Source organism: Eleginops maclovinus, chromosome 13 (genome assembly GCF_036324505.1).
Source record: "Eleginops maclovinus isolate JMC-PN-2008 ecotype Puerto Natales chromosome 13, JC_Emac_rtc_rv5, whole genome shotgun sequence".
Taxonomy (NCBI): domain Eukaryota; kingdom Metazoa; phylum Chordata; class Actinopteri; order Perciformes; family Eleginopidae; genus Eleginops; species Eleginops maclovinus.
The window spans coordinates 20,633,436-20,705,524 of NC_086361.1; the positions used below are offsets into that span (position 1 = coordinate 20,633,436).

The 72,089-nt window shown below is 41.1% G+C and overlaps 3 protein-coding genes across 5 annotated transcripts; all 3 read right to left on the reverse strand.

The window, feature by feature from the left end:
* Window positions 1-1,939: 1,939 nt before the first annotated feature.
* On the reverse strand, window positions 1,940-17,298 carry fndc5b (fibronectin type III domain containing 5b). Of its 2 annotated transcripts, none has more exons than XM_063899631.1 (6): window positions 17,089-17,298; window positions 12,626-12,744; window positions 10,872-11,070; window positions 6,370-6,459; window positions 4,239-4,431; window positions 1,940-3,622 (listed from the first exon to the last, which is right to left on the reverse strand). In XM_063899631.1, the coding sequence occupies exons 1-5, from the start codon at window positions 17,159-17,161 to the stop codon at window positions 4,292-4,294; spliced, it is 621 nt and encodes a 206-aa protein (XP_063755701.1). In that variant the 5' UTR covers window positions 17,162-17,298; the 3' UTR covers window positions 1,940-3,622; window positions 4,239-4,291. The 2 variants fall into 2 exon arrangements, with proteins under 2 accessions (XP_063755701.1, XP_063755702.1); XM_063899632.1 differs by having other exon boundaries at window positions 1,940-3,691.
* A 12,202-nt stretch (window positions 17,299-29,500) lies between these two features.
* Window positions 29,501-33,245, reverse strand: LOC134875266 (macrophage mannose receptor 1-like). 2 transcript variants are annotated; one of them, XM_063899767.1, is made up of 6 exons: window positions 33,191-33,245; window positions 32,301-32,338; window positions 31,739-32,110; window positions 30,671-31,098; window positions 30,178-30,283; window positions 29,501-29,911 (listed from the first exon to the last, which is right to left on the reverse strand). In XM_063899767.1, the coding sequence occupies exons 2-5, from the start codon at window positions 32,335-32,337 to the stop codon at window positions 30,182-30,184; spliced, it is 939 nt and encodes a 312-aa protein (XP_063755837.1). In that variant the 5' UTR covers window position 32,338; window positions 33,191-33,245; the 3' UTR covers window positions 29,501-29,911; window positions 30,178-30,181. The 2 variants fall into 2 exon arrangements, with proteins under 2 accessions (XP_063755837.1, XP_063755836.1); XM_063899766.1 differs by having other exon boundaries at window positions 29,501-30,283.
* Window positions 33,246-35,316: 2,071 nt separating this feature from the next.
* Window positions 35,317-38,724, reverse strand: LOC134875265 (macrophage mannose receptor 1-like). The gene is made up of 5 exons (XM_063899765.1): window positions 38,636-38,724; window positions 37,415-37,458; window positions 36,863-37,234; window positions 35,794-36,221; window positions 35,317-35,418 (listed from the first exon to the last, which is right to left on the reverse strand). The coding sequence occupies exons 2-5, from the start codon at window positions 37,449-37,451 to the stop codon at window positions 35,317-35,319; spliced, it is 939 nt and encodes a 312-aa protein (XP_063755835.1). The 5' UTR covers window positions 37,452-37,458; window positions 38,636-38,724.
* Window positions 38,725-72,089: the final 33,365 nt, after the last annotated feature.

Consider the following 72,089-nt stretch of genomic DNA (forward strand, 5'->3'; position numbering starts at 1 on the left):
ATTTGATCCCTCTTCAACCAGCTTTAGTTTATATACTACCTCCGAGATCATCCTCCTTTTCCTTGAGATGGGTTTTTATTCCAATTCTTATACCAATGATTGTTGTGTGAATTAATTGGTTTATTAATTTCACCACCACTCTACCTTTAATAGCAAGTTAACACCAGGCTGAATAGTAATTTGTGTTTGTGCTGTGCCACAAAATGTGCTTTGTTGAACACCTAAAGGATGTGTCATTGTGTTTTTAATCCCTTGCATATTGTATTAGCTTTGGTTAGCTACTTAAGCTAATCAACGAGTTGTTAAAAAATGCTGTCTCTGACTGACTTTTGAATGTTTCCAGCTGACTTCTTTGAAACAAAAACCCTGTTTAATGGTTGAAATATCATTATCTGATATATTTAAAGAAGACATCTGATTAAAACACCAATTTTCAAAAGCCAAATATCCAAAATATAGCCAAAGCTGAAAGAGTACAAACCCTACACACAGCTTTAACTATCTCTCAAATGGTCGATTATGTGTCCTCTTTAGATCTGACGGTTCCTTTTCCTTTCTAAAAGCATTTATAAAACTCAACCTTTATGCATGTGCTTATAAATAGTGTAGCTTAAGTGCCTCTTTTATCCTTCCCCATCCTTTCTCTACAGCTCCTGTCAGCTCTCCTCTTTCATTCTCCTCCATTCTGTCTGTTTCCCCTCACTCCATTCAAGCCAACCTAAGAGGAACAGGTGACAAATTAGCAGAGGAACGAGGGATGGAGTCGAGTCAGTGGACCGAAGCCGATCGAGATGGAGAAGAGGTGATGCGAGGGGGAAGAGGGAGGCTAACAGGAGTCTGAGAGACGATATAATGAGAAACAGGGGAGAGGGTAGCTTCAAGTGAGGAAACCAGGAAGGCTAGAGTGATGTATGAGAAATAGAGCATTGCGACAGAGGATGGGGAAAGTCATAAATGTGAGACTGAAGGCGGGTGAGGGTGACTGAGGATAGAGAAGGGAAGAGAGGCGGCTTTAGGAGGAACAGAATGAAAAATGGATGGCAGAGCAGAGGGTTCATGTGTTGGCAGAGCTGATGACTGAGATGGGAAAGTAATGGCTGTCTCTTTCAGCTCAGGCCAGCATTTAAATACGCTAGGCAGTATATAAAACCCAGTGTATATGTGTGTGTATAGGGCTGATTAGCAGTCATCACAAGCAGCGAGGCATTCAGACATTTGCTCATTATCTCTAATATGGCTGCAAGTATGCTGAGTTCAGCTTTGCAGCGTTTCTCTGTCTGACTTTTCAGGGAACTCTGCAGTGGTCGGGGTCCAACAAATGTTCAATTATGTGCATAACACATCATAATTGAACAGGAAGCCCACAAAAACATAATGAAGCTTTATCTTCAGCTGAATAACGCTGACAAATCCCTTCATTACTTCACATAAAATCCTCAACGAGGTGGTAACTATGATTGTGTAGGCAATGATTTCTACTTTAATAACAGGATGTCCGAGTGTGCTGCACATAATACTGATATATCCATTTGTTTTTGCTTTGAAATATGAGGTTTCCATTAACTTAGGTTTGTCTTTCTGTCAACAAATCCCATGAGAAGACCAATCTTTCAATATTAGGATTTTCCTTGTTTCTCTTTGGCACCCAGCCCTAAGACAATTTGGGACTACCGAGTAAGTGAATCATTAAAAATAGTTCCCAAACTTTTAAATAAAGACATTTAAGTTATTTAAAGCAAATGCAAGCTAAACATGAGTAAATAGTGACTATTTCCAGCTGCAGATTGTTACGGGCGGTGGTGGCAAAGTCCCTAGGGACTTGTCCATAGGGACTTGTCCATAGGGACTTGGCCTGGGAACTGGAAGTTGTCCCGTGGTGTCCCTGAGCAAGGTACCGCTCCCTACACTGCTCCCCGTGCGCTGTGCATAATGGCAGCCCACTGCTCCTAACACTAGGATGGGTCAAATGCAGAACGTAAAGTTTCCCCTCTGTGGGACGATTACGGGTTCCTTCTTCTTACACATTTAGGAAATTGGTTTGTTTCTACAACCTCAAGATGTTGTTGATTAACTAAAAATAAACTATGATTGACGCAGGAAATAGCAACAATATCATCATTGCTCATTTCTACTTTAATCAACGTCTTGAAAACAACGATGGAGCTGTATGGCAGAGGAATAAGATGTATTGGGCTTTGGGTACAAAGGTGTTCTGGTACTTGGTTTTGCAGTGGCATAAAATCATTGGTCTTTTCATAGGATCATACGGGATATCAACATTAGATGTGAATTGGTATAAATGAATTTATTGACATGGTGATTACACATTCATGACTGCCTTGAAATGTACCGCCAGTCTGCTACAGTGCTGGCTCTTTGGGGGGATCAAATCTGCAGTGCATTGTTTCTGGATTTCCAGCTGAATTGAATGTGTTTCTCTCTATCCCTTCACAGCATTGCATGTTAATTAAAGATTCAGAAGGGGTCTCAGAGGAAATGGTTTACATTGTAAAACAGACACACAACTCAGTGGATTATCTGTATTCTCCTACAGTCCCGTGCTGGTTTCAGGCCAAAACCACAATAAAAACTCAGCCAAACTTTGTGTACATTTCATTAGGAAAGATGCCCGGCATATCTCGAATCCTTCCTACATATGGTGCTGAATATAACTTCTGGATTTCAAAACCGTGAAGTTGTACAATTTAGATTTGAAGCGAGACAAGACTGAGATGAAAGATTGCCTGGTCAAGCCTTGAACTGTATCTGAATTATGCATGTGTTCAGACAGTGTCATCCTGCTCATATAAGGACAGTATGGTGAGCTTTAAAGTGACACGGGTGTTAAGGTTTCCTAACAGAACGGTGGGGGTGAACAGATGCATCATTTAACTGATGACACAGAGAGAGAAAAAAGGCAGGAGACAAGACTCAACGTGCAATATTTCTGACCCAATAACAGAATTATATCATAATCAAGACTGGGATTGTGGGGGCTCAAACAATCACATTAGCAGGAGCACCAAACATCAATGTGCTTATTAGAGAGACACAATCAAAGAAAGACAGGGAGATAAACGGGCTGCTACACAAAGGGCTGTTAAGACAGGAAGGAGGGAATGTAGATAGAAGGATAGAAAAAGTAGTTTAAGTTTAACACAAAGTTCTTAAGTTGTGTGCTGACTTTTACCTCAACCGTCTTATTCAGGTGTTCGTCTTCCCAGGCGACGCACTGTTCTGCCATGTCTGACCTTTGATACAAACCTGAATAGCCCAAGAAATAATAATCAGACTTCCATGTTTGATGATCCACTTCGATGCCACTTGAAAAGTATCCAGAACATATGAATCAAGCAGTTCTTGATAAGAGGAAATGAAATCCCCTCCATGCTTCGACAGCCATTGTATGCGTCTATATCGACCATCCAATCAAAGTAGGCTACAGTCCAGCTTTGGTCAGAACAAAAAGGTAAATGTAGGTCTTCTGTCCTCTTCTGTTTCATCTTGCACTGTTCATTGTTTTGGAAGAGTTCTTCATTGTGTAAAGGAAGAGTTTCTGTAATGGTTTCTCGGCGCTTCAGTACGATGGTGTCTAAGAATGGCTTTCTGTTGGTCTCAGGGTCTGGAGGGAAACACATTGACTGAACTTGAGGAGCGACAAAGGACAGTAAGAGTTCAGATATTGTGAAGACTGGAAAGAAAGGTACGTACAATTAGAAACATCTTAATATTTATTATTCCAAAATGACCTGTTAGCTAGGTCTACTGTTGCTCAAACCTACTTATATATAGAATTGTAATGGTGGCAGATTTACTCCTCGAAAATCTGATGCATACTTGATTTGAGACAGAGACAGGCTTTTCATTTCCAGGACTGGGAGGACTGCCAATTCCTCCGGCGGATATTACTGTCATTAGCAGATCGGTATCAGCTGAAGCTAGTTAGCTAATTAACTGGTCTATGAGTTGGCTGACAAGTATTTTTTCCAACTTACTTATTGTTTCCAGTGGATTCATTTTAAAACAAAAAGCGTCCGAGAGTTTGTAATATATGCTTCATGGCTATGTAAATGATAAAATGCTAAAAAACGCTTAAGTCGTCGCCCATTTTTAAGGCAGTCCATTATTCTGTAACACCAATAGCTAGAGAAAAGTCTCCATTGGCTTAATGGGTTTCTCTGACAGCCTATTAATCTAAAAAACTCACATTGCTGTGAGGATATATAGCTGTTCCTCACCTGTCCTGAGGTTGGAGGAGTTGGTTATTGCACGAGGCTCTGCAGGGCTGGTCTCAGACGTTGCTGCGCAGTAGCCCCCCCTGTGGGTGCTCTGGGGTACTGCACTCTGAGGAGTTCTTGGCTTTGTCCTTGTTGTTGTTGGGCTCGTTGTCTTTGATGATGTCGTACTGGCGACAAAACAGGACTATCACCCCTGGGAGACAAATGGACATCAAAATTACACAAAACACCAAGAGCAAACATTGACAATGGTTTGTCATGTTAAGTTATGGTTAGTTATGGATACGTAGAATAATTCTACTTCTAAAAGCCCCAGAACCATCAAGAATAGACATTGATTTGCCAAATTTAAAAGCAACTAAAGCTACTACGCTGCAGTACTTTTTTCCATTCCAAATGTGATCAATTCTGACCGATCACATTTGTAAAATCTAAAAAAGGTGCTCTGTTGAATTATGTTGTCCCCCTTTAGGTGAACACAAGGGAAAAACCTCCTTTCTAGCCCCCCCCCTCTCCTCTTCACCTTGATACACAGCAACACATGTCTTTCATTAAGAGGTGTAGGAGGTGATTGTGTGTTCGTGTAATTCTCCATTTATCCAACCGTCTTTGAAATGTCAATAAAGCAGAGCAAACTGAAGCGAGAGATAAGAATAGGGTGAAACACACACACACACGAAGATATGAACTCAATGACAAGATAGCCATGTGAGGCCTCTTTCAGTGAAAAAGATTAAAAGCGGAGATAGATGCGAAACGAGATAGATAACAAGCACCGAAAAAAAGAAGAAAGGGAATAATTCATGACGGTTGAGGAGGAATCTGGCCTGAGCGGGCTTCAGTCTGGGTTGTTCTGCCTATGTCAGCCTCCGTTCATCTGATCACTACGATACCCAAGGCTAGGATGGGATATCTCCCTGTGATATCCCCCCAGAAAGCCCCACAGGCCCAATTAAAAGCTGAAGAACCCAATTCACTTTCTTCATTTCCCCATCCTTTTTCCTCTTCTCGTGCGTCTCACGGGTAAATGGCAAAGGGGATCCAACCTGCTTGTTATTACTGCTTTGGCAACATACAGTATTTAGGCCATATTTGTATCTCATTGCACTTTGTTTAGTGTGTTAGAAAATATGTTATATAACCGTGTGCATCAGTGAAACAGTGCTGAGATGCACAAAAGCATAGCTGCAGCACTGGGAGGCTGTAATAAGAAGCACAGTCCTGTATCTTGTTGCAGGCTACTGATGCAACAAACTGTTTATTGACTACCATTATGATAGAAATATGACTTCACTGTTTTACCCATTTGCACTCGAATGAGAAGAAGGTCCAGATCAATAACATAATGAGCTACTTAGATATGTCCTTTGAAGCCCATTGACCATTGTTTGCTTTAACTGAGAGTTTAGTTATCCGTCCGACCAATGTCAACATGTCTTTCCTGCTAACATGTACATGTATTTCATGACTGGCACTCTTTGTGATTGCACTATTTTACTCCCTTATTTCTTTCTAAAGGTCTTCTGTATGTTGCTCTGTTGGCAGGGCCTGTAAATAAGGTTGTTGTGGATCATAACAGACCAACCAAACCAATCTTTTTGGCTAGAAAGGGCCTTTTGCATATGTATGTTGCCAAATGGCCACCATAGTTATAAACCACAATGCCAAAAATGATGTTGCTAGAAACTGCTAAAGTAGTTTTATGGCCACTGAACGGGTACACTTCTATACTAGACATACTACGATGCAACCAAATCCTATACTGTCCCTGACAAATACAATTTAAAGGCAGTTTTGTAGCCATTTAAAGATAAAAACAGCCATCTAAATGTTGCTGAGCTACTCGTTTCATGTTAAAATACCTCTTTAATATAGAAGAAGGGTCTATTACAACCTACATCTCAAACTGTGATTTCATTTCCCTACCCATAACCCCTCTCTGTCTATTTCAACCTTAAAAAAAAGAGGCTTTCATTATCCTGAAAGCACTGCATGGCACACACAGGCCATCAGACTTCAGCTGAGTTAGTCTGTTCATATAACCTCAGTCGGAGAGCTTCTTTGCCCCAGACTCAATGGAGTCCTAAGAGGGCTGCAGTGATGAATGTGTGTCCCTGAAGGGGAATATTACCTGCCCACATGATGAGCACCACAACGATGATGATGAGTTCGCCAGCTCTCAGCTGAGCATCCTGACCAACCTCCTCCATTGTCACCTCATCTGGGGAGAAAACACACACACACACACACACACACACACACACACACACACACACACACACACACACACACACACACACACACACACACACACACACACACACACACACACACACACACGCACACACACAGGATTTATTATCCCAGAGAGCAAAAGTGAAATTGCAACCCCTCTGAAACTCTGCAGGGAAAGATAAAAAACAATACAGCAGGGCGACAGGAGAGCAGAGAGGTGTACATTTTCCTTTTCTGGTCAGTGTAATTAAAGTTAAGTGAGAGCAGCGGCCTACAGAGACAGAAGGCTGCATCACAAACCCCATCACTCTTTGTGTTTCTCCATCTGACAGCACGCTGGCAGCTGCAGTGCTACACCAATCACAGGGCTAAAGGTCTGATCACAGTCTGAACCACAACCACCTTGGTGCTAGCCCAAAAAACCCTGGCCAAAATGATAATTTCCTGCAGTTGTGAATATGGCATTAAGATGTCACTGTCTTTACTTGCATTATTAAAGGGGTCTATAGAACCCACTAGTTTAAAGGGGCCTTTTTGTTCTGTATATTGCTTATGGCTGGAGCTACCAGAACCTCGATGCAATGAAATAACCATCTTACATTAATAGAAATATAAGATGGTATCACATTTCACTTGGTTACTCCATTTAGAAGGGAAGAACAGACACTTAATGCTGTACTTCATTCAACAGAAGAATCATATTTTCATGGATACATGGCTCATTAACTATAACTTGCTTACTCTATAAGGAACTTTTGATAAACGGTGCACAAAATTCCGGCATACAGTATATCACCAGGAGGATAGTTTCAACCAAGCGGCAAAATCCAAATTTCAGAGTGAAGCCAATGCGTTAAACATGCAGTATTTCAAATGGCCAGCAGGGGGCAACTCCTCTGCTTGCGAAAAGAAGTCCGATTGTATAGAAGTCTACGAGAAAATAACCCTACTTCTTACTTCATTTATTATCTAAGAAAGCATTTCCATAATGGGTTCTTGGTCTCAAACACTAGTTTTAAGTCTTGTCCAATACATTGTGATGTTCACTTTGTAAATAAAGGTCACATTTGGAACAAAACAGATGATAAAGCAATGTATGATTAAGGAAAAGGCTACCTTCCTATTGACAGGTAATTCACATATTTGTCCCTTTCACAGTATGTGATTTAAGTTCATAAAAGGATGGAAACAATTGTCTGGCCTAAGAATGTCTTGCAAAGAGTTTGGTTTGCTTATCTCTCCCCTCTTGAGTCACTACTCTTTTGGAAAAACAGACAGGATGGTGATGGCCCAAAGAGTAGTCCACAAACCAATAACTGGCTAAACTAAAAGCCAAGGGTACAGCTCAAGAACTACACCAACAAAGCATTGAATTCCAAAGAGGCTAAATGTTACTTAAGGTAAAGTAGGTAAGTATTAATATCATTTTCCAGAAGTAAGGTTAACTACCAAAAGCCATATTTGCCAAATTGTCTTAAGATATGGAACGTTAACCACAGGAACACACTTTTCAGAACAGAGATTGGATTGACTAGCACAGACATAACTCTAAGGACAGGCAGAAGTTTTCCCTGAGTGTGTTGGTCATCGTCCTGCTTCAGTGTCTGGATGAGTTAGAGGAAAATCATCTATCTATGCTCAGGCTTGCTCTCAGGTCTCTTGTTTCCATGGTGATCGCCTATCTAGCTGAATACACGTTTCTGACGTGAGAGCAGTTCTCTGAATTAGATATGTTTGCGTTGGGTCGTCTTGTATCTGTAAGTTGACGTAGGCTGAACACCGGTGAAATACTGTCAAATAAAGGCTGAACGGACCTCAGTCAATTACAGGATGTATAAAAGTATGCTTGGATGAGGGCGCCAATTAAAGGGTAGCCTGGGGGAGCATGGCTTCCCTTAATAAGACGGGAGCTTGACTGAAAACATGGTTTATGAAGTTTTGGTGTGTTTCTACCATATATTTTTGCCATGCAGTTCCAATTTCATGTATGTTCGGCATCATGGATCATGCTTAAAATGATATTAAATATATATATTATTCATGCCATAGGTGTGAAAGGTCCATCTCCATTTTGAGTGTCACCTACAGTCATGGAGAATGGGTCATGAATATGAGAACGACATCATGAATACAAGCTTTCGAAATGGGTTTTCTCCAGAGGGTGGCATCTCCCTTAGGGACATGGTGAGTAGTTCATTGATTCAGGAGGGACTAAACCTCTGCATATCAAAGGAGCCAGGAGCAAAAATCAAAGTATAAGAACTATAGAAATACATGTTGTCTACTACTCCTGTTCAAAAGCCAAAGCCTGTTTTCTTTATTTTATGTAGAAACATCAAATCCAAAGTCCATACAAGTAATCTTTAAATGCATTGTGTCCTGTCTCATTGACATAAACAGGCCCACATGCACCCACCATTCCTGACTTCAAGCCTTTGTTTGGAAGACAGCTACACTGTGGTTGTTTTGGTCTTTACTGAATACTGCAAGCCCACTGCTGCGCCACTGTCAGAGATAAATTAAGGGCTTAAACAGCTCTGATAGTAGGGTGGTTGTGCAATGTTTTACTGCTGTGAAAGATTGATTTACAAGAACAGCAGATTTTGCAGCTCCCTGTATAACGTAATAACCAACACTACACATCAACACGAGCCATCGAATATTCACTACCTGATAAAGACTTTAGTGCGTCTAGAGTTTTTGCAGTATTTTGTTATATTGGCATATGAGTTTCAGACTGAAAGCCAGGCCGATACAGAGTACGATCACCAGACAGATAGGAACACAGACTGTGTGTTGTGTTGCATTGTGCTCCCAGATACTAAATGGTGTCAGGCTGATTAATACCAGCTTAGAAGGGGAGGGTTGCAATAATGTCTAGGAGATTTAATCAGCACCGCTAATGAATGCTCCCATAAACACACATACACACACACCACTTGCAAATGGGGAACTTCCATCAAAGTCTGAGAAAACAAAACGAGTCAGTCCCTCAACATCAAGACAAATTGTCCCACAAAACACCAGTGTCGTAGAAGCTGTTTCATATTAGTATCGGGTCCTAAAATGGTAGTTGTTTGTTAAAGTGGCCCTATCATGCCTTTTGGGCTTCTCTGTAGTGTGTTATATAGGTTTTGGTGCATGTAAATGGTCTGCAAAGGCTAAAATCACAAAGTTCCTCAGTGATGATATAGTGCGAGTGTTACATAGTGATGTCATTTTGTCACAGTAGAACACAAAGGGGTCAAATTGAGGCCTTTCAGGCAAAGGGGGAACTTTGGGATTTTAGCGTATGCAGGCCATTTACATGCACACAAATCTGTATAACACTACAGGAACGGGGAACAAAACAACCTTATAATAGGGTCCCTTTAAGAACATTTTAAACAGTCCTTTATTTCTCAATGATAGCAAAATATTGTCATTAAATTATTGTCTTCTTGGTCTATGCCAAACAATAGCGTCTTCAACATTACGCAATCAAATATTTCTCTCCCATAGATTTTCCCAGAACAAAGCGTATTCCCTGTCAGTTCAATAGAGTATTTCATTTTCGACAAGCCTGCACACAGGGGTGTTTTTAGGAACGCACTTCTCCTTAATGTCCCCTGTTTCCTTATCACTTTGCTGCTGATGAGCATTTTCTGTGTCCCTCTGAAGCAGCTGCTCTCGCCACTGTAACTGGGTCGACATGATAAAATTGGAAGTACTGCAGGCCGTTCCAGATAACAGCAGTCTGCACTCGAGAATTAGAACAATAAAATGTATGGGAGTTGTGGTGGGGGTTCTCACACAGACAGCAGTTCCCGCGTTTAGCTTGTATTGCATTGTCAAATAACCTTTTTGTTGTTGTTGTGATGAAGCATGGTTACACAAATATAACAGTTGGATGACTATATGCCTGTATTTCCATGTGAAGATGTAGGTGTGATGTTGTGTCAGCGAGGGAAAACCTGAAAGGCAGTATTTCTGTTTGCTCCCCTGTGTTAACGCATGGTTGCTTCTGTTCCTGCGTGCCTTTCTACTTAGGGTTGTGTGCTTTTGCAGATATTACACTTGCATCATCTACCTTCCTGTGTGTATGTGTGTGAAGCAGCTGCAGAAGCTAAAACTCACGCTGTTGGTGTCAGGCTCGTTGTTGTTTTTGGCTTTTATCGAATTTCACTAAAATATGCATGAAGTTGCTTAAAGGCTTTTTGCACAGATTATGTCCGACCGAATTATTTAAGAAGGGACCGAATTATGGACAATTGAGCAAGCTTTTCAAGTGCCAGCCTCCCTTAAAATTCAATTAATGCTTAGATTTTGTGTAGATAATCATTTTTACTAATCAAAAAACACAGCTTAGTTCAGAGATAATCAGGTAAAAAGTGGATAAAACGTGTTACCGTCCCTCACCTGGGCTTTTGGACGCCAACTTCTCCGACTCTTTGGGCGTTCTGAAGAGGATGGGCTCACTGGGGGGGCTGCTGCCTCCCATGCTGATGCTCTGAACATGAACGATGTACTCTGTGTCCTCATCCAGATCCCACAGTGCACAGGAGCGTGTTGTGGTGTTGACTTCTTGGATGAACCTCAGCATGCGTACATCCTTCTTCTGCAGAAAGGCAGGGAACAGAAGGGCAGAGGAAGGGAAATCAGGGCCAGCGCACTCGATGTAATGTGATACTTTATTGGTCCCCGGAGAGAGAAATCCTCCTTTCTTTGGCAGCAACTCAGCGGGGAAGTCACAGGTCAGGGTTAAACTGGTGCATCGAGCCCACTTTCTGACTGTATCACCACATCATACTAAATTATACATCTTATAGAAGTTTCTTTCCAACGTGCCAGGAACATAATTCAGCGGGAACCGTTAACTCTTTGACATGGAGTGATTATACTGAGGTGCAATATCTGCAACCAAGCTCTGCATTACTTTAACTGAAGTCACAAGTTCAGCGCCATGCTCCTTCAAGGCATTATAAAATAGTCTATGCACTACCTTGCGTTTTGAATGTAGATTTCAGGGTCAGATTTGTCTGCTGAGGACAGGATGCGACAAGCTGCCCTCCGGTCAGGGGCTGATAAGGTGCAAATGCAAACACGTCTCTCTTGGTTAACAGCTAACAGTTAAAAGCTGAATGAAGCCCCGGGGGGGATTGTTCTGCAATGTAATTAAGCAGAGTGCGCTCTGGCCATGTCTGCTTGAAATGTATATTATTATCCAGCTTCTGCTTGCTCAGGTCAACTGGTTCCTGATTGACCAAAGTAAATCTCCTTGTGGGCTTTTTTAATTAACGGAGAACACTTCTAATTAAACTACACATGGGGCAATTGTACATTTGAAAGCGTATCCACAACTTGTTGGCTATATTATTGTGTCTGTGTCTATTTAATCCAAACCAGGGCTACTCAAAGGCATAAACGAACATACTTTTGTCATAAGATTATTCATTTCTCTCACACTTACTTAGCTTATTTTGGGGGATGATCATGCGTTATGTTTTGGAACTCAATATCCCAGAATACTTTGGGGGATGTAAGCAGAAATATGAAGTGGATTCAGTTTTTTGAAGGCTATAATTTAAGCCCTGTTTTCTTTAGCCAACATTTCTTAACATTATTGCTTAATTGGCGATGTTCAAAGTATGCTGAAGTGTCTATTAATGTCAAAGGTCATCTTTCACTGGATGACATTATGTTGTGAGTTAAAAGGAGCATCTTCTCTCTTTGATTTCTAAGCTAACTGATAAAAGATGCAACCACAGCACCACGTTTCACCCTCTGTCTGAAACTAGGGCCAAGTCTGCTCTGATTGGTTGGCTGGCCGGCTCTATATTGATTGGTCAACCACGTAGGGATGTCCCGACCCTAAGCCTATCACGTACAATATGTTGGAGTGATAATAGACGCATGAGTGTAACATAGTGATGTCACTAGGAGAGAAACTCTGGGATTTTAGCCCTTGAAGACCATTTACATGCACTAAAAACTATATAACACACTACAGGAAAGGGGGAATAGGACCCACTTAGCTAGTGGTTTTTGAAGTACCTTATTGGCCACTGCCCCTCCCTTTCATCTCATGCACTTTTTTTGCTTCACCCTCAAACTGTTTGAAACCCTTGACCGGTGTTGCCACGTTCTCTCACTCGACGGACACATGGAGGTACCTGTTGGGTGATGGCGAATCCAATGACTGGGTCTCCCTCTGAGATCTCCCACGTGACCATGGCGGAGTTTACCTCAATCTCTCTGATGGTCACATTGAGCGGAGCTGACAGCAGGGTGTCTGACAAACACACACACACACACACACACACACACACACACACACACACACACACACACACACACACACACACACACACACACACACACACACACACACACACACACACAGCATGGCCACAGGAAACACATTAATAGTGGGAGACAGGTCATTAATATTCTGTTGTTATACCTTGTAGTACATATGATACACACCTGAACACACACTTCCTCTCTCTTTATTCTCCTCCTCTTACTCTTTAGCCCCGCCTCCTCTTCACCTCCTACAGATTAATCTCTTTGCTTTCATTAATACCAGGCCTAATTAACCACACACAGGTCTCCCGATGTTTCCCTTGAAAGAGCTCTCTTTCCCATCTGATTTCTTCACTCAGACACACACGCACACACACACACACACACACACACACACAATTTCCTATCTTTACCACCATCTCTCCTCTCTTGCTTTTCTCCCACGCACATCTCATTAGAGTGTGCCTCTAGTGGGGCTGAAAAAAAAGAACCTCACATCCCAGAATTCAATTGCGATTTTTGTTGAACAGGGGATTAAGTATGATGGATTAAATCCCAGTGTCGCTTCTCAACTTTCTCCCTCATTAACTGTAAAGGGAGCACAGAGTGGAGAAGAAAAACCCATCGGTATTGTGTCTCTCAGTGTGTGTGTGTGTGTGTGTGTGTGTGTGTGTGTGTGTGTGTGTGTGTGTGTGTGTGTGTGTGTGTGTGTGTGTGTGTGTGTGTGTGTGTGTGTGTGTGTGTGTGTGTGTGTGTGTGAGTGAGACAAAGCATTGGTGTGGACACTATCTTGAGGCCTTCTATGAACAGAACTAGGGTTGAATTTTCCATTCTATCTATTCATTTTTTTAAAGCAGCATGGGAGTAAGATCGTATCATCATTATAGAACTCACACATGCCTGATATTTTGTTCACACACACATTCACACACTGAAAGGGGTTTTAATTCTTTTACATGAGCTCTAACTACTTCCTTTTGGCATCCACAGATACCACTTCATAAACTGACTGTACTTTTAACTGCCCCCATAACAATCATAAAACAGACAAAGTAGATATCAGATAAACATAGAAGAGCATGAAGCAGCTAAGAATATGACTTTGCCCTTTAGGGTTGGAGATGTCTTCCATCGGGGGCTAGAAACACAACTCCCAATGAATGCTGCATATCAGCAACTGTTTGCCATGTTCTCCATCATATTTATTAGGTGATCATACGTTAATGATGTTTTCACAACTCGTCTCTGTTGCCCCCAGGTGGCAAAGCAATCCCTAATTGCATGTTTGAAATATCTTTAGCAGAACCTCCAGTGGAAGGGTAACATTGGCAAAACTAGATTCGGGTCATTCCGTTGGAAAAATGACTTGCGAATTCACGGGAAATGGATTGAAGCGACTGATAGCACCAAGGTCTGACTCACAACCAATATCTACTAATGATAGTACACTGCTAACATGCCCATAGGGGTGCTTTTTACTTTTGCATGTGCTTTGAGATAATATTTTGTTTTATTTGTGTAGGATTTGTGCACTGTTTAAAAATCATTTTGTGAGATGACCCAATTCAGTAATATGAGGTACAAGGGCTGCCACTGTAGTGACGTTACATGTGTGGTCGTGGTAGTCATTGGAAAGCAGTTGCATTTCCTTTATCAACAACCTTTCTTCCTATTGATGCTGTAAAGCTTTTACACATTACATCATTATTATCTACAGACAAAGTGAACAAAAAGCACTTGTTGCACTCATTGACTGTGAATTTCAACATTATTTATTGATGTTTTCTGGTTTTAGTGGCACATTTGAAATCAAAAGGGACAGCACTTCCCATGCACAGAAGATAAGGATTGTCAATACATCAATATTAAATCGAATTTATGATGAAATACCTGGATTTTTGTATAATTTAATATGGCATAAATGTAGTCTTTTCCTCTTTTTAAACAATACTTAAATTAAAGTGATGTCATTTTCTAATCTGTATTCCCGTCTTTACTCACTATGTAATTATATCCACATTACTGATGATTAATTAGCATTATTGTCATTGTGTAAATATCCCATGAAAGCCCCAATAGCAACAATACTCAAACAACATTGATGTCCAGGTATTTGGTCAAAAATATCATGAGATTTGATATACTCCATTTTGCCAAGACCTAAAAGAAATATATTTCTCGACTTCGCTAATGTTAGCTAGCATTAGCCACCAAGTGGGCCTTAAGCTTTTTATGTATGAGGCTATTAAATTGCATTGCCTCGCTTTGATAATTAGACCTCAGTACACTCTCATGTCCAGGTGTTGCCTTCTCCACTCCATTAGAAACTCTTTGTGTGTGTCAGTGTGATCCCATTATGCTACACTGTCTTCCCTCCTCTCTGTTTACCCGCCAGATTACACGCAGGAAGTGCAGTCTGTCACTTTTTGCTAATTACATTGTCACATTGTCACACTTCTGCAAATATTGAACCACCCGGCCTCCGACAACTGTTCGCAGTCTCAAATGACGGTAGTACAGAAAGAAGAATGTACTCTGTGTTTCGCTGCCCAATGCTAACACAATCACCAGCAGAGAAAGCTGGACTGTTACATAGCGTTGACAAAATACATATTTTAGTTGGGAGCCAAACTGAACGAGTTTGGCTCCCGAAGGCTGTGTTTGTTGATGCAGTGTGTGTGTGTGTGTGTGTGTGTGTGTGTGTGTGTGTGTGTGTGTGTGTGTGTGTGTGTGTGTGTGTGTGTGTGTGTGTGTGTGTGTGTGTGTGTGTGTGTGTGTGTGTGCGTGTGTGTTTGTGTGTGATACATTGCTGTGACTCCCTGTTTGACTAGCTTTATATCTCCCAGCACTTGCACACACCCACAGAAACAACACAACAGCAGAGAGGGATTCCCATCCATTCTTGAGTCAATTTGCTGCCAAAGAGCTAAAGGCTGGCTGCAGAATCTCAGAACTCCCTCCCAAAACTACATTCATCTCCAGATTCAGGAAGCCAAAAAGCAAATCTGTGGAGGCGTGATAAATCCCACATCTTATCGCTAAGATTTGCTCTTTTCAAAGGACTATCTATCTTCCCTCAGCTTATCAGGGGGACGCAGTGTAACCAAGATCTTACGCTTGAGCTGAATGCTCTTCTTGGATTTAAGACGCTGCAGGTTAAAAATATGCAACACCATGAAAGATAGATGAGGTACCAGGTCCACCATGCATAATACACCATGATTAGACATGTGCTGTATGTAGATTCAAGATTCAAATCCAAGATTCATTTCATGTAGGGATCTGAATGGGAACAGCTCATACTGGTTGAATTACGTAATGTTTCAGATTGCTTCAGGATGTCGGTGGTCTTTGAAGCTGAGGGATTTCGGACAAGGCAACACACAGGTTGTTGTCTTGAGGAATCAAGTTGGAGACATCTTCAAATGTCTTGTTTTTCAACCAAGAGTCAGAGAGCCAAATATATTCAATTATGTAAGGCTAAGGCTGGGTTATACAACTATGCCTTTATATATTTCATTTTCTCATCCTATGATACTTGACCCTGATCATTTGTGCGGAGAGTAATTATACAAAATATTTGTGAGGTTATTTTCTCTTCGTACGATAAATGGGCATAACCTTTTTCAATTCTAAGTTGTTAACAATATTTCGATGCAATTCCAATATAAAAACAGTATAATGTTTAGAGTTAGGGATAGTGTTTACTTGGATAATTATGCTAAGTATCTTAAGGGGCATACAATGGTTTATTCCTGGGACAATAAACATGATTAACATGACGGGCCCGTACGCTTGAACCTGTAAATGTCTGGCATATGTTGCATGTAAAATGTGTAAGAAGGTAAATCGATGTTCAGAATAAGCACAGGTTATTATGCTGACACTCAAAATCAATCAAAAAAATTAATTATCAACTCATTATATCACCTTTTGGTAAATGAAGTGCACATTTGCCAGTGTATTCATTTTAAAATGCAAGAACTTTCATCAACCAATCACAGCCTAAGCTACAACAAAGGTGATCTTTCAAAATGACACTTAATACAAAGAAATATTCTCCACACTGGGGAGGAAAACTTGCACATAAAGCACCATATTACCCTATAAGTCATGGTAAGAGACTAACTTGTCAGCCATTTTTTTTGCCTTTGCAAAGCTTATTGCTTTAGCTGACACATCCATCACAATGTTACACGCCAGGGAGCAGCTGCACTACACTGTTTACATGCATGCCTTCAGACAGCTGTGGTCATACACCAATGCTCCATGTGTTGATAGCATCTGGTTTACTCATAACGATCGCCCATCAACCTGTGGTAAAACTCACCGGCATGAACGGAGTAGAGGAAGCCCAGCAGGAGCAGCAGCGCCGCCGAACACGATCCGGGTTTAGCCTCCATCCTGCTGCTTCTTCTAGCGAGGCTTCACATCCTGCGCGGCCCATTTATAACATCACATTAAACGGGGAGAAGGAGCGAGCATCCCGGTGCCGGAGAGAGGACTTGTTGTGCCGGTGACGAGGCTCACCTGAACTTGGACGCTGCAGCAGAAGCGCAACAATAGCCAGAGGAGGAGGAAGAGGAGGAGGAGGGGTGTTGAGAGAAAAGGTGGGAGGAGGGTGGTGGTGTCGGTTTGTCTCCGTACCGGAGGAGCCTCCAGAATCGCAGGCCGGCTGCTGGTGACGGAGCGGCGGCTTGGAGAGGCTCTACTCCCGGAGAGGTGAGAGGAGGCGTGCGTAAGTGCTGCAGAGAGCAACGTGCAGCCACAGCTCATGGCACTCTCTCTCTCTTTCGCTCTCTCTCTCTGACACACACACACACACACACACACACACACACACACACACACACACACACACACACACACACACACACACACCTATGTTCCCTAAAGAAGGATTGGCCTAACCTAAAACAAGAGGAAATAATTGGTATGTAGCCTGTAGTAAAACTCACCTGCCTGCCTACCTGTGCTCACTCTTTCAGGATTTAGGGGACAGGCTGTCAGATTGAGCAAAAATATTGCTAAAACTGGGCTGGAATATACGGTTGGATAGTTTTTTAAAAATGAGTTATTTTATACTGGTTCCTCCAATGGTAGGCCTACCTACCAAAGTTTGAAATTACGTGAACAGTACTTTTGAGTTACGGTTCATTTAGCTTTAACTTTTATCCAAGACCACTCCCAATAAGTGCAATGAACGACTAAGATACAAACTAAGAACAACAAGAAAAGTGCAGAGATATTCACTTCAAAGAAGCCAAACCATTGTAAGGGCCGATGCATTGGTTAAAAAACAAGCAAAATAATGTGATTTGATTCGCTTTCATGAGACAGTTCTGTTGACCAACTCGTAAAAAATCAGTTGTACCATCCATATTTGTTGTGTCTTAAAACTACAGAAGAATATGCATTAAACATCGTATTGACAAACAGGATGATGGTGCAGAACAGAAGGAAAGCCCTGCAGCACAATACAGTGGATACATTCAATCACTTTCATTCTGCACTTTCTGTCTGGCCTTGACCAACATTTCACAGTTCCTTGAGTCTGCAATGTAACCAGGATGTAGATGTATGAACGAGTGGCCTTACATCTGTTTCATTAAACATTCAGCTCTATAAAGAAAAAAACAACAGGACATGAGTCTAAATTACAGGGCTTATTTGGAATTGCACGACCAATAGGTGCCATAACTGGTCGATAGAATGAGCATGGTCAAGAAAGTGTCCTATATAGTCAATTAAAATGAGCAATATACACTGTCCACTCAATAAAGAGGACAGATTACATGTGCACCTTATTAAGGTCAAAAAAGGCCTGCATTGTGGCTGAATGACGCTCATTGGCAACACATATAGGGACCCAGGGACGAGCGCTGGCCACGGATTACAGATCGATGCACATTAACATTCCTAACAGAAGCCTCTTAATGTCTCTTTCATTTCAATGAGAAGAGGCAGAGGTGCCAGTCTCTTCCTCTCCTCCTCTTCACTGTCTTCAGCTGAAGGTTGTTGAAACGATTTTGGACGACACCAGTCATATCTCTTTGCTCTGCCACTGACAGCTTTATGACTTGACTCAGGTTCAGACGAGCAAAGTCTCCTGCAATGACCTCCGGCTCCTGCAGCTCCAGCATGACTTTGCCTTTGCACCTATAGTGGGTCTCATCTGTTATCTGTAGTAAAACTTCCTTTAGAGGTTAATTTTTTTGGTGCAAATACAATACAGTTATACAGATTTGATATTGTTGTCAGTCTGGAGGATTGTTAATTAACCTTTACTTAAACGATGGTCACATGCATCACAAAATCACCCAATTCACAAACACACACAAAACCTCATTCCTGTGATGAAAGCCAATTTCCACCAACATACCTAGCCCTTCATCATTATAACCACAAACTTTCTTGAAATTATAAAATAAAAGCTTAAAATAATGAGAAACTAAACATCAATAATGACTTAGGTATGTTCAAATATTGCCTCAGTATCTCAAAACTCTCAAAATAACAATAAACCTTTCATTCCAAGACATTATTTTGAGAGTGTCTCGATATTTTGACATTCATTAGTTCAAAAGATATGTATTTTGTTTCTGTGTTGCATTGCATGTTACTGATTCAATTGTATATTTCAATATCATAGCTTGTAGCTCTTGATCAGTTGTTCCCATTAACAACAATTCCTTTGGTTATTTGCAAGATTTGGTTGAGGAAAACTAAATTGAGCAACTTAAATGACAAATGACCCTCAAATTGAACTAATCAGTGTATAATATTTCTTCAATGACTTGACGTGAGACCTATTATTCCATAGGGCATTGAGATTTTGGAGCTCTTGTCTTCATATTTCTTGAAGAGCGCTACGCATCAAACTGAAGGAGAGCTGATGGTGTACAAACCGGCCTGAAGTGGCCTTAATCCATCTGAAGCTGCAGGGGAAGGAGCGAGTCTGCAGCAGCTTTGAAGTGGCTTTATCGCTCACTTTTTCCTCGCCTCCAGTCCTCTCACTGCTAACCCCCAAACTGCCCCTGGTGCAGTTTAATTACACTTTATGCTTGTGTGTGTGTGTGTGTGTGTGGGCGCTGGACAGAAGAATATTTATGGTTGAGTCATGCAAATGAAGATGAAAGAGAATCCCGGGTGAAATGAGTTGAGAGAAATTTCACAGAGAAATCTGAATAATGGAGCACTGGGGTCTGACAGAAGAAGGACAACACTCTTAGCTCTCCACAAGTCCAGAAACATGTTTCAGTCCATAACCGAGTCCCCTTGATGCCAAACTGAACCCGTTCAACTCAGCGTGTTGGCACCTTCGCAATGTCACACAAACTCACACGTGCGCACGCTTATGAAAACTGCCATCCGAAAATTGTGCTCCACCACAGAGCTGCTGACATCATCTACTTTCATTCATGGATATTTGGCCCTTTCGTCCTTGGCGGCGCAATTCAATTTCATGGCCGATCTCACGGGACCAAAGCAATTCACCTCTCTCCTGTCTGCACTGTGCAATACTGCAGGTGAGGGGTGTAAACTGCAAAAAGAGGTTTAATCTTGATGAGACAGTAATGTAAGTTGAATGAGGAGGCACAGAATCACAAAATCATTTACACAAACATGTCTACCTGGAGAACCACAGAGGGCCTCTGTCGGACTATCTACTGTTGTATGAAACAGGCCTGAAAGGGAAAAAGTAGGGAAAGCTTGACACCTATCCTAGGGTCCAAAAACTTGAGTGGCTATGAAAGCTCCATGGATAAACTTGTTTGTATAAAGTTGAAGAAGTTAAGGAAAATGATCTCGAGAATATGCAAGCAAGATCAATTGCCTTAAAAAGCGGATTTTTTGACCTGACCTCGGATTAGGAAGATACCAATGGTGACTGACAGTAGCAATGGGAACTAAAACAGTGCTTCCTGAGTTTACGTCCTATGTTTCTTCGACCCATGAATCCATCTGCTACCAGCTAGTCGATCACAGTATGTGCTAATATTTCCATATGGATTCACATAATACATTTTGGTATAAAGGAATATGGACGTTCTCAAACAGGTGTTTTGCACCCTGCAGTGGGAAAAGGCAGCAGCTTATTTCCTTGAGTGGTCCTGATTTAAGTGTTGGCATCAGGTTGAAGGATTGTCCTAGGAGGGACATAAGGAGGGTAAAGACGGAGAGCTATAGAAAGTGTGTGAGCAGGGGAGAAAGGGAGGTAAACAGCAACTGATTTGACGTCAGAGTCTTTTCTTAGCTTCCCTCTCTTCCTACAGGGACTTGTACAGGTGCCCAATGCTGAGGGTGCAAACCCCTCTGTTACCTAACAGCAAGGAACCGCTGTTGGCAGAGGTGCAGTGACATTCTCATGCATGTGCGTGACCGTGTTAGCATGCATGTCCACATATTGCAGAGGTAAAAGTCACCTCCATCTCTGCACAGTGTCAGATAAAACTATTCCTGCCTCTATTTCTCAGGTAAGATTAGCCCCCATGGATCCATTTGATCATATCAGTCCCTCAACACCCGCTTCAAATTGTTGCGGATGATCATTTCGCACTAAGTAGTTGAGTGAATTCTGGTGAATCAAATGATTGTGAAATTAAACTCGCTGTCGGGAAAGCCCCTTGAGGCCTCCCTTGAGTGCTTGAATCCCTCTTTAGCATACACTTTTACATTCATCTCTGTCTCTTCCAGCCCCCAATCCTCTATTAAGCCTTTATTAAAGTCAAGTAGGCACGGCAGTCCTGTCAAGCTTTGGATTTCTTTGAATTATCTTGGGCAATGTTCAAAGGGCTGAAGTAAGATTGATACTTTGAACATAAAGAGTTTGGATAATGATATTTCTGTGTGACAGGCGAAGCCACAAAAACTCTAGAATTCGATTTACTTCCACATACATCGTATTCTCCTTCTTCCGCCACACATTTTGATATGCTACTCTTCCGGCCGCATTGACACAAAACTCCTAAAGACTTTTCCTTTCTATTTCATTTTCAAACTTCTGATTCTGCGACTTTTTGGTATTTCCGACTATTTCTTCAAAATGATCACTTTTTCCTAAAATATCGGACTTTTGAAAAAATGTCTGGACTTTTTTTAGAGAATGTCCGATTGTATTTCAAAATGTTCCCTTTTTCCTAAAAATTCTCCCTTTTTTTTATCATTTCGGATTTTTTTTCATTATTTCAACTTTTTTGTATTTCCGATCATTTTTTCAAAATTGCCAGTTTCCTAAAAAATCTCAGTTCTTTTCATTAGTCGGGGGATTGTCGTAGATTACATTGCTAGCACAGGAGATTTCGAACACTGGGAGTAGGAGGTTTTCTGGTCTGAGTAAGAGGCCGTTGGACAAGAGTACCTCTTGGATTAGCTTTGAGTTGTTAGCAAGCGCTTTGCAAAATGAAAAGCTGCAAGACAGGCAACTGGCTGGCCTTCTTGCTGATGGACTTGTAAGTAATATAAGCCACAACTTTGTTCGGCTGAGTGTTTGATCATATAGGTAATGAAATCATAACAAATGCACGTTACAAAGTTTCACATGATGTAATCCCATTCACCATTTTACACTTTCTGCACTGTCATGGATGAGGAAGAGAGACCGAGGTGCATAGAAGATGAGGGGAGAGAAAAAAGGGAGGAGAGGCTTTGATGAATAACTGCGGTACTGATACTGTCAGCAAACTTTAGTGTGTGTGTGTGTGTGTGTGTGTGTGTGTGTGTGTGTGTGTGTGTGTGTGTGTGTGTGTGTGTGTGTGTGTGTGTGTGTGTGTGTGTGTGTCACTCTCTGTCCGTCACTCATGAAGTACCTGTTATTGCCATTTCTGTTGTGTTTGCTGCAAAATACCAAGTTGGAGAGTTATCCCAGAATATGTGGGGTGCTTCTACCATCCTAACTCCGACTCTCTTCCTTTTTGTCTCTTAACTCTTTCTCTCTATAAGACCTGAGCACAAGCCCTGACTGAAAATGAGAAACATCTCTAGGAAAAGGTTTTCTAATATGCTCCCCACACAGGCCTGGTTTCCAATCTTCAAGGCGCCAAGAAACCCAGTTACAATCAGCACACGCACACAGGAACACATTCATACAAACAAAATGGTAGACACACACACACACACACACACACACACACACACACACATCGACACACTTTCCCTCTTTCAGCTCCAGGCTTTAACATTATTGCCAGTGTGTTCTCATTAGGGGGAATAGCGACACATTTACCATCCCTGGTGGACTAAGCTGAGCAAATACATGACTTTACTTTCATAGTTGTTGTTTTTTGCATTGAGCTTTCACATAAACTAAATATCAATACAACATCATCATCCTCATCATCCTCATGATCATCATCATCATCATCACCAGACTGCGTGTATTCCTCCTTCTACACACACACAGTTTAATGATCCTGATGTTCACTGAGTGTTCCCTTCATTAGCATTGCAGTAACTGTGGCAGTGGGAAGAGTGGTGATATGAAAGCCCTACATTTCATAACAAGGTGCAGTTAGCATGATTCTTTTTGTGCTCCTACAAACCATTACCATTATACCTGCAGGGGTGTGTGTGTTATTGCCACTAACTCAGCGATTAATGACAAAGCTCAGTTTTCAAAAAATAACAGTTTCATCTTCTGGTATATACTCCACATAAACCATGTATAAACTGCAGCCGGCTTGACATGTACTTAAACGATGTGCCTGCCTTGATGGAAATGATGTCCAGTATTATTTATGTTCAAGTAAAATAGTTTGTGGCAAGACAGAGTGAATAAAGAAGCCCAGTACATCTGGAAAGAAGTCTTCCGCTCAGAAGAATAAAAATGAAGACCCCGACTTACAAAAGCTGAATTTTAAGTCCTTTATTTTTAATGCCTCCCTCCTCCAAATGCAGACTTTTGTAATCTTTATACCACATCCTTTGACTTATGTTGCACTTATTCTGAGCCTCTAGTATTGTGCAAGTGTGCAATGATACACAAAAAGCATAAAAATGAGTAATGATAAAATACATAGCCTTTTATTATTCATACGCAATTTGGTGATAAAAAGCTGGACTGTAGAAAGAGGAGGGTATAGCCCACTGGAGGCAGCTACTCCCCTAACTAGCCAAATCATAACTAGTTGTTTAATGTAGGATCAAAACAGTCGTCCAACAGTGCAAATTGTACGCTGGTGGAGGATGTCCAGAGACGGAGGTTCAGCGGTTGTGTAATAACCTCTTCTTTCAGCTTTTATGCACGCTGTCTCTATATTTGGCATCAAAAAGGTAACAGCGCTGGGACTCCAGCTGGAGCCATTACTTATTAACAACAATGGTTTTGTGAACAGTGGGAAGACTGGGGCTGTGTGCATGTCATGATTGAACCACTGCTGTCACAGGGATCCTGGGAAACACACTTGCACATACAGTGGGGCAAAAAAGTATTTAGTCAGCCACCAATTGTGCAAGTTCTCCCATTTAAAAAGATGAGAGAGGCCTGTAATTTTTATCATAGGTATACCTCAACTATGAGAGACAGAATGAGAAAAAAAATCCAGGAAATCACATTGTAGGATTTTTAATGAATTAATTTGTAAATTCCTCGGTAAAATAAGTATTTGGTCACCTACAAACAAGCAAGATTTCTGGCTCTCACAGACCTGTAACTTCTTCTTTAAGAGGCTCCTCTGTCCTCCACTCGTTACCTGTATTAATGGCACCTTTTTGAACTCGTTATCAGTATAAAGGACACCTGTCCACAACCTCAAACAGTCATACTCCAAACTCCACTATGGCCAAGACCAAAGAGCTGTCAAAGGAGACCAGAGACAAAATTGTAGACCTGCACCAGGCTGGGAAAACTGAATCTGCAATAGGTAAGCAGCTTGGTTTGAAAAAATCAACTGTGGGAGCAATTATAAGAAAATGGAAGACATACAAGACCACTGCTAGTCTCCCTCGATCTGGGGCTCCACGCAAGATCTCACCCCGTGGGGTCAAAATGATCACAAGAACGGTGAGCAAAAATCCCAGAACCACACGGGGGGACCTAGTGAATGACCTGCAGAGAGCTGGGACCGAAGTAACAGAGGCTACCATCAGTAACACACTACGCCGCCAGGGACTTAAATCCTGCAGTTCCAGACGTGTCCCCCTGCTTAAGCCAGTACATGTCCAGGCCCGTCTGAAGTTTGCTAGAGGGCATTTGGATGATCCAGAAGAGGATTGGGAGAATGTCATATGGTCAGATGAAACCAAAATAGAACTTTTTGGTAAAAACTCAACTCGTCGTGTTTGGAGGAGAAAGAATGCAGAGTTGCTTCCAAAGAACACCATACCTACTGTGAAGCATGGGGGTGGAAACATCATGCTTTGGGGCTGTTTTTCTGCAAAGGGACCAGGACGACTGATCCGTGTAAAGGAAAGAATGAATGGGGCCATGTATCGTGAGATTTTGAGTGAAAACCTCCTTCCATCAGCAAGGGCACTGAAGATGAAGCATGGCTGGGTCTTTCAGCATGACAATGATCCCAAACACACCGCCAGGGCAACGAAGGAGTGGCTACGTAAGAAGCATTTCAAGGTCCTGGAGTGGCCTAGCCAGTCTCCAGATCTCAACCCCATAGAAAGTCTTTGGAGGTGGTTGAAAGTCTGTGTTGCTCAGCGACAGCCCCAAAACATCACTGCTTTAGAGGAGATCTGCATGGAGGAATGGGCCAAAATACCAGCAACAGTGTGTGAAAACCTTGTGAAGACTTACAGAAAACGTTTGACCTCTGTCATTGCCAACAAAGGGTATATAACAAAGTATTGAGATGAACTTTTGTTATTGACCAAATACTTATTTTCCACAATCATTTGAAAATTAATTCATTAAAAATCCAACAATGTGATTTCCTGGATTTATTTTCTCATTCTGTCTCTCATAGTTGAGGTATACCTATGATAAAAATTACAGGCCTCTCTCATCTTTTTAAATGGGAGAACTTGCACAATTGGTGGCTGACTAAATACTTTTTTGCCCCACTGTACGTGTACAAGCCTATCTCCTTCCAGCTTGAATCTCCTGCCTTTCTTTCTGTTCCTCTGTGTCTTTAAACCCTCCCAAAGGTTCGTTTGAAGCAGTATTTTAGTGTCTAAGGAGAGGGAAGAGAAGGACTTCCCTAAACTGTAGTTCATCTTTCAGCCTGCAGTGCCTGAAGTAGGAAGAACACAAAGAACTGAAAAAAGGAAATATATTTTTCTAAAACTACACCTTTAGTGTTATATAATCTGACTCCAGTAGTGGAACACAGGTCATTCAATTAAGTAGTAGTACCAATTAAGTACCAAGAAGAAGTTAAAATGAGCATTAACTGGAAATGAAGAGAACAAACTACATGAACACCGACTCCGTGGCTATAAAACGAAAGGCTGGATAACTTGGAAAGTATCTAAAGCAAATATTCCCTCTGTAAATAACGGCCTGTTTATTCATGCTGTGGAGCTCAACAGGAAAACACACTAAGACTCCAGCAACAGAAAACACAGGTGGTGTTACAGTTCTCCAAATAAATCCAAACTACAACAAACATACTGATAAGGGAATACAAGTCACAATCATGTATTTGCATTGGTGCCGACATTCAGTATTTTATAATCCTTGCAGGAAGTTCTCTTTCTACATTTAAATATCCTCCATCTGAGTCAAACTGTACTACGCATTTCCTGACCAGCTTTTAAATAAAAAAGTATAAAAAATAAACACAGATGAATCAAATCCCTTCCCCATGCTCCTTCCGTCGTCTCGAGTGAAAGTCGACACTGAGGCAGATTGTTAACCACATACGCTCCATCAAAAGGAGGTTGCGGTTTGACTTTTACAAAATGATGACAGAGTACCTTCTGAAGTGTCGAGGCTGCGTGGAGTCACAGCTCCACAGAGCACTCATCAGATATGGTTGTGTGAAATGCGGTGAAATGAGGCTTAATTGCAGTGCAGCTAATGTTTGGTAATGAACCCAGCAGCACCTGAATAGGCGCCAAAGAAAGTGCGCATGGGAGCAGAATTGTGTCTGACAAAGGCAGAGATAGTATATGAGGCTTAATCAGTGTTCATTTGAATGTCACTCAATAGATCCTTTTGACAGTTGGCAGGCGATTGATTCTTTTTTGTTTTGCTCTTTTGATAATTGACCGGTCGTGACTGGATGTAAACCTTCTACTTGGGCACTTGGTAAAAACTCTTGCTTGATCGGGGTTGAGGTTAGACTAACCCTAACCCCCCACTGAAGTCTTTCAGACACACATCGTACCCATAAGGCAAAGGCATCACTTCAGAACTACAGGCCAACTTATACTCAGGGACTGGTGCAATCAACTCTAACTCCACTAACATGAAAACTACACACACACACACACACACACACACACACACACACACACACACACACACACACACACACACACACACACACACACACACACACACACACACACACAGACTGGTAGGCCAGTACAATCCAACCCTAACCCTCAAATCCAAACTTCAACCCAAACCATACCCTAACCCCTTACCTGAAACACTCAAGGTCAGAGCTCAACATTAACTATTTGAGGGTTAATTCCTAACCTTAGTGCCCAATCATAACCCTTCGGGGTCAATGTCTTACCATACCATGCGTGGTCAATGCATAGCCTCAACAATTCAGGGACAATGTCTAACCTTAATCACAATTTCTCATTCTGTGTCAGCCTACAGTTTTGAAGAAAGTCCTAACGAGTTTACATGCTACCAAAAAAACAAATCCAGCTAACGAGCTAACGGTGATATGGCCGCCCCTGTGCCTTCACTTTTACTTAAGCTGATGGCAATGTCTGCCAATTAACTTCTGGTCAAGTTGCTTTCCAATTTTCTCCTTATTAACTCAAGTCAGTAACCATCATGTGTACTGAGCCAGTATTCAATTAAAGGGATAATTGGCCTCAACAGCGACGACTGAAAATGAAAATAGCCTCTCTGAAAGACAATTAAACACTGTCATCAAACACACATTATGGGACACAGATGAAACAGAGAGAGGGGGCTGGAAAACAGCTTATATGTAATGGTGATTGAGCTCGTGTCAACTGGAATACATTACTGGTCCCATTAAAGGCCTTTTATTCGATTATTTATTGGAAGTGAGAGAAACCTGTTCTGTTGTTTCAACAGCATGTGAAAAGAGAGAGGATACTGAGTTATGGCATTAAACAAATTAAAGAGGACTCCTTTCCCCCCACCATAAGGCATTATGGGAGTAGTCCCATTGTGGAAATAGGACTGGGGTTTTATAACCGCTTTCAAATGGCCGTAAAACATTGCTTCAAAGAACAGTAAAGGAGAGGAAGCCAGTCACGCAATTATTGTTGGAGTAAAGGTACACACATGCACCCACACACACACACCCACACACACACACACACACCCACACACACTTGTTTTTCTCCCAGCAGGACGTAGCATTAACTTTAAAAGACTTAGCTAACGTTAACCACTTTTTTTTGTCCCCTAATGTAAGTTTTATCCCCATAATGTTACCATAATATGTCCTTACTCGTAGCAAGACGCACATATACCATGTATTAAAGTAGGGCCCAGAATAACTTATTACATTTTGGAGCAGGTCCAAATCACGGGGCACACGGGACACACTATTTTTATTCACTTTCATTAGTATTTCGACATAAGGCAACCTACAAGAGACATCTTTTACGTCTTTCCATTGCGAATATTAAAATCATTCATTTGTACAGCTCCTAAATTACTAGAACATGCTAAACCCCAACACACACACACACACACACACACACACACACACACACACACACACACACACACACACACACACACACACACACACACACACACACACACACACTTTTAGTGTACTTGTTTCTTTCTTTGTATCACCATTTCAGGTCATTTTGTGCAGCTCACCAATCACCTAGCCAAACACACACACGCACACGCACACACACACGCGCACACGCACACGCACACGCACACACACACACACACACACACACACACACACACACACACACACACACACACACACACCGTTAGAAAAGGCTTCACCCGTGTTATTGCCTTCTCTGTTTCCAGTTCATCCTCCTATCGAATGACAGTAGCGCAGGGGACACACAGTGATTTAGTGGAAGCGTAAACTAGAAAGCCGAGGCCTGCGGCTGTGCTTTATCAGCAGTGCTCCATCTCGCTGTTGGGGACACGAGAACTCATTTAGGGTGTTGCCAGAGATGGTCTCGCACCAGCTGATAGCATGGTTGAATTACGATCGCACTGCTACTCTTTTATTTCTCTCTGTAAGTCTGCCTGTGTGAGTATGTGTCTGTGCTTGTAGGTGCGGCAGCAGGTGAAGACAAGCGCCATTTTGAATACATTGTGACTGCACTGGAATCTGCAAACACATGCGCTAGTGAATTATCATAAAACATACACACACACACAAAGAGATAGTGCTGGTAATGAGAAACACAAGCTGTCTGCAAGAGTTTTTCAGTTTAACAAAAGGAAACAATTTTGACACAAAGAGATTATTGCTGCTGCTGTGTGTGTGTGTGTGTGTGTGTGTGTGTGTGTGTGTGTGTGTGTGTGTGTGTGTGTGTGTGTGTGTGTGTGTGTGTGTGTGTGTGTGTGTGTGTGTGTGTGTGTGTGTGTGATAATAAGGTGAAAACTTGTTTTAATGTTCCAAATTTAATAGAGTACCACACAACAGAATAGAGCTTTGCTACAAAAGGTTAAATACATTGTGGAAAATGAAATGCTAATGAAGTGATTATCTCTAATACTAATCATAAACAAAAACACATAATTCAAAGCCGCAAAGAGATTGCTAAATATCAAGCAGCAAGCACTCAGGATAAGAATTAAATATGGAAAAATTAACAAATTTCCAAACTAAGTTCATGCTCTGCAATAACATCATATTCAAATCCTGCAGAACGACCATTTTAAGTAATGGAAACATCTTGTAACATGATGTGCATTAGCTAAACAGCAAAGCTACCAAACACATTCATCACTTCTGATGGATTAGAAAATAATGAAAGTCATAACATTGTGTTACAGTTGCAGCGAGATGAGGGTTCATTTGTCAGAAGACCACAATATCCTCAGCCGTCGGACCCTTCAAGAAGGCAAAACAAAATAACAAATGTGGTGGACAGAAAGAGTTATAGTAAAAATAACATCAGCTCTCTTATGGAGATTATTGCCAGGTCGATGCTATCTGTCTGTGCTTCGATGAGCATCTAATTCTGACTGAAGTGTGTTATTGATGTTCCAACAATCAGCACGAAAGCTGATATTCGTTTTCCCAATATGTAAAATTAGAGTTTAGCTTGAAATGTTTTTGACACACAATCTTTTCTACTAAAACACAAAAGGGAATACCTTCCTATTCCTTTGCCTTTTTTTCCTTGTGAAATGTCACCCCGTCCGTCTGAGTCCAGCGGAGCTTAAAGTCTGATACTCCATGTTTCTCCAGTTTAGCATGCAGCTGGAAACAAACACAAGTTCAAACTAAAATTGAAAGTCACGTCACTACAACGTTTTAAAACACATCTACCTTTGCTCTACTTCAACTTCCAGAACCTATAACATATCAAAAGACAGTAAACTTCAAAGTCATTGATCCGTGTTAACATGCTCTAGTAAATGCCTGAAGTTAGCATAGCCAGCTAACTAGCTTACCACCATAGACTGTATAGCTTACCACAAATCCAAGGAACCTACTTACTTCATCATTTGAGGGGTTACAGGTTACAATAAAAAGGTGCATTCAGATGCTGCTATGAGAGTTTAACGACTCTCTGGAAGTTTACACCTCAACAACACTAGCTAAAGTCCTTACCAGAGATAGGGCTACATTTCAAACGTACTGTACCTGCTCTAAAATCTGCTTTTGAACAGCAGGATCATTCAGGTCGGCGTCAGACTGGAACTTCAACTTGAACCTTGCTTCGTGCTGATGAGGTGTAAAAGACTGACAGAAAGAATGGCGATTTGTCTCACAGTCAATATCGTGCCAATTCCCTGATGTTGTACTGACTGATGCACAGTATTGTTGAGTTCTGGATTCGTACACTAGATTGGTCAACTTGTCGAAGATATTAGGGCTCTTGTCAGACCAGTAAGGCCAGGTCTTTCTGTGGAGACCAATCCAGGTGTCTTCAGACAGCAGTGAGGAGATTTGTTGACTCTCATTCATGTTCCTCACACTGGCGAGGTCTGTGTATTTGGACCTACAAAACGTCCTCGCATCGTCCCAATTCATGGGTGTTTCCACCAAAATATATTTGGTAGGACCTGGTTCTGAAAGAAAACAGAGACAACATGGAAATCCCCTAATATTCATCATGCACATGTACAAAGCACCGAACAAACAGGGAAACACTGGATAGTCTCTGCATTAAACCAATCGTAGTATTAGTTGCATTGGGAGCAATGTGGGGGTCAGGTGGCTTTCTGGAGGGCCTCTTTAAGACCCAGTCCATACTTCCTTAAGTTGCCGGTTCAGGGACTTCAACAAGTCCCTACTGGCATTTAGAAAAGACACTGGTGACCAAACTGCAAAGTACATTTCTATCTAGAACACCCTTTTTTTTAAATATAACCACAGTACTTTTTGGTTGTTGGTCATGTCATTTGGGGAGGAAACTGTTGTTCTATATTGTCACAAATCCTGCCAACTCTTAATGCATACGTCTCTACATTTTACCTGCCACTCAATCCCCTTTCATTTCAGATTCAGACATTCCCCTCCTGTGCTGCAGTAACCCTTTACCCACCATCCTCTGATTTACCTGCCTACCTGAAAACATGTTCCCACTTTCTGCCCTGCAGCAAATATACGGATTTTACAACTTTTAAATGTTTTCTTGCCCGGTGTTTTCATGTTATCCATATCTAAGGACCTAAATCTTAAGATGACTTCAGTAAAAATCTGTCTTACCATAATAGCAGACTGCATGACGCTGATGCAAACATTGTACGTCATTCCAAAACCCAGTTTTTTCCATCAGAGTGCAGCTCTCAGGGGCATGCTTAACGTTTGGATTATTTGTTGCCCAGTTACTGAACTCATTGTTGAAGTCTGTGTCTCCCAGTGCCCACTTCCACGCCTCAAAGTTATCATAAAGCCCTATCCATACGTATCTTCCTCTGCTCTGAGACACACTCATCAGCTTGTCGTTTTCCTCTTGATTGTTTATGGTGGCAAGGTCATTGAAGTTCTCTCTGCAATAACTCTGAGCGTCAGCCCAGGTCTTAAATTCGCCCACATAGTGGTACTCTTTGATGACGTGTGTAGACACAGCGGACAACCCTGATGGAGAAAGGACTACTTTTCATTTTCACGCACACAACACAATAATATTCACTGAATACAAGCCATGTTTCATTGGTCATGCAATAGTTGCAGGTGATTTGCACTACGCTTTATTGTATATGTTGTAAATATGTGTGTCTACCCCCCACCCTTACATACAACTTTCTTACTAAATCCTTTCTCTGACCTGAGAGAGTGAGCACTAACAGCAGCGTCCTCTTCATCCTGGAAATAGAAACATTCAGAAAGGAGTTTATTCAAATGTGTTTGCGTTAAAGTAACTTAACATGTACCTGGGATAAATGTTGAGCCACATTTTGTTAGTTATTTTTTATTTAGGCTTGATAGCAAAAGTTGCAAAAATACATAGACATGAAATCTTCCATACATGATATGGTTTCGTAGTCACAAAATAAACCTGTAAGGCAGAGTTTATCGTAAATATATTTTGCAAAAATATAAATGTTGTATTTAAATCAGTTAATGAACCAAAAGGTCAACGTCACATTCATGCTAAAGGTATTCAACACTAGGTTATCACTATTACACCCATAATTTGTCAATTTTCTTTAATGCGTTCACTCTGGTATTATTTTGCTGACCCTAACCGTCAGTGGACCTCTTCTGTAAGAGTAAAACATGTAGTTTTTAATGACAAACTAAGAAAAGAAATGAGGCCATCTGTCCATTTTTCAATAAGACATCAGGTTTTTAGATACCATACCAAGTGAGGAACTACGAATTCTTCAGCACCTCACAGAAAACGATGGTCCTAATAATCTTTCCTTTTTGGACACAGATATGGTTATTGTTGAAATAATGAGGAATGACATATTTTAATATGAGAAGTGTTTCAAATGTATTTAGGAAGACCTCTGAACCCCCACCAGATACTAACACCCAGGTCTTTCTCAAACTTAGGGAAACTGTAAACATCCTACAGTAAGTATAGCCTCTGCCTTCTGTAGTCATGAAGTTGAACCATCTTTCATTTAAAATAATTGTAGACTCAAGTTGTGAGGTGTTTTTAACTGGCTAGATATTACTTTTAATAAAATCAACAACCAAAAGTCCTACCTTGGACCTCAGAAAGGTTCAGCTCTTGTTCCCGCAGTTTGGTCCGACACATCTGAAACCTTTGGGTGATGCTCAATTGCTTTGATTTAATTTCTACCTTCTGTATCTAAAGTAATTATGCAAACCCAAAGCCAATAATTTGCTCCTGACGTTAGCATAGAGGAGGTAGAAACAAACAAATCAAGATGGTGTAATTGAGCGTGTGACCTTTCACTCGGTCATTTAGGACATTAAGGGCCAACGACAGGAAAGCAGCAGGTTTCAGGGTACAGAAGAGTTATCATATCTGTAAGTCTGATTAAAAAGCAGACCGTTTAATTTAAAGTAGTGTTTATGCAGCAGAATGGCCCGCTCTATGGTGTATCAGTATGTTTGATCCTATTGGATTTTGATTACCAACGGCTACTGTGATGTACTGTAGTAACCACATATTTAACCGAAGTTAAAGTAGTAATACCACAGTTTAGAAACACTATGTTACGAGTACAGTTCCTGCTTACTCAAGTACAAATATTATCATCAAAATGCACTGAAAGTGTTCTGCACTGGCAAATTAAAGAAAGTAAATACCATTGTAAATATGTATGTATATTCAGAGGTCTCAGATCTGCCCTACTGTAAGAAATGTGGCTGTCAATGAATGAATTCAGGTGATGCACCAAACATTTGATGCCAGGTATTTACATTTCTGCCCAATACACCAACTCTATTCAACTCAACTTTTATAAAAACACAATTTATTTTGGTTCTAACAGCTTCATTCTGTCTGTTTTATACCAGTGTGCTCTCTGTAGAGAAAGCTCATGCCCCCCCACCAGCAACAGCTGACAAGTCATCACAACACATACTGCGCTCAAGGACTTTTTCAAAGCTGCAAAGGTTGTATTATAGGATGTTTTATTTACTTTATCATATATATGTTTGCTGTTCTTTGTTAACTTGCTGACTCAAGGCTCGACCTCTGTTGCTTTACTTTATACTGTACGTTTTGTACCTGCTTTTTACCTGAACCTTTAGATCTTCTATCAATGTCTTTATGTTGCATGGTCAATGAATAACGAGGGATTTATCTGGTGATTATTTGATGGTGTTTATTACATATTCTTCTGTTGCAGGCCAAATCTAATATCTATCTTTTTCTGGTAGACTACTCAGGCAGCTCAATCAAACATACAGGAACTCCTCAGAAGTGATGATTATAGTGGATCCTCACCGTGCCAAAATGGCAATTTAAATCAACCCCCTGTGTGTGTGTGTGTGTGTGTGTGTGTGTGTGTGTGTGTGTGTGTGTGTGTGTGTGTGTGTGTGTGTGTGTGTGTGTGTGTGTGTGTGTGTGTGTGTGTGTGTGTGTATTTCAATACAAATCAAACGTATTTTTTAATGTTCAAATTTAATAAAGTATCACACAAAAGAACAGACCTTTGCTAGAAAAGGTAAACTACACTGTGAGAAATGCATTGCACACACAAGTGATTACCCATCATGCTTATACATATGAAATAAATAAAAAGTGTCCAACTGATTTCAAACCTAACTTCATGCTCTAAATGAAAAAAAGAGACCTTTGCATTTTAAAATCCTGCAGAACAAACATTAACAGTAATACAAATCTCTATTTAATTGTTGTTATAAATGTTAGGTAACGCCAGAACAAAAACACATGATATATGATGTACTGCAGCTACACAGCATGCTACCAAACAAATCGACAGACGAAAGCCATTTATCACTGCTGACTCCCATGTGTAATGGGAGTCATAACATTGTGTTACAGCTGCAGTTTTATGAGTCTAAATCTATCTAAGAACACCACGATATCCTCTGCACAGTAACCGATCAGATATCCAACCCTGGAAAAGGCAAAAGAAAGTGAGACATTTTTGGGAGACAGAAATACTGTAGTTTGACAGTCAGGAAAAACCTAAATATTGGCTTTCTTGTGGAGATTCATGTAACAAGATCAATATTTGTTTGTTTAATTTGCCAGGCATATGCTAGCTGTTTCCACTGTTTGTGCTTAAATAATCTAACGAGCTGCTCATTTTAATGCTAATTCTGCAAAGTGATGTTCTAACAATTACCAATTAAAATAATGATGCAAATAAAACACAAAAGGGAATCCCTTCCTATTCCTTTGTCTTTTTTTCCTTGTGAAACGTCACCCCGTCCGTCTGAGTCCAGCGGAGCTCAAAGTCTGATACTCCATGTTTCTCCAGTTTAGCATGCAGCTGGAAACAAAGACAATTAAAAAAAGAAGTGAAAACCAGATCACTACAACACCTTCTCCTTCTTTTGACCAAAAACCAGAACCAATACTTTCAAAAAGTAATTGATTCAACAGAATGTTAACATGCTTAAATTAATGCCATAAGTTAGCATGGCAGCTAACTAGCTTACCACCATAGATGGCATGACTTCCCACATATCCAAGGAACTACTAAGGCACCAAAGAACTTACTTCATCATTTGAGGGGTTACAGGTTACAATAGAAAGGTGCATTCAGATGCTGCTATGAGAGTTTAACGTCTCTGGAAGTTTACACCTCAACAACACTAGCTAAAGTCCTTACCAGAGATAGGGCTACATTTCATACGTACTGTACCTGCTCTAAAATCTGCTTTTGAACAGCAGGATCATTCAGGTCGGCGTCAGACTGGAACTTCAACTTGAACCTTGCTTCGTGCTGATGAGGTGTAAAAGACTGACAGAAAAAATGGCGATTTGTCTCACAGTCAATATCGTGCCAATTCCCTGATGTTGTACTGACTGATGCACAGTATTGTTGAGTTCTGGATTCGAACACTAGATTGGTCAACTTGTCGAAGATATTAGGGCTCTTGTCAGACCAGTAAGGCCAGGTCTTTCTGTGGAGACCAATCCAGGTGTCTTCAGACAGCAGTGAGGAGATTTGTTGACTCTCATTCATGTTCCTCACACTGGCGAGGTCTGTGTATTTGGACCTACAAAACGTCCTCGCATCGTCCCAATTCATGGGTGTTTCCACCAAAATATATTTGGTAGGACCTGGTTCTGAAAGAAAACAGAGACAACATGGAAATCCCCTAATATTCATCATGCACATGTACAAAGCACCGCACAAACAGGGAAACACTGGATAGTCTCTGCATTAAACCAATCGTAGTATTAGTTGCATTGGGAGCAATGTGGGGGTCAGGTGGCTTTCTGGAGGGCCTCTTTAAGACCCAGTCCATACTTCCTTAAGTTGCCGGTTCAGGGACTTCAACAAGTCCCTACTGGCATTTAGAAAAGACACTGGTGACCAAACTGCAAAGTACATTTCTATCTAGAACACCCTTTGTTTTTAATATAACCACAGTACTTTTTGGTTGTTGGTCATGTCATTTGGGGAGGAAACTGTTGTTCTATATTGTCACAAATCCTGCCAACTCTTAATGCATACGTCTCTACATTTTACCTGCCACTCAATCCCCTTTCATTTCAGATTCAGACATTCCCCTCCTGTGCTGCAGTAACCCTTTACCCACCATCCTCTGATTTACCTGCCTACCTGAAAACATGTTCCCACTTTCTGCCCTGCAGCAAATATACGGATTTTACAACTTTTAAAATGTTTTCTTGCCCGGTGTTTTCATGTTATCCATATCTAAGGACATAAATCTTAAGATGACTTCAGTAAAAATCTGTCTTACCATAATAGCAGACTGCATGACGCTTATAGTGACATTGTATGTCATTCCAAAACCCAGTTTTTCCCATCAGAGTGCAGCTCTCAGGGGCATGCTTAACGTTTGGATTTTTCGTTGCCCAGTTACTGAACTCATTGTTGAAGTCTGTGTCTCCCAGTGCCCACTTCCATGCCTCAAAGTTATCATAAAGCCCTATCCATACGTATCTTCCTGTGCTCTGAGACACACTCATCAGCTTGTCGTTTTCCTCTTGATTGTTTATGGTGGCAAGGTCATTGAAGTTCTCTCTGCAATAACTCTGAGCGTCAGCCCAGGTCTTTAATTCGCTCACATAGTGGTACTCTTTGATGACGTGTGTAGACACAGCGGACAACCCTGATGGAGAAAGGACTACTTTCGTTATTGACACGCACACAACACAATAACCACACACCAAATTCAAGCAATGCAAAATGTATATAATGACTTTTTCATGGAGAAACTTTTGATTCTGTAAGAAAAATGTTGATCCAAAAGCTCCATTACATACAAGTTTAACAAAGTCCTTACTCTGACCTGAGAGAGTGAGCACAAACAGCAGCGTCCTCTTCATCCTGGAACTAGAAACATTAAGAAATCTGTCATTTTTTATTAAACATATTTTGTCTAAAAGTAACTTAACATGAGCTTAGAATAACTATCTGAAAACTAACGTAAATGAACATGTGTTTTCATAAGTTACATAGGCAACCAAACAAATGTGTTCAGTGCTATAGCTCTCACACCCTTCTTTAGTGGAACCATAGGTATATTATAGATTCATGAATATCATTCATTTATATTTTTTATTATACAACCAATAAGGTCGACATTATATGTTTGCTAAATATATGAATTCAAACATTATATTATCCATGTTACACAAACTATTCCTCAATTGTCTTTAAGGCTCTCCCTTCTTGTATTACAATGCAATTTAGGGTTAGGGTTCGCCCTACACCTAACCCAAGGGAAAAAGCAGTCCCCCTGAATTGGTACCGTATAAGCAGCTAAAAGTGAAATAACAATTAAAACGAGGCAATATTTTTCAATTTTTACCAGAAGACATCAGGGTTTTCCTATCATACCAACGGCAGCACTCAAGCCTTTTTGAGCATCACCTTGACTAGAATAGAATATATTTATTGGCTGCAGTTTTCTGTACAATTAAAGTGAACATAAAGGTCCAAAAATATTTGAAATTGTCTATTTTAAAATTTAAAAAAGATGTTCTTGGGGAAAGACTCCCCAATTACCCACAACATTTGTGCAATTAAGTCATTCACAAACTTAGGGAAACTGTATGCATACGAAGAGAAAAGTAAAACCCTCATATTAGTAAGAAATATGTTTGACTAACAAAGGCAGAGATATATTTAAAAATGATCTACATATTCATCCAACCACCCATTGATGCAGAAACTTAAGAAAGACCCTGTACAAACTGAGTGGGGATGAATGTCACAATGAGTTATTGATCTTGTCTATCCTCCCTTGAGATTATTACCATTGTATGCTTATGATTGAAAATGCCGTTAGCTTTTATATAAAATAGAAAAGAATAGTTGTTTTGCCAACCCTAACCCTAATCTAGTGATCCTCTACTGTTATAGTAGATGCAACGGAAACAACTGTTTTAATGGCAAACTAATACAGAATAATAAGGCAATCTGTTAACCTTTTCAAGGAGAAATGACACACGGTGTTTTTAACCTGCTGTATATTACTTTCTGTCAAACTAACAACCAAAAGTCCTACCTTGGACCTCAGAGAGGTTCAGCTCTTGTTCCCGTGGTTTGTTCCGACACCTCCGAACCCTTGAGTAGATATTCTCTTACTTTTAATTCAATTGCTCCTCTCTGTCTCTAAATAAATGATGCAAACCTAATGCCATTCATTTTCTCCTGAGGTTTGCGTACAGGAGGTAGAACCAAACAAATCAAGAGGGTGATAATTGAGCGTGTGACCTTTCACTCGGTCAGTCAGGACATTAAGGGCCAACGAAATGAAAGCAACAGGTTATCGTTTACAGAAGAGTTATCATATATCATAAAAAAGTTTAAGTTTGAGTACAAATCAACAGTTTAGTGTCGGAAAAACAAACAACTGAACAAACTGTTGTGTGTGTGTGTGTTGTGTGTGTGTGCGTGTGTGTGTGTGTGTGTGTGTGTGTGACAGGAAACACAAATGAACAAAAGACCATGCATGTTGACTCAACATCTGGCCTTTTTCTTTGACTGGGAAACATATTTAGTTGCTGTAAGTGCTTTAGGAAATCCTGAGGTACTTATGTAAAACCAACTTGTTCATCTCATTGGTGGCATGAATGGAGCGTGCACTCTAATTTTCCTGCACTATCAGGTGGTGAAATGAAGCGTGGGACTTTCTCCTCGAGGGCCATTCACACCATTAATAAGCAAACTAAATGGGACAAATCGTTTACAACCCCTACAATCACTGTACCAGCGGCAGTCATTGTGACCCTCTAACTGCATTTCATTAGCATGTTCAGTATGATCTGTTACTTTATATGCATCATACAGGCTGGACAGATCTATAATGTCTGAGCTCCAGCAGATGGTACATTTCAGTGACCTTTAACTCCTGGGTGATATCAAGCCTTCATCCAGTGAGTAAAAGCTGACAGTTTCCAGTGACGCCCTCATCTCAAGGCAGAAGGGCAATAAACAGATGGACAGAACGCTCTCTAAGGGGAAGTGGGCATCTGATTGGGGTGTCATTTACATACTGTTCAACAAAGTGCTCCTCCTAGTGGTCACTGTATTACTCTGCTCTATTACATTATAATAACCTGACAGTTGTGGGTGTTGCCCAAGGGGACTTCTACCAGTTGACTGTAGGGGCTGGAGTTTGAACCCCCAACCCTACTCGTGTGTTATGTTTATTTGACTCTCTTTCCTTTTTTAATGAGTGTTTTTAAATGCCATTTTATAATGTGATTTTGCTGCACTGTTTGTTAATGCTCTTAACGTTTTTCATTTTAGCAAAGCACTTTGAATTGTATATAATTGAATAAACTTGCCTTGCCTTACAATTGGTACATGTCCATCTATCCCCTGAGCCACAGCCACTCTATTCTGACTGACTGATTGATTTTTTTGGTGGTAGCATTGCACTATTATTTAGGCAGACAGAGCTCTCCTATTTTAAAGGGTATTCAATGTTATACAACGGTACAAAAGAAAAGATGTGTTGCTGCTTTTCAACATAATGTTTCACTTTATTTTATTGATTGTTTGCTTGTGGATATCACATTATATATAGCATGATAATGTTGATAAGGCTAAAACAGCCCACTATAGCAAGTAATGGAAAGAAATACTCCAATTACACATTTTTTGAGAGACTGGTTGGGTTTAGCCCAGCTTTGGAAACCTCTCATTATGAATATTCAGTTAAATCTCAAAGGTGAATCTAAAGAAGATTAGTATATGGTATTTTTAAACAGAACCCAATATTTCAAATAAAGCATTTTATAGAATGGCAAATAGCTCATGCAAAACCAAACAGGATAAACCAAAAATAATTTAACAGAGGTATTTAAATGAGTTAACCAGGGACAAAGAAATGAAACAGCAAAACTTTAACAAATCTGTTAAAAATGATATGTTTATTTTCAGACTTCGAACACATCAAAACAAAAACAGCGATACAGAAAAACATGAACACACACGAGAGATGCTTCAGCTTGGAATATTACCAACAGCTGCAACATTTGCATTTAAGGAGGAAGAACAAACAGAGCTTTATGTTTCACTTATTAATTTGAAGATCGAATATGTTTCCACCGGCAGCGCTTTCTATAGTCTTTAAAATCAATTTTAGCATCTTTATGTTTTATTAGTGCAACATAATCAGAATATAATGTGTACTCTGAATCATCAGTTTTCAACGTTGGCATGGAAACTCTCAGAGGGAGGCATGCTGTGTGTGTGTGTGTGTGTGTGTGTGTGTGTGTGTGTCTTTAAATGCCTTCAACAGGTGGATAGGAAATTAAAATCACATTTAAAGGTGTTAATCATGCAATTAGTGTCTGTATGTATGTCTTTTTAATTTGAACAGTTACATTTGATACACTAATTTGACGTTTTATTTTTTCCCCATACACCAGATGGCGATGTAGCCTTTAAGATTCACGACCATTCCCAGCGAAATTCCCCCTCCTCCTCCTCCTCTTCATCCTCCTCCTCGGTGGAGCCGGCGCGACAGTCGGATCCTCTCGCCATGCCGGTCACGCCCCACACAGATATAAGCCTGTTCCTTCACCACACTAACACTATCTCATCCCTCACAAACACTCACACACACGTACACACACATACTGTACGTGCACAGAGGCACTTTGTCTTATCTCACACAGACATCTCTCAAAGCATGCACACTGTCCTGCATTTTAACCCCCTAATTCAATTCATGCCCAGGTCCCACACCATGCTGCAGCTTTTATATGTCTATTTTCAATAAAGTTAAAAGCCTCCCATCATATCGCAGCGTTTTCCAAGCAAAATGGTACGGCATCAGCCCCCTCAGTACTATTTTTAACCATTGTTACAGTGAGTGAAAGTCTCCATGGCTGCAACCCAGAGCTCAGGTGGAATATTGACTGATTCATTGCAATTGATCTGCCAATTTAAAAAGAAAATTACAGCAACCCGATACACGCACAAGATTCATTTAGATGCATGAGGATTTCATTGCTCCAACAGCATTTCCATTGCCAAATATAGGCACAGTCAATTAAGACACAATATTGAGATATGTGCTTTTTTTAAAATTGGAAAATACTTTGCGCACAATAACCTCTCCCTGTTGCAAGACAAGTAAAAGCCACCCTTATTAGGAATTTGCTATAGGCCTACATTGATTTGCACGCCGTCTGTATACTAAAAAGCATTTTTCACGTCACTAAAGGAAACAAGGGTGTGCAATATGCTACAGTGCTGAAGCCCGGAAGCATCTGGAAGGGAAAACTAGAATCATTCATTGCGACGGTTTTTACTGTAGTATCAATAAAATAACCACTATGCCTACAACAAGAGCTCGGTTATTTATTGACAAAAATGCCATTACACACACACAAGTGCAAAAACGCACACACACACACACACACACACACACATACACACACATTAAAGCACCATCTCCCTACGAGTGGGAGACAGAGAGACCATCACCATGGAAACAAACGTCATGTAGCCTAGTCTCCCACCATCCACCGCCACCCCCCTCCCCAATATGAAGTCACCCCCACTTCTCTCTCCTCTGTTGCTGCCTGTCTACATGCTTCTCCATTTCTCCACCTCTGTTTTCCATTCCCAACATCATCCATCTTCCCAAAAATATCCCCACTCTCTGTTACTCTCATCAAATTTCACCAAATCTCTCCATCTATTTTTTGCAATCTCTCGTAATATTGCATATTGGATATTTTGTTCCCATAAGAGTATCCCCCCTCCCCATTGTGTGTGTGTGTGTGTGTGTGTGTGTGTGTGTGTGTGTGTGTGTGTGTGTGTGAGTGAGTTAAAATCCAAGAGAGAGGGAGAGCATGGGGGATGGGTTGGCAAGGCAGGCTAACGTGATATGAATTACCCAAATATCACACACCCACCAAAGAAGAATCGCCTCTTTCTCGTTTATTTCTCCCAACATTATCCTTTAACTCTTATTTTATTGAATGCATTAATGTTTACTAATTAAAACTGTTCATTCATTATGAGACTACAAAACATCAGGTACGAACATGCATGGTGTAGCAGAACATAGTAAGAAGTGCCTTCTCTTCCTCCTGCAACTTTCTTCAGCTCCTCTTGCTAAAATGTGCCCACAGTATGGTTGACTACCATTTTATACCCTCCAGTTGTGCTGTTTGGCAATCATTATCTGGTTTTTCAGAGACAAAAGTGAGGGTGGTGCAGTAGAAAAGGGAGGCAGGGTAGGGCCATGATCCACTAGCATTGCAATATTACCGGCTAACACTAGCTAGCTTCGTTAGCAGGGTATTGTTAAGACAGTGGCTAAATAGAGTGGTACAGAAATGAGTCCTAAAACCTGTAAATAACCTAGCATTTTAACACACCCAGTTCCCTTATCTGGAAGTCAACCTTTTTTTGAACGTGTTTGTGGTCAGAAGCCTGAAATCTGTGGTTAACACAAGCTAAAGGGACTGAGAGAGACTACAACATGTCTTCGTTACGTCACAAGTCCACCTTTAGCTTAGCAGTGGTGGTGCGCTGCCATGCAACCGTGATGTAGTTTGTGTATAGCATTACGTTAGCCTTTATATGCCTGCTGATTGCTTTTACGCTTAAAAAACAAAGACAAGGTGGAGTGAATATGTGGAGACTATATCCTGCACAACATAACATGTTTACCACAAAGCTTATTTTCTTCAATCTACGGCAATGTGAAAAACCCATTGCTTTTTGGAGAGGGACAACTTGCAATGCTAAGTTAAGGGTGTGGCCTAGAAAAATACGTCGTCACTTCACCACTCTTCTTTAAATGATAATTGTTACCACTGCATTGGTGAGCAGTCAGTTGTGCTATAAGACACTGTCGGCTGTCAATTTCTCCCGGTAAGTAGATTTGTTGTCGTTTTTTCACGACCCAAAAAGCACTTACCAAGCTAGCTAGTGAGCATATCCATTAGCTGCTAATGCTACCTTACCCTGCAGGACCACGCTCTTCTCCAGCTCCACCCTTTCATCCAAAGATGGTCATTTCTGGCTCCAAAGACATTGAGTGACGTCCCGTTAATTTATACTGTCAATGGTTCACACAAAAACATGATGGATGGCTTAATTTCACTGAGCTGTTTTAGCTTCAGGGTTCTTCTATTGTTCGTGCTGGCTTACTCTAATGGCTTAATGGTAATTTGCAAAGTCAATGTTATCAGTAACACCTGAGCTTCTGTCATAGCATGTCATAGTAGGAAGAGAACAGGTGTAAGTGAAAACAATGACGGCTGTGTCCCATTTGTATGCAAAAGTAAATCCAAGTGAACCAGTGTGCACAATAGGGCTCTGGAACAACAAATGTAAAACCTCCAGGATCATGTTAGTTACTGTGGTACACCTCCTGTTACGTGACAAAATGAATGTGGGGAATTCACTCCAGGAGATTTAAAAAAAAACAACTTAACAGCTGAACTGAAAATGTATATAAGATGGCCAAAAAAATACAAAAAGAAAATCACACTACTCTCACTCACCTCCTCCAAGCAACACGTGCCTGTTCTTTCTGCAGCTTCTTTCACTCCTCTGTCCACTGAATCAACATTATTTAGTAAACTATCGCATGCTGTTCATATTTGTTCATATTTGAAAAACATGGGTCTACGTTATTACACGAGGGATAGATGTAAGATAATATAGGACACTGCCTTCTGAAGATATGTTGATCCTTTCTTATTTACCTCCATGCCTCTGCTGCTGCAATGTCTTATCCTTACTTATTTGTTTGCCTTTTTACAACCAGGTGAAAATGTAAATAATGGTTGTCATTTCTAGACAATGTAGATCCTTCTAATTCCAGCATCATTTTGCTGTTTAGCTTTTACATATTACAAAATTAGGTCATGGGTCATGTTACCTTTCCTTTCCTAGTCTGCAAAAAGCTAGTATTTGTTTTAACCAGAACCAGAACAAACTGTAATTCTCTTTCTCTTCAATCCAAGACTTGAAATGTTCCCCTTTGCACAGAAAAATTAGTATTAAACAGATAATATTCTTGACTCAATGACATGCCGATACTCAATTACCCTGACCGGTATTGTTTGGTAAGTAGGGCCATCTGTCCTCATCTCTTGCTATTTTATGACGCACAACCTGATGTTTACTGTGGTTTTTATTTGCATGTCTGCAGGGCAATACATTACACTTTGAACCATGCTTTTGTATGCATGCTGGGCTTTCACTATGGTAAAAATCATGGAAATGTACATCTTACTCTGTTACAGTACTTCCTCTAAAAAAGTGATTCAAATGAAAATGAATATATTCTTGCATTTATGCCATCTTGCCGAAACAGATTGGAATATCTCTCCCAGCAATATGCTAATAATAATATACAATTCTGTTTGGTTAAATGCAGTGTTGTAATGTACCGTATTCTTACACTAACCAGATTTCTTGCTGGTTATTTTGGTCTGCCATTATGCTAATGATGGCCATCTGTTAGCCCAGTTTTTTCTGTACAATAACAAAATGCTTGTGTCATGAGCGTTAATACCTAAAATATGATTGATCACTGTAAGCCTCTCCCTAAAACACAAGATTGATGCTTCTCTTTCATGCGTGTAAGCAGCTCAGGCAGGTTTCACTGCAAACTCTGTCCTCTAACTTTTTCATACATTTTCTGACCTTCACTAAATCTGGTAAATATCATAATGACATACATCTGCTCTATCATCCATTCTAAAATGATATGGGTTCTTCTTTATCCATAGCTGCACCCTCCCACCAAGTTTCATAGAAATCGAGCTTGTAGTTTTTCCAAAATCCTGCTGAGAAATCAGATCAAGACACTAAACCGAATACTGACTGATTTTACGTTCTTCTCTCCGCTTATTTATAGATTTGTGCTATTAGTCATCTAAGGCACTACAAGGTACCCACATTCTCTCTTTGACCTGTTCATCTTAATGCTCAGGTTGAAGCTTCCTGATCCATCACAGTTCATGGTAAAGGCCATCGCTACCCTCTGGCACTCCACTTTCATCTGCGTTTTCACCTTCTCTCTCTCCATCACACTCCACCTTGCTTTCATCTCCCCTCCTCCCCGCCCCGAAGGTTGGAGAAAATCCAGCAGACGAAGGGTAGACATGTGCTATGTGGGTGAAGAGTACATTAGGTTCATGCAGCGTCCTAATGCCACAAACCTTTTCACTCCCTCATGCAGAAAAAAATGTTCTGACCATTTTCAAAATCAACAAGGGTTATGGTTAGGAACTTAGGAATTTGAATCCTGTCACCGGTAACCGGCGGCAGGATTGAGTGTACTGTCCATCATTGCCCCCCACTGAGGCAGTTCTCATCTCTCATTCAGGCCCCCGGGATGCACTGTGTCAAGCCTGGCGATCCAGAACCTCTCCCTTCTCCGTCTCTGGACAACAGTCCATCCGGAGCGGGACTCCAGGACCGTGGTCCGAACGGATCGCCATCCATGGAGCAGGAAATGTTGCACCAATGGGGTATGAGTGTCTTTTGTCTTTAGAATATTGTACCTGTGTTGAGTGAACCTAATTAGAATTGTGTTTCCAGTCTCTCCCACATACTGTAGTCCACATTGTTTACAGGTGATCCGTTAGACAGAATTTTTTGAATAATTCAGTGATCCTGTAAAATGTCAGTTCTTCCTATGAAGTTTTGTAAAAAAAATGTAATCACACTGACTAATTTTACCTTTGACGGAGAATATGTAGTGAAAAAGGGCAATATGTAGGAAATCAGACGGGGTTTGGTCTGCTGGAAAGTCTTAAAAGACTTTCTGAGAAAGGAGCAAGAATACCCCCTGGTGAGTAATGCTGCGAACAGCGTTTTAGTGGCCTTTTTGAAGTCCTCTTTGTCGCTACATATCCTGTGAAATCTCAAAAGTTGTGATTTTACCAACCCCGCATAGGTGTGCTTAGGATGGTGGCTGGTTTTGTGGAGCAAGGCGTGAGTATCTGTGTCCTTGAAAAATACTTTAATGTCCAGTCTATTGGATATGTGAAAATTTGGTCCCTTGTATGTGGTGGTGTCGAGGAAGTCCACTGAGGTGCAGCTTGTGGTGGATTTCAGTGAGATGGACATATTGTGATTGTTAAGCGTGATTACAAATAGGTCAAAATCCTCTATAGAGTGAGGCCACACACCCCAGATATCATCCAGATACCAATGTGTCGTTTTTTTCAGACAGGAGGCCAGGGCAGAAGTCTCCCACTCTGCCATGAAGCTGTTTGCATAAGCAGGAGCAAACTTCTTACCCATGACTGTACCTTTGGTTAGTAAGAAAAATTCTCCATCGAACTCAAAGTCATTGCGTGTCAAATTGATTTCTAATAATTGTAATATTTCCTTTCTTGGATGTCAATATTAGTGTATACTGTCAACGTCCATAGTAAATAAAATGGCGTTCCTGGGGGATATGGAGTGTTTTAACTCTTCCTACAAAATCATACGTGTCCTTAATGTAGCTGGAGTGTGTGATGGAGAGAGGGTTCAAATAAAAATCGATGAACTCGGCCGTGTGGAAGGTCTCGCTACTGCAGTCAGAGACGATGGGTCTGCCCGGAGGGATCTCGTACGGTACACTGTAAAAACACATTTTCCCTTTTTGTTATGTTAACTTGTAATACTTAGCCAAGTAGACTCTAATTTAACTGTAATAATAGTTCTAACCAAATCCTGTTGAATATCCGCTCAGTATCTGATTAAAGAGCTTTGGTTGCAACCTCACTCTCATGCATATATAATCAGTGCAATACTTTGTACATCGGTCATATGCTGACTGGTTCAACATGGGCTCCTTTACTGGACTTTCTGAATTGATTAGCTCATTAGGAATGTGTTGCAAATCACCAGTGGATACACAGTGGATCCCCAGATTGATTAGTTTTGTCCCGCTGTGAGACGAATGGTCCGTCATCCATTATGAAGGTATTTTACCTTGCTTAGTTTTCCATCTTCCACTCAGGTGACTTGCTTTCTCTCTCCAACTCAATGATTTACTTCAATATTAAATTAGAATGATGCTTCACTTTTGAATTAACTAGTCCTTTAATTGTGTTCTCATTGTGACACAGACACGAATAACTTGATGGAACTTTCTCTGCAAAGAATGGGTGTCTTGCTCATGGTTTTGAGTTGTTCTTTTTAACTTGCCATTCTCATTTAGTTTGTTTTATGCAGTTCTGTTCTAACCCTGCAGTCATTTCTGACCCGGCCCCTCCCATTCGCCTGCTCTGCCATCAGTAGATTAACCACCTGTCCATACTCTCCCCTCACCTGCTCCCCATTCTCTAATCAGCTCTCCAGCATATATACTGGTCCACTCCCACTTCAGTTCACTGCCAGATTGTCTTTTGTGCCATGAGCCTGAGCTTGCCAGGGGTTCATACCCTGCCTTTCTATCTTGTTTTTGACCTTCATTTTTCCACCAGACACATCTTTCCAATACCAAAAATGGAGAGCATTTTGTAATGGCAGGGTATAACAAAGAATTTCTCCCTGAAGCTCTGCTTTCACTTCCTTATTGGAGAGACCTATGGTTCATCCCATTTTCCCCCCCTCTGACAGGAGTATTTTATCCTGTGTTTGTGTCGTTACACATTTGCCAATACACGTAATAAAACGACACACAAATACCCCGACCTTTACTCTCATAACCGAGGTTAGATGGTTGTTAGATTGCTGTTCGTTTGCCAACAATGGTCCAGTATTATAAAATGTCTCCGTCCACCTCTCACCTTTTCACCCAATAAATGTATTTCCGGTTTTACTTCCGTCATTTATTACATGCCTGACAGAAAATAAGCCTACTTTAAGGGTACCAAACAGAGAAACGAATACCCCCCCCCAAAAAATTATTACAACTTACAACTTGGGGAACTGTTCTTTTAAACCCACTGCTCATTACCCTTTGACATATAGAACAAAAAGGGATCTCCTTGTGCAAATGTCCACCAAAGGACAGGTATCTGCCCCTTGAAGCGGTTTCAACCCAATATGTAATGGGTTATTCCTTGGACCACCCTTTAACCAAGTTTAAAGTAGAATAGCTATTACCAGTGTAATTTTGTGAGATAATTTACCATCCTGGCCAAAGTAACGGGGGGGTGCCAAATCTGGCAGCCATGATACCAACTCTGACAGATTTAGAAGCCCCCCTGCCATTTTATACCCTGTGAATCCAGAGTAAAATGCTTTTGTTTGAGAAACAGGCCAGCAGTTTTTCCGTAATAAACGCTTAGACAAACCAACAAACAATCCCGAAGAAACCTCCTTGGTTTTGGTTCTAATCCAATATATGGCTATAAACATTCACACCAAGTTGCTTTCCACATTGAGCTGCTGGTCTGCTGACCTGGTGATCACCGGCAGCCCATCCCTAATCGGGTCACATGACCGGGTCGGGCAGTGGGACGGCAGCCGTGTGTGTTTTGGAGGGAAACGGGATCTAAGTATTTGGCGGTGTGAAAAGTGACGCAATATGAGAGTTTCAAGCCAATCTGGGTCACAGAAAGAGTGCGTGTGTGTGTGGGCCATCTGTCCTGACAAGATTACTGGAGTCAGACAAGAAGTCCGACTGGACCAGATTAGAGCACAAATATAGGGCAGGAGGAAGAGAAAGAAGAGGAGGAGGAGGAGGAGGAGGAGGGGAGAGAAATAGTAATGGAGGAAGATGAAGTGCAGGGAAAAATTGAAGATGAAGGAGAGGGTGAGGTAAGGGTTGAAGGCAGCATAATAGCTTCATTTGATTTGAAATACAAATCCCTCCCTACCGTCAGATCTGTGAGGATCGATGACCCTCAGCCAAAGATTTATTTTCATGTTGCCTCTGCGTGTCCGTGCATGTACGTGTGTGATCATACATGTACTTATTTTGCAGGTGCAATCCAATGTTGACAGCACCCGGGAGACAAATGAAAAGCTTATTGCATCGCCATGGCAACTGAGTCCTACTTTTCTGTTTCCCCTCAATCCCGCGTCTACGTAGGATTGAGTGCCGGTTGGTTTGGGTGTCGGTCGCTGCAATGGAGAGCTTCCTATCTCTCTCTGACACACACATAAACACACACATAAAGACTTCTGACCTCAATGAACACGTGAAGACCTAAAATGGCATCTTAAAAGTGTGTTTGTGTGTGTGTGTGTGTGTGTGTGTGTGTGTGTGTGTGTGTGTGTGCAACAAGTCATTCTAGTTTTTGCGGCTGTTTTTCTCATCTCAAAAACACATCCATTCACTTATTCGCCCATCATTAAAAATAACTACAGCTGTCCCACTTACTGTATTACTGTCATTCAGACCCTTCACTACACACACACACACACACACACACACACACACACTTGTAGCCATAAAAAGCACATATAATCATCGGCATTCATTGTCACTCTCTTTAGAAGAAAAGCAACAGGCTGAGTTCCCCAAGCTGTTGCCTTGACAACCCTGAAGATTATTCCCCGGTGGCCATGACAACCAATCATGATGATGCACATCCGGTGTGTTCGGTGGATTTTTATTTAGATGCGTAGCAGGGGGCTGCGACACGTGCATCGGTATTTGTGTGTTTGTGCATAATGCAACAGTGGTAGTGTTTGCATGGGTTTCATGTGTTTGTTTGTTTTGAGGCAATTTAGTTACATACCCTCTTGTTGTAGACTTTTAACTTTGGGATTTTATCCTTTGCAGACCATTTACATGCACAGAAACCTATATAACACACTACAGGAAAGGGAAAACCCCAAAAAGCATAAAAGGGCCTCTTTAATACTTGTAAAACCCATTGGATCAGGTACTGTATGTGTACAAGTTCAAAATCAATTATAAGTTGTGTTCTCTTACAGAATATACACCATATAGACAAAAGTATTGAGACACCTACACATTACACCCAAAGGCCAAATTCTTAGGCATTAATATGAAGTATTAAGCTTTCTACGAGATGTTGGAGTGTGTCCCATTCATGCAGAAGAGCATTTGTGAGGTGAGACACTGATTTTGGACGAGAGGGCCCGGCTCGCAATCTCCGTTCTAGTTCATCCCAAAGGTGCAAAGTGGGGTTTAGGTCAGGGCTCTGTGCGGGCCAGTCAAGTTCTTCCACACCAAACTCATCCAACCATGCCTTAATGGACCTTGCACTGGGGCACAGTCATGCTGGAACAGAAAAGGGCCTTCTTCAAACTGTTTCCGCAAAGTTGGAAGCATAGAATTGTCCAGAATGACTCGGTAAGATGAAGCGTTAAGAATCCCCTTCACTGGAACTAAGGGGCCAACCCCACAAAAGACAACCCCCATATGCCAGTGTCCCAATATTTGTGTCTATATAGTGTATGTTGAATTCATTGTCACCTACAAATCTGCACTCTGAGAGCAGAGGCCCGTTTTGGTAAGTGAAAAACACTGCATGTATCTGCCCCATGATTGTTGATCCACTCCGACGAACTTCCAATGAGAATTGGGTACTGCGAACAAACCAACTGAAAATCTAACCTTTCTTTTGGATATAACAAAATACAATGCTTTATTTACTTAAGGCTCTGACACCGCCCTTTCCTCAGTAAAGTTCTTTACCCTCGGGTTTTGGGGCACATATTCAATGCACAATCACGTCTTCTCACATTGCACGACCTCCTCCAACATGCAGGGAACGTAACGAATTTACACATGAGGCTTGTTAGAAATTGCATCCTAATTTGTCACAGCTGTTTCGTTTGTCTTTGTATGGTAAAAAGTACTTTTTCCTTCCTGTGGGTGTCACATGACCTGTTCTGACTTTGGCCATGTTGGTCCGTTCCCATCGAATTGAGTATATGTAAACACACAAACACACACTTTGGCTTTCAGTGACCTATTAATCTCCTCTTAAAATGTGTAACTGTGTCCCTGTTAATGGCTCCAATAGGACCCGGTCACTAAAAGCCCTATATATGAAAAAATCCATGCAGCCCATTAGTGATGTGCCGTATATGTGAGTGGCAGTAAACGCATGTTTGTGGGGGGAAAACTCTACAAAGTATTCTATACTGTATCAGCTATAGGGAGAGTGAGTGTTTGAGTAAGCAAAATGCTCTGGGGTTGATGGATAGGAACCGACACGGAGAAAGTCGACCTTTTCAGCGTCACCTGAGTGTGTGTTTGTGTGTGTGAGGACCACACGTCTCGTCTACAGGGCTTGTCAGTACACATTTCACTTAAAGATAAGCTTCACACAGCGTTGGCGAACATATGGGTTCTGAGGGTGAACTCAAACACTGTTCCTTCAGCCGATTTTCCTTTGCTCTCCTCTCTCAAACACACACACACAACACCCTCCACGCCCAAGACCCCGCTGTGTGTGACGCTGAGAGACCCTGACAGCCATATAAATAATCTATAAGTTCAGACTCCCGCTGTCATGCGCATTTTTTTCCACCAAAACCACCTTTAAGCAACCTTCCATCAAGTGTCACGCTCAAACATGGCATCAGAATATACAGTGCATGTAATAAAACAACAAGCTGTAAAGGGCATGCTGGATTTAATGTCATATAGCGTGACGGTTGCTGGGTTTTGATGAGTTGATGTCAATGAAAGTCTTCTGGGTTTAGAATCAATTCAAGCTCGGTGTCACAGGTGGAGCTTAACGATATTATCTGTGACATTTTCATGAATGTTTGTGCCTTCCTTGAATACATTAGTTAGAGCCTTTAGTTTTGTTGCCACTGTGTTTACCCTAAAGGTGGAGTAAAGAGGTTATAAAAGCAGGGAGACAGCCACACATCACCGACACCTTCCATAATCGACCGCTTGCAGGCTGATCAATTGTCCTGTCATTTCAAATGCAGTTTACGGCCCCCGTTTATAACACAGTTTGCAATCCTGAAGGATGTAGATTGAGGAAGGAGCTACATCTGAATAGATTTTCTTTAGTTGTTACTTTTTTATTGCATTACATACCTGATAGATGTCAGGAGTTATTGGTTACCGTCTGAGCAAAGCGCTTCCAGAGATCCTAGTGGATTCATCCATCAAAACCCACGATCAAAGATATGTAAATGAGGCAATTTAATTGTAGTTTTGATGCAAGATAGCTTCTAGCCAACAGTGGCCACAAACAAATCCTGCAAAATGTTTTGATTTAAGGGTTTTGTACAGATCTCTGCCGGATTAACGGCTGTTGTTCATAACTATGCCCCAATTCAAACGAAACACTCAGCTGAAACATCTTCTCTTTGTGCACATATAAGACCCTGTAGCTGTGAGTGCCAGTGTTTTGTTTCTATGTTTCCTTGCCATACCCTTGCAATCAATACATTATTTAACTCATGGAGCGTGTGCATGCTGTTACATTATTACTGCATACCAGCCTGACAACAGTTATTCTCCCATTAGTCACTGAGAAAATTGCCATGAGGGCATTTACATTTTTCAACGTGCATTACTTCTCTTTGTCCTTGATCAGTGAAATGCGATGCAAAAACCACTGCAGTTATCTCAGAGGGACAGACAATACCTACTTATCATTATAAGTAATTGATTGATCTATAACTTAAACTAATGATGCAGAGCTGTGCTAAAGTTATTTGCCAAAACATTATCGTTACACATATAAAAAAAGGAAATCGATGTAATGTTTCAAATCTATTGTAAAGTTAATTAGTTTTGGTCAGCACTAGAACTTTTTTGTGCTGACGCCTTTACAGGAGACCTATTTATTGGACAAATAAACTTTTCTCTGTAAGGAATTTCCAAACAATTCAAAGCATTAGGAGATTTGCTGGGAGTTTAGTTCTTAGCAGAGTGGTAAAGCCTCTCAAAAAGCACATCCAACCTCTGCTGGCACCTTTGACTTGGACCACAGAATTAATTAAGAGAGGGTAATCGAGCTTGGCAATTTGATCCAAATGTTTTCCTCTTCATAGCCACTCTGCGGGGGGTCAGGGAGTGAGGGCCTGGCCTTCTCTCTGTTCAGAAGAGCTGTTGTTTGAGCTGTTTAATCATGGCAGTTTGACAGGCAGTGGCCCTCTAATGATGTTGTTATTGCGGAGAATGAATGGGTAGGAGGAAGATGAGCGGGGAGAGACACAGGTGGAGAGGAAGAAAGACAGAGGGAAATAAAGAGAGACTGATCAAAGAGGAAGGTTCCCAAATGTCCAGAGAAGAGTGAGAGGTGGAGTGCCGATGAAGGGAGGAAGAAGAGGTAGAGGATGAGAGATGAAGTAGCGCCACGCTCGAGCAAGCGATGCCTCGTTGCCATGGCAGCACCGTCTCTCCCGTCTCCGTGGGAACAGCTGAAATCCTGTTGCGGGCTCGACTTTGCCCCTGGGCGGGAGATAGAGAGAATCGAAAGGAGGGGGAAAAAATGGAAAAGAAAAACTGTAACAGAACGGCGAGTTTAGCCCGGGGTGGTTGGGCTGACCTGGAAAATGTTAGGCGTGTGCTTATTCTCTCTCTCCTTCTTTCCCTGTCTCTGTCTCTCTCTCTCTCTCTCTTTCTGTCTCTCTTATTCCCTCCCTTCATCTCCCCCTTCACACCTTTCCCTGTCAATAGACTTCTAAGTGTACCTTCAGAGACTCTCGGACAGTTAAAGGTGAATGTGCAGTGGTATTCAAAGCCATTAATCCTGTGTGTGTGTGTGTGTGTGTGTGTGTGTGTGTGTGTGTGTGTGTGTGTGTGTGTGTGTGTGTGTGTGTGTGTGTGTGTGTGTGTGTGTGTGTGTGTGTGTGTGTGTGTGTGTGTGTGTGTGAGAGAGAGAGAGCGCGTGCAGGTTGTCCCTACCAATATCGACTTTTCCTTTTGTACCAATTTTGTCATTGTCTTTCTAATGAAAAGGACAAATGTGTGTGTTTGCGTGCATGTTTCTGTGTGTGTGTGTGTGTGTGTGTGTGTGTGCGCAAGGCAAAAAAATGGGATGAAAAATATAAATATAACCACTGTTGTTCATGAATGTGTTGGGAATATAACCAACATGTATGTAGCATTACTTATTCTGAGAAAAACCACCTCTCATATATTGCAGATACAGTACATGTTTTAAGGAAGTTTTGACAATGAGCCAAAATAATGTATAATTGATGTGAACAGGGACCACATGCACATTAAAGTTGGGACTGGCCCAAACAATGGACACAAAAGAGGAGGAAGAGTACATAATGCCTACATGTGTGTTGACTCAGCAGGGATGGCATCAATATTTAAAAGCAATACAGAAAGCCTGGGAGCCTCACTGTGTTATAATCCATTTTATATTCAGATTTTAACTCGCCACCTGGTGCATGTATTTTGTGTTGTGTTTGAAGCTAAAACTTGACCTTTTTTTGTTTTAAATCCCTGTGACACACACTCCTTGCTGTGACACACGGCCACACGAGTCCGCTTGTTTGTGTGTTTGTTCATCTGTTTGTTTCTTACCCGGCTCCAGCCCATTCACAGAGCATAAGTAGCCCTATTAACGAGCCAAGTTGCCAACAAAACAGATGATCCCCTCTGACAGAGCGCCTATTGTTACGATCAGTTGCGAACAATGCGACCCTGTCTGTAGACCACAGTGGTCGATTCACCCCTGCTTTCACCCGTTGGTCACAACTCTATCAGCCGCAGCCACGGGGAAGCTGTAGCCTATTGTACATGTGGGATTTGGGGAGCACGGTTGATTTATGAGGATGTTGTTGTGTAAGGTTATGACATGTTCAAAGGCTTAGGATTTTATTACTTATTCATAACCATTGCAGAAGTTTAGTGACTATATGACCGGGCAATGTGTCTGCGGCAGGATGATGTACCTTTGGAAATGTGCTGTAAAAGAAACGTTATTCAATGTTGGTGAAAAAGCATTATATTTTCAGAGCTGTTTCTTTTATGACAATGGTATATCACAATGATTTATCGCTGAGAAAACTGTCTTTGTATTATCAAGTTTAGTAGGGGTTTACTTACAGAACGAACAACTGGTGTTACTTTAATAGTTTTAACTCCCCTGTAAAAAGAATGACTCACTTTTACTTCAAACATAAATCCCGAAGATGATTTGATGTCTCTCATTCATTTACGGTTATAGTTATTTGATGAGTCATTATGAGCTTGGTGTGTAAAAACGCTTGATTCTTTAATAACCGTGTAGAACAAAGAAGGCTTGTGAGGCAAGACTCAGAACTGTGTCACACAGAAGCCAAATAGAAATTGAAATGCAATACAAATCTGCTCCATATTCTTGGTTTTTAAACATATTGAAAATACCAGGAGTCGTTTTTTGATCGATGCAAAATGCGTGTATGATTTTACTTTCATTTCTCTCACAGATTTCATGTATGCACAACTAAACACTAAAGCATATTCCAGCATCATCTGGGTTTGAAAAGTGAACGAGGAAGCGTCTTAAACCTGCATTATCTTTAATATCCAGCAGGAGGCGATTGCAAAAAAGAAGGCAGATTGTAAAGAAGTCTATGAGAAAAATTACCCCGTCTTGATCCTTGTTTTGTGTCTGTTTCCTGTTTTATTTCTGAAATGTTTTCCCTCCGTTGTGTCATGTGTAGCTTTACTTCCTGTCTTTTGGTTTTCCTTGTGTCTGATTGTTTCATTGTTGTCACCTGTTGCCCTCTGTTTCTGCCTCCCCTCCCCAGCTGTGGCTTGTGTTATGATTAGTGTCTTTGTATTTAGTCCTGCTTTCCCTTGTGTTCTCTGTCAGTTCGTTATCGTCCTTCATGTGTTCAAGTCAAGTGTTTCTCATGTCCTGGATTTGACCTAACTTTGTATTTTTGTAAAACAGCTTTGGAATAAAGCTAGCCTTTTGTTTGTTCCCATACCTGCCTCCCTTTTTGCTGCACTTGGGCCCTATTTCCCCAAACCCTGACAGAACGAACTGACCTTCTGTCAGGGTTTGGGGAAATAGGGCCCAAGTGCAGCAACAGGTGACAACAATGAAACAATCAGACACAAGGGAAACCAAAAGACAGGAAGTAACACTACACATGACACAATGGAGGGAAAACATTTCAAAATAAAACAGGAAACAGACAGAACACAAGGATCATGACATACCCTACTTTTCACTAGATTTTTTCCTCAGTAAACATTTCTGACAGGTTTTTGGTGTCAATTGCTAGTTTCAAGTCTTCTCCAACACATAATGATGTCCATTTTGTCCCATTTACAGTAAAATAGATGATAGTCTAGGCACGGCTTGTGATTGACAAGTTAAAACCAGTGTTGTCATCTCGAATCCTGCACCCCTTCGCAGTATGTTTTCAGTTCCAGCTTTTACTTCTGCTTCCAAAAAACCAAAAGGCCCAATGTCAAAGTACCATCTCCAGGCAAAACAAAATGCAGTCCCTAAACCAATGGGTGGCCTCACGGTGACTACATCCACTTCTTCGGTCTATGGTTCAAACTAGGTTACGTTTAAAGTTACGCAAAGCTGGTGCAAGTCAGTGCTGGAGTCATGAAAGAGACACAGTGCTGATGGTGTAAGTCCTTGTTGAACGGACACACACACAAACACACACACACACACACACACATGGCGAGATTATGCGTATTTGTCCATGTGCTGTTTCTGTGTGTAAGCACACAAGTCCTCTTTACTGAATGGATGATGTAACACTTATTCATTGTGTCTGTGCTCGTACACATGAGATCATCTCTTAAGGATGTCGCTCAGCGCCGCTACATAACAGCAAATGTGTATCCACAGTTTTACACCTGTATGAGATTAAACTCTGAAGGCTAATCTTAATTCCCTTTAATCTGAGACTATTCGGCAGCTCAGTTGACGTCAGGATTTAATGCTTTGCTGATAAATAGCACCCGCCTGCTAATAGATTACCCAATTCTCTCATGTCAAAACTCAAATCCCACAAATACATAAGCTCTGCCTGCTTTTGATTTTCCTCTGCTATTAGTCAGCCTGTTTGCTTTTCGTTGCTTTATCAGGCGTTATACTGACTTACTGTAACAATCAAACATCCAGCAGTCAGTGTCAGACCCTCATTGTCGGTTTTAGAGCAGATTATTTTCTTCCACTACTTCTAATGCTGCAAAGAACTCCAAATGACTGATTGATTGCTTTTCAGAGAGGCCATTCAGAGAGACAAGTACAGTTCACTGTGAGAAAATCCGCTCGCAGTTAAACCGGTTACATTATCATTTTGTGAGCCTGCTGTACCGAGAAGAGACTATTTTTAAATCCATTCCTCTATGATACTGATTAGCATTTTATCTGCAATGTACTTATTTGTGTCATATCTATTGCATCCGCTATTTAGAAGTTGCAAACGTGGGCATGGCTGCATAAAGTTTAGGGGTACTTTATTCAGTTTGTGTATTTGCCACCCAAATGATTTAATTGAAAACAGGAAAGACTCATTTGTGGGCTGAAAAACTCACACAACGAGAGTAATTAAAGAATGATGCCTGGTGCATACTCGAGGATTTTCCGATCATAAGTGATGTTAATAATGTGGAAGATCACAGACGTGACAACAGAAGTGTTTTTAATATTTGAATTGGCAAGACGGATACATCAGAAGACGAGTTAAGGTGCCTGTCGTTGTCGTTGATTTCCCTTTTATGTACAATGTCTTTCTGAACTCTTTCAGTCTGTCTTTCACCCTGTGCCCAGTTTCTTCAGACACATGTATTACATGTGAGAATGTAGATGTCTACAATGCAATGTCTTGATTGGAATAAAAATAGACTGCATACGTGAATTATTCACTCCACTTCTGAAGCAACATTCAGAGCCGGTACCAGTGTAAAACTAACACAGGGACAGGTGCCATGATATATAAGTGTGAGTTGCTCTGTGTCGGCCATGCGTCACTACTCTCATTTGAAAATGTGTGTGTTCCTTCTCGCTGTCCGCTTCGTTGCCTATCACCAGAGCTTAAGGTTCATGTTAGAACTTTTTACCTCACTCTGTTTCTCTTTTTCTCTCAACCTATTTTCCACTGTTTCTTCATTCTGTGTGTCCTAATATACTTTAAACAAACACACTTATAAACTTTAACCAACAGACACACACTTATGTTGAGCTTACTTTAAGATTAAAAAAAAAACATGATTTACAATCACAAGAGAGAAAGGGAAAGGAAGAGTGGATCTCACTTATTCAAATATTGCACACACACACACACACACACACACACACACACACACACACACACACACTGCGAGAGAAAAGAGACCACTTCAGCCTCCATTTCACAGTCTGAGTCTGAATGTTTAATCATTCCCGGCCCTTTGCTGGGAAGATGCATGAATTTTTCACCGAGTGGATAAGGGAGGGCGATGGTAAAAGCAGGCCAACTCGTACCGCCTTTACATGGTGCAGACAAAGTAGATGGCATACAATCGGCCCCTTGAAATGCACTTTGTGTCATTTGCTGGTCTCCACGGCTCTACATATATAATTTCTGCAATTCTATTTCATGTGGGGAAAAATGTATACTTCCATCAGGTCTTTATACTCCAGCTGACCACATCAAAACAGCTGTCACAGTATTTCACAACCTGCCGGTCTAAATTCAGTTTCAAATAGAAGTACTTCAACCGAGAGGACATATTGCCAGATACAATGTGCCACTCAAGTGAACTGCTAAAGAGAAAATAGGCGTGCATATAGAGTATATAAGTGAGGGTTTAATCGAAGAAACATGATTGAATGGAAACGATATTTACAGGAAAGCGGAAAAAACTAGTTAACCAAAGAGTCTGAGATGTACATAAAAAGGTTGTATTGCTACAGAAAGGCTTTAATCTTTCACGTCTTCCTGCATAGATGCATTCAAATATGGTAATAATTGATAAATATGATGAGTGCCCCATTCATTTTGACTCTAAAAACAACAACATTTCCTATTTTCTGAGAATATGAATCCTATTAACCGTCTAGGTTCATGCAAATGTGAAGTCATGCTTGGACACACATGTACACACACAACAGTAACACCTGTACAATAACACAACAACATATTTAAGGCCATTTTATGCAACAATTACCAGATTTCTTACTGCAAATTGATATGACTGCACACAATCCCTTCATTATCCTTAGCAGATCTGTTAGCAAGAATAAATAACATCTGAAATGTCAGAATCGAGTATTGAACGAAGCCGTGCAATAAGTTCAATTCACGTTACATGCATGCCTAGATATACACAATAAGATGTGCATGGACACACATCCAATTACACACACACTCAGGGTGATGGTAAGGACACACTTGATGTATTGTACAGAGGGACATAATAGGCCATGTTGATCGGGTCTGCGCCAGGATATTAGTTGAGAATAAATGGACAATGCCCCTTCAGCACGCACAAGCACACACCAGTACGTACATATAGATCTTGTGCAACCTCTGTACCAGGACACGCCTCTCTTCCTCACACCTCTTATTAGCTTTCTACCAGCTGCAGCTAAATACAGACTGGAGTGGGATATTACATCTCTCTGTACCTGGAAGCATTAAAATGTTCACCAAACATTTCACAAACAAGCCAATGTTGCAACTCCAACTGCTACACATGCTAACGGCTAACTAGATGTTAGCATTGATAAAACATCAGAATCAGAATCCCTTTATTGGTTCCACAGAGGGGAAATTTAAATGTGCTACAGCAGCAACAGAGCCAAAGACAGTTTAACAAAAGAAAATGTGTATGTCTGAATGAGGGGACTACAGGGGGACATGCTGGTTGTAAAGTCTGACGGCTGTAGGGAGGAAGCAGCAGCCTGTCGCTGAAGGAGCTGCACAGTGCGGACAGGGTGTCCTGGAGGTGGTGGGACACATTGTCCAGCAGGAAGGACAGCTTGGCTGCCTTTTTGACTGTCTCCCACCACCTCCACAGTGTCCAGAGGACTCCCCAGAACAGAGCTGGCCTTCCTTATCAGTCTGTTCAGTCGCTTCCTGTCAGTAGCTGAGATGCTGCAGCCCCAGCAGGCCACACCATAGAAGATGGCTGATGCCACCAAAGAGTCATAGAAGGTCTGAAGGAGTGCACCCCAAAACACCTCAGTCTCCTCAGCAGAAAGAGTCTGCTCTGTCCCTTCTTGTAGAGAGCGGCAAAGTTGTCGGACCAGTCCAGTTTGTTTGTACACCCAGGTATTTGTAGGATTTCACAATCTCTATGTCCACTCCCTGGATGTTCACTGGTGTGGGGGGGAGTGTTGGCGCCGTCTGAAATCCACCACCAACATTGGCATTTTCATACAAGTCACTGTACTATTCAACATTGTGAAACGGAAACACATTCTAGTTTAATGTAATGTTTTGGTTTAAAATGAGTATGACAGTTAAAACATTTCTGTACCTGGTACAAGACGTAGTTATAGGACGTAGTTATAGGACGTAGTTATAGGACGTAGTTACTCATTAAAAAACGGATTGACTTAAATTCTGATCTATTTGAGAAAATATCCCCTTTTTTTCTCACTCAAATACCCTACACCTTCAATTACTACGGCCACAAAAGTTATCCATATGTTTAAAATCCTCGTTACTATTTATTCACTTTTTTTTTGTGACTTTTTAAATATTAGATATGTCTCCTTTTGATCTGAGGGTTGAATTACATTCACACATTTGTTTGCTTGGGTAGTTGATCAACTATTGTTTTGTATACATCACAATATAGTAATTCATAAGGAGTGAGGTATACAGTATAATGTGAGTGGATATATATGTAATTAACTATCAGATAACTCTTGAAATGTATATATATATGTTTTCATCTCGGCTTTTAAAGCCATCCGTCTCATCTACATTAGTCTTACAGTACATTACATTATATTTGGGATGACGCTGTTATCCAAAGCGACTTCAAACAAGTGCAATCAAACTCAGAACAGCAAGAATCCTGTAGGTACATAAGTATCATTAATGCAGATTATTATTTTCAGTATCATTTATGCAGAAACTCAGAAGCCTCTCCCTTCTCTCTCGGTGTGTCCCCTCTTCCCTCTGTCATAGAGCAGGACACACTCATGTCTTTCTCTCCTGTTAGCACTCACAGAGACAGATAGGCCATTGCCAATTCATTTAGACACATCTCGTCCACTCTAACCTTTAGCCCACCCTCCTCTCTCTCTTCCCCCTCTCTCCCACTTTATCTCCCCCCTCTCACGTCTGTCACTCTCTCGCCTCTAATCTCAGTGGGAAGCCCTGGATTTAACCGCCAGTTTCAATCAAGTCCAGCCAGATTCACCCTCTTCTGTGGCCACTGACCTGCATATCACACACACACACACACACACACACACACACACACACACACACACACACACACACACACACACACACACACACACACACACACACACACACACACACACACACACACACACACACACACACACACACAAAGCAATCCCACAGTCGCTTTATTCATTCAGAGGTCAGGAGGTGGACATCAGCGTGTGAGGACGTTGTCCAGTGTCACACACCCTTCTGGCTGTAATGAAGGGAAGAATTAGATTTTAATCTGAATGTGTGTGTGTGTGTGTGTGTGTGTGTGTGTGTGTGTGTGTGTGTGTGTGTGTGTGTGTGTGTGTGTGTGTGTGTGTGTGTGTGTGTGTGTGTGTGTGTGTGTGTGTGGGCAGCTTGCATTCAAGTTTGTGTATTATTATGGGTGTTTGAGACCAGCGCTATCTTTCCATTCTGCAGATCAATTAAATGATAGGCATGCTTGGAGTCCATTCTTCTAGCATCCTGAGAAATGTATATGTACTGCACCGATAAACACATATAAACGGGCAGTGAAAATCCAATAGCACACACACCCACATTTGTCCATCATGTATACTATATCGCATATTTTACTTGTGTATGCAACCAATATTTCAAAGCAGATTCCTTGTCAACCAGATTCTGATTCTGGTGTCATTTAGCTTTGAAATGTGTTTTATTTTTTGGTAGAATTCTGATAAAAGTGCAGTAGCTTCTTCTCCCCAGCCAATAGTTTGAGAGTTGATTGATAATTGATACCGTTCTCATACCTGGTGATTTAAATATGAACCTATGAAGCCTTTTTCCAACCCAGTTTGGATGCAACCAAGCCCACTTCCGACTTCATCATGGACGTGTTAAGAGAAGGTCTCCAACCAAACCCACACAAATAAATTAACCAGCAGTATATCAAATAAACAACATGAGCTCCACATTTAGAAGATGCAACATTAAAGTCATGAATGATGAAAAACATTCATGTAAAACCATCTTTAATGTGCAAGTAGATGACACACTAGCTGGGGTAGTTAGCTAATTAGTTGTGGCCTGATGAACACTAAATTGATCAAGTTGTGCACCCCAGTCTGGAGTTTTTTCTCCAAGCTAGATGGGATATTACTTGAGTGCTTTTGTGTGTTGCTGTGTTTGTACGTATTCAACATTTCTTGTGGTTGTTCGCTGTTTCCAGGACCACATTTTGCACTCAGAGCTTCACAAGTTCAGAATCAGAATCAGAAATGGTTTTATTTCACATTGGAGGAATTTGCCTCGGTATACACACTGCCCAGCCAAAAAAAAAGGTCACAAGCCTGTGGGGGCAGTGCTATGATCTGGGGTTGCTTCAGTTGGTCTGGTCTAGGTTCAGCAATGTGCCCAAAGAATGAGGTCAGCTGACTACCTGAATATACTGAAGGACCAGGTTATTCCATCAATGGATTTTTTATTCCCTGATGGCACGGGCATGTTCCAAGAGGACAATGCCAGGATCCATCGGGCTCAAATTGTGGAAGAGTGGTTCAGGGAGCATGAGACATCATTTTCACACATGGATTGGCCCCCACAGAGTCCAGACCTGAACCGGATTGAGAATCTTTGGGATGTGCTGGAGAAGACTTTGCGCAGTGGTCCGAATCTCCCGTCATCAATACGAGATCTTAGCGAAAAATGAATGCAAGACAGAAGTAAATGTTGTGACGTTGCAGAAGCTGGTGGTAACGATGCCACAGTGAATGCGTTCCGTAATCAAAGCTAAAGGCGGTCCAACGAATATTAGAGTGTGTGACCTTTTTGTATGTGGTGCATACAAAGACCCAGAAAGAAGAATATATAGCAAACAAAGTTAATCAAAATATTACTATTATAAAAGCTATTTTAAAAAATGGCTTTAAGACTATTGTAACAAATAAAAAATAAAGACAATATTACCACTACATATAATGAAGCAGTGGAAACAACCAACATTAAGTGTCTTTGAGCACTGGGAAAAGTTCTATATGACTAATATGTGTTGTTGTTAGTGTTAATATTACTGTTGCAGATGGTAAATATGTTGTTGCTTTACTGTACGCTGTCATTTTGCAAATATATAGTATTCAAATCAGCATAGTTTTGCTGTAAATGGTACCATAAATGCACTTCTCAGGAGCTCAAACCTCTTTAAATTTGAGGTAAGTGAGTCAAAAATAGTTATGAATACTTGTGACAAAGAATTTAAACAAGGTTTATGTGATTCCCAGTGTGAGACTCTACCGTCAACAACAGACTAAATGTGTGCCTCTTCTTCCAGTTGAGCATAAAAAAAGGCACAAAAGCACTCAGCTGAAAAGTGCCGCCCAAATGTCCTTGTTCCCTCGCTGCAGAGTGTCGGCTCGAGGCCCGTGACACACATAGCTCTCATTCAAATCACACATCAATCAGCTGCATTCAATGGCTAGGTAAAAGGCAGAGGAGTGAAGCGCTGAGAGCTCTTGGAGGGCTTCAATGCCACGACGACGAACACAAACTGGGTCACCGGGAAGGAGAGCAGGCCTATGGAAACCAAGCTGTCTCCATGGAAACCGCAGTGTTGACACAGCTATTACCTCCTCATCTCGACAAATACGCCACGATAAGAGAGAGCGTGTTCTATTGTGTGCATGACGGATAATAAAATACTCCCAAAGCGTGTCTAATGCACTGTTACTGCCTCCCTACAGCGCTGCATTTCATCTCATTTCCACCCCTTCGGAGTTTGGTGAAGAAATGTGGATCAGTTCGAGTTTTTATGAAATGCTTTTCTTGGAATTTGGAGTCAGTATGGAGTTTAATGTAAAAGAGATGGATTTCCTATTCTGTTTGAGCGTTTCAGGAGGTCTGTAGCTCGCCCTGGTTGAAGTTAAACCTTTAGGGAAGCATGTTTGTGGTCAGAAGGCTGCCAGTTTAAATGTTATGACTTATGAAGAAACTGAGCACAGTCTTTCCAAAGGTGAAGATGCTCCGCTTTGTGTCGTTGTATAATATCTTCTGTGGCTCTGAGGTGGCTTTATCAAAAGTAAAAACATACCTACTTACGTCACCAGGGTGGTCAGGGCCTGGGCTTTAAGACTACAAATAGTTAAGTCACATCTTCATCAAACATTTTGATTGCTTGTTTGTACCATTTTCAGGCCTTTTCAAGAAGCGCACAAACGATGGAAGACTTTTATGAACATGTATCCATGTTGGAAGTAGATGTAGATGTTCTAGGAGTTAGAAAGAGGTTATAGATCTAATTATGCATCCCGTGAAGCATTGCATGAAGTCTGTTGATGAATCAGAGGCTGTCGTTGGGGCTGCATAAAAGCTTTTCATGCAGGCCAGCCAGTGACCCCGCTAGAGGTGTAGAAAGTGTACTGGGGCCCTCTGGCTTGCTTCTGACAGAAACGGCTTTGAGGAATGGCACAACTCACCTTCTTGACAAAAAGGGAAATTACTTTTTTTGTAAATATTTTAGATGCATATTGATTTTTTTTTCACCAAGACTTGAAAGGTCTTTTTTCAGATGTCTACAGACGTGCAGACTACTACTTTTCACTGTGGGATTAGAATTCATTTGTGATAACATTTTTGTCTGGCTTTTTCTTTTGTAATAATGGTGTCATTTCTATTTCTACATCCATATGAAACCCCTTTAGCCTACATATTCAGATTGCTTAGCTTGTTATGCATAGAAATATGTATATGGCATGATTATGCAACACAGGGGTCGTGTTTTAATAGCCTTTTTTACCAAAAAAGACCAGGCGAGCCAAACACTAAATAAAGGGCTCGGACCCCAAGGGTTAACCGCCAGTACCTGAAGGTGTGATTAGGGTTTGGGTTGAAATGCACCAAAATCTTAACCATCATAAATTGTTGTCCTGTTTTTTCACTGCTATTTCTTGATGCTTTTTTCACCAGAAATTCCCAGTGTGGCAGCTCCAACAGAAACCTGCAGTGGAGATGTTTTGTGTTTTTGTTGTTCCTGTTCCTGCCCTTGAACCCGCCGACACAAACATGTTTGGCTGCGGGTTTTTATCTCTTTTATGAACCAACAGGCGGCTGAACTCCTGCCAAATGCTGGTAAGAGCGTCACTCACACCACACCTTATGGCAGCCAACTCTTGACTCATCGAACATCTTTAGTTTTGATAAACATCGCCCTCAGAGTCATAACGCTGACTCCTTAATGAGCGACTCAGGATAATAACGTTTCATCTCCAAAGCTTATCAATGATGTGTGTCACCATTACTGCCGATTTCCCCCCTGGATATTTGTCTTAAGGTTCATCTGACTAACACGGATCATTATTCTGCTTCGTCATCGTGCTTTTTTTCCATCTTTTGGATGATATTAGAGACAAAAAAGTATGACTTGTCTTTCTTCAACACTAAAGTAACACTCTGCCTGGAGCGAACAATGTCCAGCTGTGACGCACATCATGATTTGGATTTGGATAACAGAACTGGGAAAGAAACTGGATAAAGGAAATGTCAAGAATCAAGAGGATCTTTACAACAGGTAGCTTAGCAGGCAGTTCAAAGAGAAACTTACCTTTTATATGGTTGGACATATCGGGAGAAATGCTTATTAGCTTTGTGGTCAAGAGTTAGATGATTGACACCCCTCACATCCCCATTTGTACGATGAATAAAGCTGAATAGGCTCTGTATAATAGCAGCTAAACCCACTTTCAAAGCCTCTAAAGTTGTCACCTTAAATTGGTACCAAAAGCAAAGTCTAAAAATGAGAATGGGGTCTATTGAAACCCATTTTTGAAGGATGCGTGGTGCTTCCAAAAAGTTAAGATAATAAAAGATGACCTTCGTAACACGTCTACGATCCAATCAACAGGAAATGTATTGCTCATAAAGCTAAAATACTATCTGACAAATAAAAACAATTTCAATGTTCAAATATAAACCCTGCTTGTTTTGGAATTTGACAAGAATTCCTGACATTGTTTTCTCATCTTCAACAGTCAGTTTTACAAGCATTGGCCAGCGGTTTCTATAGAAATGTAGTTACCAGAACTCAAAATCTGTCTTGTCTGTCACTTCCTCTATCATCCATCACACACACACACACACACTGTGCTGCTGTGGTGCGGTTCTTGGCAGCCAGAACGACTGGATGGACACTGTTTGTGTTTGTTTTTGTGCAATCTCTCTGCATTTTTGTGTGGCCTTCGCTAGGAAGGGAAGCGGTGAGTGGAGACAAAAAAACAACATAATTTAGATTCTTTCTCATTGAAAAACCAAATATCTTTGTTGCAGAGAAACACAGGCAGGTTTTCTTACATCTGTGACCTGCTTGGAAATGGGATCACAGTCGGATACTGAGCGAGGACACTGAGCTGCTCGGCTCCTCCTGTCAGCCACGTTAAAATGCTATAACTGCTATAATTGACTTTTTGATACGGCTGACATTTACACAAAGTCCTTTAATGCGGTCTGTATCGCTGTGGTACTATGACACTATTAACACGGCAGCATGTAGTATTCACAGATAAACTGTATCCTATGAGCATGCAAAGAGCACACCTATCCTTTTATTGCCTTTCTGAAACATCCTCACATTGCAGGGTTAACTTTCTTACAAAGGCAAGACTTCAAAAATACACAGAAACACAAAAAGACACACACACACACACACACACACACACACACACACACACACACACACACACACACACACACACACACACACACACGCACACACCTCGGGCATCTTTCCCCTCACAGATGGTGTATAGGATCGCTTTTTGCCAAAGGGCTCTTCCAATGTTCCTCTGCCTTTTCCTGCACTCTCCTCTCCTCATTTCACAGAATAACCACCATTGATCCCAATTTCTCAATAAGTGGCAGTGTATGAATCACGTATGAACAGCACCTGTTGCACAAGCACTTGTTCGCCCTTTGAAATCAAAAGTGGCTGTAAATTGAAAGTTCTTGGTCTCCTGGCCAACCCAGTTAATGGATGGGTCAAACAGAGCATGATAGCACAGGTGGAAAAAGAGTGGAGTACACTGAGAGAGTACACGGATGAATGAAGGAGCTCAAACGATGAAAGGTATTTGCATATGTACGGTGTTCCTCAGTTATGTGTGCAGATTATTCATCATTCAGATTATTTTGTCAAAATCTACTATTAGTCACACCTTTGATCTCTTCATTTAGTGAAACATTTATCCTCATGTCAAGAGTAGTAAACTGAGCCCAAAAGCACACCAGAGGAACATTTAGCACCAATATCCCCTGTGATTTGATACACTGTACATAGGATTAAATATCTGTGAGTTAAATATAACATTTGCCTTTGTGCATATGACTATTTCTTGCAGTGGCTTTGGTATTTTCTACTTCCCATAACTAGTTGTGAACAGTTTATTGCAGCAGTTAAAAAAAAGGCCATGAGGGTCTAATCACCGCAAGTAAACACTTAGACGCTGAGTTCCGTTCGTTTGACCGCTTATTATAAACACAGGCAAAAAATAAAATCCAATCCGTAATGGTAGTGAAGTGAAACTGCAGTAGAATAGCAACAACACATTTCACATCCCCTCTCACCCCTCTCACTGTCAATGCAAACCACAAGTGAGCAGGTGAAAGCAGCCACCAGTAGCACCAATAATGGATCAAACATACAACATAACTAAATAACTAGATTACAAACCAATAGCAAGTTGCATAATAGTACAAATGGCTTAATTTCAAGGGTGACCAAGATGCAACAGTAGCATTGATAGGAGAATTATTAACAAGTATATCAATTTCAGAGTGGTTTTTTTTAGGTTGACTTGCAGCGTCCATTTTTCAGTCCATCCATGTTCCCAATAACCTCCCATTAACATTCCCAATTATGTTTTGATGGAAAACTATTTTACTATCGCTGTTTTAAACTTTTGGTTCCTTGGTTTAAAATTCCTAAAAACTACACTTTTCTTTTGACATTCTCCTACATTTTTTTCTGTGTGTTTTTTTGTCCATCCATTCTCCCAGTACATTGAAAACCAAACACAAGTATGTTTTTTGACCAGTGGGTTGTAAACACTGCACATTCCCCGGGAGGGAGAGGAGGGAATGAAGGGGAAACAAAGGGAATATTTCATGGTGTTGGCCACCTCGAGTTGTTCTTCATAACAAAATATCGAAAATAAAATCGCTTCTGCTTTTTAAGAGCAGGTTTGCAACTCTGAACTGCAGCAAATCCATGAAAATATGTGGGATGTCAGTTCTCTGCTGCAAGAAGATGTACAAAATCTACTGAGAGTGGGACTTTTTTTGACCTGGGAAAGAGTAGTTGATAAACAAATCTCAACTCAAGGTTTAATTACTAACTTGATATGGATCTTTCAGTCATATAATACTCTCTTCATTCTTCCTGGGCAAACGGAAAGATGCACACGGACAAAATTTATCATTGAATGCATTTAAGGAACTTTAGATGTTCATGCTTTGTCTCATTCTTGGCACTTCAGGTAAGCATGGATTATTTTGTCAAAAGCATCTACTATTAGTCACAACTTTGATCTCTTCATTTAGCGTAAAATGTATCATCATGTCAAGGGTAATAAAGTGATCCTGAATGCACACCAGAGGAACATTTAGCACCAATATCCCCTGTGATTTGATACACTGTACATATGATTAAATATCTGTGAGTTAAATATAACATTTGCCTATGTGCATATGACTATTTCTTGCAATTGTTTTGATATCTTTTACTTCCCATATCTAGTTGTGAGCAGTTTATTGCAGCAGTTCAACAAAAGGTAAAGTATAATATTTGCGACAGTGCCTCCATGCACAAAGTCCAATCCATGTATTCTAAGTACTGTAAGAGAAGGTTTTGGAGGATTCAACCCCATAAAAGCCTTGAGGATGAACTGGAACAGATGCCGTTTTCGCTCAACATCACTTTTAACCTCCATTGTGTCCAAATAGGAGCGAATCTCTGCAGCCACGTTTCAAAATCCTGTAAAAATCCCGAAATCAGAAGAGTTGTAGCTGCCTGTTGATGTTCACCCTAATTCACTCATGGGATAAATGAAGTATTCTGAGTCTGATTGATTCACATCATCTTTACCCATGTGATTCATCCTGTTAGTCACAAGCCATTGGTCCAAAATACGGCCTGGAGGGTTTGGGTTGTTTGTTGTTAAAAAGGTACTTTGGAAAATACATTTTCACTGACCCACTGCACTGCAAAAATATCGACTTAAATGTGCACGTATGAGAGCAGAGTGTGTGCATGTGTGTGTGTTTTTACTCCACTTTGTCCAAACTTCCTCAGCCTTGACTGACGCTTGCAGAGTCTATTCCCCGCAGCTTTGAAAAACACATTCCACTTTAATGTAGCAGCCGCTCACAAGGTCGTTCGTCACTTGATAATGATAAAGCAAACCCAAAGGCATTTCACTGTCAAGTGTGTGTGTGTGTGTGTGTGTGTGTGTGTGTGTGTGTGTGTGTGTGTGTGTGTGTGTGTGTGTGTGTGTGTGTGTGTGTCTGTGTCTGTGTGTCTGTCTGTGTCTGTGTCTGTGCGTGAAGGAAGTCTAGAAGGTGAGAGGGCTGACAGTGTCCTTGTGAGATCATAGACTTGTTTGAAGACGTGATCAGATACTCCTGTCACAGGAGAGGGGAAGGAGTGGTGACGCCACAAAGAAAACATACATACACACATATCCAAACACATGCATCCAAAACAGATGAACTCAAATGCCCTCCACACAACAGATTTTTGGAGGGCTTCTAACTTCCACCCTGAAGGTCTAATTTACAGACTCTGTATGCACTGTGAAAATCACATGCTATAAGTAACCACGTGTTGACCATCCACTTCTACTTCTGCTTCCCGCTCTTGGATTAGCCCTTAGAGACTAAAACAACTCAGAGAAAAAAAATCAAGTTTACATTTTATTGCCTATTTTGGGGTCTTATTCTGCGCATATCACACAGCATTTATCCAAATCTTACATAACAACGCTAAGGAGAGAGATGTTTATATTTAGAATGCGAGGCCTCCAACCTTTCAAACCGCATCCTTTAATTCCTCAGGCTCCCGATGTTGCAAAACACTGTCTGAATTTGTGTGGGAGGGCGGTTGTATGATCATGACTGAGCCTGTAAAAACAGCCATGTATGAGATTGATGTAAAAACATTAATTGGTGTGTGTGTGTGTGTGTGTGTGTGTGTGTGTGTGTGTGTGTGTGTGTGTGTGTGTGTGTGTGTGTGTGTGTGTGTGTGTGTGTGCAGTTATGTGTGTTAATCCATTTCAGACCTGTTTGCTGGCCTTGCTGGTAAAAGGGGCGTTTTATACGGCGTGGCACACAAAGTGCTCGGGTTGGCAGTCCTGGTATAAAGACGGCTTACAGTAAATAAGAACAGTCAGACATCCTGAGCTGAATGTCAATGGAGACTGATATAACTTGTCCACCAAGGCTGGAGGCCAATGTGGAACAAGTTTTTCGTTTTTCTACTTGAAACGTTGACAGTAAAACCTGAAACACCTCGGTTAAACACCTTTGTTTAATTATGTAACACAGTGACATCATTATGTAACACTCGCGCTTCGATGGGCTAGCGCTCAAACACATTGAACGTGATAAGATAAGGGTCGGGACATCTCTTAGCGGTTGACCAATCACAACAGAGTAGGCCAGCTAACCAATCAGAGCAGTCTGGGCTCTGGTTTCAGACAGAGGGTGAAAAGAGGTGCTGCAGCACAGGCAGTATGAGAAAAATAAAGAGCCTTTTGAACATTAAAGCATGCAGACATGTCCCAGTAGAGACACTAAATACAAATATGACCCTGAAAGGTGTCCTATTAAACCCGGGTACCAACGTCTTCGTGCATCGGAGACCTACGTCAGATGTCGCAGTAGTTGAAATGAGCAGCAACAACAGTGTTTGCAATTAAATGGCTCCGTTATTATAAGAGCAACATGAGCACAACTCAGACGCACTCCGCCATTGTTGCTGTAGTTGTGACAATCAGGTGCTAATCAGTGGGAAAGCGAATGGGTTCTTCAGAGGTTCACGAGTTGAACCCACTCCAAACCAACACGAGGCCCATCGCAGAACTCAAATGGAACTCATATTAGTGGAAAATGGTTTGAAATGGTCTGTACTAAATGGTTTGTACTGGTCTGGTTTGGTTTGATCTATTTGTTCTGGACAACTTTCACCTGATTAGTTTGACTTTAAGACGATCAGATGTGGTGTAATCTGTTCTGCTTGGTTTCCAACTGTTGAAGTACAAGTCAAATCTGCTCCCATTGTCTGT

Excerpts from the sequence above, each read along its gene's own strand:
- LOC134875266 (XM_063899767.1), bottom strand. The coding sequence starts at position 32,337 with ATGAAGAGGACGCTGCTGTTAGTGCTCACTCTCTCAG. Across the intron at positions 31,099-31,738 it reads TCATGCAGTCTGCTATTATG|AACCAGGTCCTACCAAATAT; the intron begins GTAAGACAGATT and ends GTTTTCTTTCAG. Across the intron at positions 30,284-30,670 it reads AAAAGCAGATTTTAGAGCAG|CTGCATGCTAAACTGGAGAA; the intron begins GTACAGTACGTT and ends GTTTGTTTCCAG.
- fndc5b (XM_063899631.1), bottom strand. The coding sequence starts at position 17,161 with ATGGAGGCTAAACCCGGATCGTGTTCGGCGGCGCTGCTGCTCCTGCTG. Across the intron at positions 12,745-17,088 it reads CCTCTACTCCGTTCATGCCG|ACACCCTGCTGTCAGCTCCG; the intron begins GTGAGTTTTACC and ends TGTGTTTGTCAG. Across the intron at positions 11,071-12,625 it reads GATTCGCCATCACCCAACAG|AAGAAGGATGTACGCATGCT; the intron begins GTACCTCCATGT and ends GCCTTTCTGCAG.
- LOC134875265 (XM_063899765.1), bottom strand. The coding sequence starts at position 37,451 with ATGAAGAGGACGCTGCTGTTTGTGCTCACTCTCTCAG. Across the intron at positions 37,235-37,414 it reads GTTTGTGCTCACTCTCTCAG|GGTTGTCCGCTGTGTCTACA; the intron begins GTCAGAGTAAGG and ends TTTCTCCATCAG. Across the intron at positions 36,222-36,862 it reads TCATGCAGTCTGCTATTATG|AACCAGGTCCTACCAAATAT; the intron begins GTAAGACAGATT and ends GTTTTCTTTCAG.